Below are 72,089 nucleotides of genomic sequence, written 5' to 3'. Positions count from 1 at the left end.
TAGTACATTTTTTATATTTTTATGTATTTATTAATTTTTAAAAATATTTTTCACAAATTTTTTACTTTTTAGATACATCTAAGTAAGGTGCATCTAAAAGCGTAAAAAAATGTTTAAAATTTTAAAAATATTCACTAAAAACAAAAAAACACGAAAACAAAAAAGCTCAATTTTTAAAAAATTTAGTTCAAAAAACTCAAACCAAATACACTGATATGTTTTTTTTAATATAAAACAAAAATTCTCCACCCAATTTAACTCGTTTGAGAATAGACTATTATAATAATTTTTTTTATTTTTTTTGTTAAAATATAAGATAAAAAATTATAGTATATTTGAAATAACTTTTATCTTTTTCATAAAAAGACATACAAAAAATAAAAATAATAAAATATTTGACTTTTTTGTATAATTTTTTTTTTAAACTTTTTAATAACTTTTTAATTTTGCCTCGTCTCTAGTTGAATGTTCAACTCAATCAAGCAGTTGAAATTTCTTATCAATTAAAATTAATGAAAGGAGATCTATTGCCAAACAAAATTAATAAAATATCTTGATTCATTATTTTAACTCTTGATCCAATTAAATCATTTGATTAATTTTGATTGACAAAAAAAAAAAATCTACTTTTATTAATCCTAATCGATAAAAAAAATCTCAACTAGTTGGCCACTTAAACTATCAATTGAACGCCAGCTATATCTCTCTTTCTAAAAGATAAAAGGAGACTTGTCTTTAAACACGGTTTGGGGGATTCACATTAGACTTTGGAGGCATTTTTAACTTTTTCTGACTTTTCTTCAAAATTCAAAGTCCGCCGGGTGGCTATTATTGGGTTTGGTATTTGGACAGCATCCTTTATTGTCCTTTTTTTTTTTTATTTTATTTTTATGTGAAACAGTCCTGCCGGGCCGCCGGTCTCTCCAATTTGTCCTTTGTTGTAGACTACTTCTCGCCCATCCTTTTCTCTATCTTAATTCATATTTACGTTCCTTAAGAATATAATTAGGCCAAGTTTGGAAAGCGTAAAAAAAATTAAAAAAATATTATTATTTATCAAAAGTAAAATATTATGGCTGCACAACTCTCAATATTAATTTTTTTCTACACACTAATTTATACAATTTTTTAATATATATTTTTTCATAAAAAGTCAAAAAATTAACCCAAACATTCATATTTTTTTCATCAACTTTTTAATCTAAAAAGATAAAAAATACACTTATTTAGAACTCCCCAAACAATCCCTTAATTTTAGACTCTTGAGATAATTATACTATCTTCCATTAAAGTTTTAGTTGATACAACAATCAGATTATTTTTTATCAATAATTCATTAATTGTATGAATAAAAAAAAATAATATTATGATCTCTTTCTCATTAAAATGTATATATATATATATATATAATTTTGTTTATTTCAATATCTACCTCTACTAATATTAGTTTCAGTCGTTTTAATTATACTAAAAGGGAGGTTAGCATAATTTATTCAATTATAATTGTTTATACGCTCCTTTATTATATAAAAGGTATCTTTATTATTTGGGAAATGATAGAGAGCTCTAAATATAGAGCTCTAATGATGTGTCAAAGCAAAAAAAAAAACAACAATGATTCATCCCACTAAAAATATCACCACTAATAGCACTAATGCATTAAAAAAATAAAAAAAAAATAAAAAAAATTACAACTCCAAGACCAAAACATCACATCATTCATGACGGGACCCACTGCCACCTAATTAGTGGGAGCACTAATTAGTGCTCCCAAGCATTTTTCAAAAAAAAAAACAAAACAAGGCACAAACATCACATCAGGGTGGGACTCACCTTCCCATTAGAGCTATTAGAGCTCCTATATTAGAGCTCTAAAGCATTTTTGTTATTATTTTTGTAAAACGGGACTAATGACATATTTGATTGGACGGACATAACTTGAAATTCGAATAATAATCTAACAAAATATACAATTTGTTATTTGGTTAAGAAAATTGAGATTAAGATTAATAGTCCGTCCAAACATAATATATTTGTACGGGGGAGAAATATTCGACGTCTTCCATATGTGTAGGCGCGCCCTGAGAGCCTCATGCTATAGTTCAGACTCAAATTGTCACGGTTCTTAATCTGATCTCACAATGTGCAATGTGAGAGTGATAAATCACCAAAGAGTCAAAATCCGGCAAATCATTTTGGAAAACTGATTTTTTAGAAAGAAGTGTCAAACATGGACTGTTTTGCCAAATACAGAGTCACCACCTAAATATTTTATTTTTGAAAAATTTAGGAAACCCTGACTCGTGCCTAAGGCCACGTGTCCGTCATCACCAAAGTTGCTTCGACTCGAGAACTTGGGTACGATTGGGGAAGGTCATCTATGAGCACCCACGCTCGTCCGATCAAAGATCGACCTGTACTAAACATGATATCTTGTTTTTGAAAACACATGTGTTCTTATTCCGATTAATTAGCTAGAATTACTATGTGATGCGCACAGCAAAACAAGTATAGACTAGATCGCCTAATTTGGAACAAAGCATTGCATATCCGTTTGTTTGGAAAATGGTTTGAAGTTTGCTACTCGTAAGTAGGCTAAAATGCGGATTTGATGAATTGTTCCAATTCAAGTAATCCAACCTTTACCCACAGGCATTCAGGCAGTTATATCAATTAAGCAAATAGTCTCATGGAAAGCATGCTATCATAGCAACACTCACACACATGCAGTATGCTAAAGCGTAAACACTCACAGTGTACTCCAAGCCAAAACAGGAACTAGTTAGTAATCAATGCATGATCCTAGTTCATGTTGAGATGGCTAATGCAACGCATGCAAAATGCAACTAGAAATAGGCTCGGTTATTCTAAGATGGTATATGAAATGCAACAATTGATAATCATGTATTCAAATTGGAATCAAAATATGATGCGGTTAGTATGATGCGCTGGCCTGGTGCATGCAATACAGATGAATGGATGCAAACATGCAAGTATAAGGTATGCTAATTGAAAATGCCCTAAAACTAACCATCGAAAGCGGTTAAGTAAAAAGGAGAAAGAAATGGGGGTTGGAAGACATGCACACACACATACATCCTTATTACAAAATTCGCCCTCTCGGCGGAGGGTCCGAATAAATAATACAAACCAACTAATTAACTAACTAACAAGCTAATTAATTATTACACGACCAAATTAAATAACTAGCTACAACTAATTATTACAAAACTTAATTAATTAACAAATTAACTAATTAAATTACAAAACCAAATGCTAATTAACAAATAAAGCATTTAAAATATGTAGACTAGACCGCCTTAGCTCTGCCTTGAAGATGTTGAAGATGCATGCTCAGTTCCCGTCCCGAAGGCTCTCCAAATGCTCTCTAGAGGCTCTGTCCGCAGGGTGTCCTTGAGAACTAACTGCTGGATCTTACCAAAACCATGCTGAGGAGTGCACCAGTGGCCTGCCGGCCATGGGGAGCTTCTGTCGACCATCCTGCCGACCAATAGTGGGCACTGCCGGCCAAGAATGAGGGACTGCCGGCCATCTGCAAGGCACTGCCGGCCACTGATGTGTTGGGATACTAAGCTGTAACAGAACACAAAATAGAGAAAATGAGGAGTCTCCCAAGGGTATGTATGCACTATGCGGCCCCATATCACCTCGAAGCATCAAGAGAGAGGCATAGTCGGATCCAAGACCATCAAGCACGTATCCCGATGCATGATGGCCAAAGACCCAACTTGTGCAAATCAATGAGAAATGAATGCACAAATAAACAAATAAATGCCTAAAACTCTATCATGGATAATCAAGAGCGTCAGCGACCGAGAATTGAGACACGTCTCATCACTTGAAGTATGAAATGTCCCTCGTTTCTCGTGTTCGGATTAACATTTAATCCAAACAACAATGCCATGCAAGGATGGCATACACAATGCGGTGCATGCGAACATGTAATGCAATATGAACAATCTAACAAGGCTAATAATATGCACAATACTAATGCATGCAACAACTAAGCATACACAATGCAAAGCAACCTAGACATGCAAACATACGATAAACCAAGCATGCGACAACATACAAGGTGACAAGTATGCTACGACATGCAAAGATGGACTTAAACCAAGAGGGGCAGACCTCAACTATGCCCAAATCAGTGGCCATTAGTGTTGAAATGATGGTATGAAAAGCATGAAAAGGTAAGACAAACATGCATGCTAATTGGCTCACCAATTAAGGTATAAAAGTGAAACTCTCAAGAACACCTAAGGAGTGACAAGCATGAATGTGTGGCAATGAGGCAATCTTTGAAATCATGCAAGGGGTGATGCCAAAACACCCAAACAAGTCAAACATAGCATGTAAGAAAACTCAAAGTACGAAGCCAACAAAGGGACTTAAACTAAGGCCATGCAAGGCAAGCCCCGAAGGACTAAGGGTACCTAAAACAGTCCCTAGGCAAGTCAAGGTGAGACTAAAAACATGCTTGAACCTAGCCAATACAAGCTCAAACAAAGGTCAAAAACATGGAGCATGCAAGGCTACAAAAGGGGTATTACATTACACATATTAAAACCAAACATGGCATGACTTGGACAACATAAAACAGAGTTACATCATGGTACAACAAGACCAAAAATGCACTGATATGATGACCCAAAGGCCTAGGCTTAATGGCATGCACAATGATCCATTCATGAGGTATAAAACACAAACTCTTCAAGGCATTTGAAGCATGTCAAATCCAGGTGTATGGCCAAATTTCATGGAATGAAATAACATTCGAAATGATGGCAAAGCATGCAAACATCACATGTATGGCATGGTAGAGGCCTCAAAACCCAAGGCTAGCCAAAGCATTTACACTATAACTATACAAAACATGAGTGATATGACCATGACAGCCCAAAAAAGTCCTAGAACAGCCCAAAATAAGAATAAAACCATGTTGGAGCAAAGCCAAAATATGCTAGAATGATGAGTCAAAACATCATGCACATAAAGCTAGTAAGCAAGATTTGTTCTACAAGTATATGGAGCATGCAAAATTTGACCAAACCAAACTAAAACAGAAGTATGACATGGCAAAACATTACCAAAAACCTACTGAAATGGAAAGAAAACAAGCTAAAATGACATGTCAAGGCATGAAGCATATAAAGGTAGTTTAAGTGATTTACACTACAAGTGTATTAGGCATGCATGGAGTGACAAAACCAACCTAAAAAAGATCTAAGGCATGGTAAAACATCACTAAAAACCTACTGAAATGGAGCCAACACATGCAAGAAGGACATGCTACTTTGATGAGCCACAAATGAGATTACACTACATATACATGAAACATGCAAGGAGTGACCAAACCAGCCATGGAAAGACTTAAGGAAGGTCCTAAAAGTCACAAAAAAGAGCCTGAATCAAGCCTCAAAAGTAAAGGGATAAATGCTCCTTTGATAGGCTAAAAATACAAGCAAACAAAAACAAGAAGAGGGGGGGTCACCCCCTCTGATTTGAGGTCTCAAAACCACATGCCTACCACTGAAAATTCACTGGATTTTAGTGGCTAGAAGGCCAAACCAAGACTACCTCGAAGGCCTTAAAGCATGGTACAAAACAAGGCCAAATAAGGCATACAAGAGGGTTGTACACCCCTAACACCAAAAAGACCTCAAACAATCATCAAAATCACTTAAAAACAAGACTTTTTTCAGTTGAAATCAAGGCCTAAAACAATATGCAAGGATGGCCAAAATGAGATACAAAAAAATGCTAAAAAGGGAGAAATGCTCACCCTTGAAGATCAACTTCGAAACCAGCAACCTCAGGGGCCAAAAACCAAGTTTCAGAGCTCAAGTAACACTCCTAAGAACCTCAGTCCAAAGGTAGTGGTGTCTCTCTATGTGTTGTAGTGTAAAAGTGCAAGAAGAATGGACTTTAAGGCACAAAACCAACAACAATATAGAGAGAAAGTAAGAAATATATATATATATATATAGAGAGAGAGAGAGAGATACAACTCTTCTAAAATGGTTGAACCTCTGCTAAGGAGAGAGGGCCTCTCCTTATATAGAGGGAAAACAATGCCAAGCTTCTTCAAGAAGCTTGGCAAGAGCTTCATCCCTCCATACACGTGTATGAAGGGGAGATGAAAGGATTCCAGCTGGCTCAAAAGATCTGGAGTGAAACCAGCTGAGACAGGGGTTCTGCTAGCCATCAGTGGTGGCTGGCAGTGGCTCACTGATGGCCGGCGGGCTTCACCAGTGGCCGGCAACAACAAAGGCATGGCCGGCAGTGCCAGACCATGGTCGGCAGTGCACCAAGAAAAGAATTCTGAAAGAACCAAGCCATGGTCCAAGAATGGGGCAGAAAGGATACAGGGTTCGGAAAGCTCAAACCTGTGACGTTCCGCCGCGAAAGTTGAATACCCAACAAGCAATTGAGCTAGTGGCTGGATGTACCTGCAAGCACAATCGAGTTTTGAGGACGGTCAAAAATGGGGTGTCTACAGTATGCTTTGCTACGAAGATCGCATTGCTCCGAAAGAACTCTGACTCATTACAAACAGAACGAAAATAAGCTACCCGACCAGTGATTTGCCTAAAAATATCTCCAACAGTCAAGTTAGTTTTTTTGGAGAGAAAGAAGGGAAGCTAGAGAGAAAGGAAGAAAGTTTCCAAAGTTTGCTTACCTTTTTTCCAGAATCTGTGCGCACATCTTATCTAGGCTGGCCATGTAGTCCCAGATTGTAAGTGCACTATCTCTGTTGTCCTCTCCATATATCATTAGACCACGTGGGGCACCTCAGCTGAGCAACCACTTGCGATGTCCCCAGAATGCTAACTCAAGGCAATCTTGTGCCGAGCTAAATCAGGTCGATTCCCAAGCCAGCTCTCTAAGGTCGGTCGAGGCCGTAAGGGCGTGATATTTTTGGACTGGTCAATCATGTCGGTCGCTATCTCGGTCGTAAATCACGGTTCGTCTTCATTCTACTCGGTCCTCCCTTGCGGCCTAAATTATGCCTAGCTCGACCCGTTCCTACGGTCCAAGCTTGGCTTACTTCAGCACGACACTGAAGACTGTAAGGTTTAGCTTAGCCTAACACCATGTCCTGTATTGGTTTAGCTCGACCAATCACCATATCCTGTTAGCTCAGTCCAACACTGTGTCCGTGTTGGTTAGCTTGGCCTAACACTATGTCCGCGTTGGTTTTGCTCAACCATTGCTCGGCACAAATTCCCCTCTCATTATTGAATCTCAAGAGAGAATGAGAAACAAAATAAAGAACTAATGAGAGATTTAAACTAATTAAATAAATTACAAAATTAATAAAATTTTATTAGCCCACCCCATAATCCTAAGATAATCTAAATATGGGATAAGATATACAATCTAAATCTAACAAAGGAATATTAATCCCATTTAATTCAGTCCATGAAAATAAACATTACAAAAAAATATTCATAATCTCACCAGATTTATATTTTTTCAATCAAGTATATTTTTTTTTAGAACTTATAAGATCATCAATTCATAAGGTATATGGAGTCAAACAAATAAAGCATAAAAGTGTGGTTACAAATACACTTTAGATCACTCACATTATGAGTAAGCAATATAAAATTTTGTAGAAGATGTGTCCATTATAATATTCCTTCTATTATGTCTTCGTTTCGCATATTTTCTTTTTAAGTTTTTTGGTTAAAATAGTTATAAAAAAATAAAATGTTACATCCAAACCATAATCATTTTAATTTTTCTCTCACAAAAGTTAAAAAAATCAAAAAATCTATTTCAAACGAGACTTTTTAACTCCAGGCTAAAAAAGTCGAAAAACTAACCCATATTCCAAAGCAACCCTATATAATTCTTCTAATGGAGATACTCTTATACAAATATTTTTATAAAATAGATATTTTACTACTTTAAAATGTATTTAGGATTCGTTTGGATTGTGCATTGCCTGTACAACTTTCTGACTATTTAGCCTTAGATTAAAAAATCTCGTTTGAAATAAATTTTTTAATTTTTTTAACTTTTATAAAAGAAAAAATAAAATAATCATAATTTAAATATAAGATTTTATTTTATTAATTTTTAAATTTATTTTATTTTTCGTAACTATTTTAACTGTAACTTCTTCCCAAAGGAGTGCTTAGAAATTTGCCAACTTATAACAAAAACCAAATATGTGATAGGATAAAAAAAGATGCTTCAACTTCAAATATATCACATATTTATGATGTGTTTGGTTGGTAGATTTGGGGGATTTGGAAAGAGAAATGGAAAAGATAGGTGAAATGTGAATAAAACATGTCTATATTTCACATAGGTTCACACACCTTTTCCCTTTCCCTTTTCAAATCCCTCCCCAAATATCCCAACCAAATACAGTATTAGGGATGTTGAAAGGACGACGTCGTTTTCGCGCGTGTCCGCTTCATTCTTTGGTTTTTGTGTTTTTCCCCTGATTAAGTGTCCGCTCCGTTCACCCGCCCCGCAATTGATGCGGCTAAAAGACACATAAAAAGAATAAATTACACTAATGGCATTTAAAGTTTGAAAAAATATAATAAATTATAAATATATGTACGAGCACAGAAATAATCTTCTCGTATAATCCTGTTGATCAAGTTTGTACTCCTCCAAACGTCGTCGCTTTACTCCCTGAGAACACAAACGTAAGCTAGCCGGCGGGTGTGTGCCGGATACCTCTCCGATGCCTAAGTCAGTAAAGTAGACAAATAAACAAAAGCTCTGTGTATTCGAGAATCAAAGTTGTGATACCTGTACATAGGTTTTGTTGTGAGCCTTTATAGTTTTTGCCTGGCACAATCCTAGTAGGACTCTTATTCCCCAATGTAGAATCCTTCTAGGAATCACACTCCTGAAAGATAATGCTTATTCTTCAACACCCTCCTCACTACTTAAACCAAGTGAGATGGTTTTGTCATGGTTGAATAACAGTATGACTAATCTAACACTCGCCCTTTAACATACTCAATCTGATGCTGTCATATGCAACATCTAGCTCGGTCCCTGTCCACTTAAACCTCGGTTTGGTAGTTTAGACCGAGCTAACCGTAGCAGTCTTTAACCGAGCTAACAACGATGAGGTCCAATTAGTGAAGCAAAAACACCTCGGCCCATAGCTTGGCCCAAACTTCTCCTGGCCCAAGCTCGTTAGTGTTTAGACCGAGCTACAGCAGCTCCTGTCTCGGTCCAACGTGCGGCTCAACTTCCAAAGAAGCCTCTTCCTTAGCTCGGCCCAATTTATTTATAAATTACCCTCTCGATATATTAATATTCTATTTACAAAATTGTGTGAAACTAAAAAGATAAATAATTTAAAATGTATATTTTTGTGTAAAAATATGACAACGTTATTTTTTATTCATATGACTAATAATTCAAACGTTATATGAATTAAAAGTTTAAAGAGTTTTAATATAATTATATCAAACTTATAAGATTTATGGTATTTTTTCTAAATTTTAGAGAAAGTTAGTTAATTTACCCAAATAAAAAGAAGAATCTTATGGCATAATCTTGTTAGGGCAAATTATGACGATAGTCTCTATATTTTGGTCATTGTGTAGTTGTAGTCATTGTAATTTTAATTGGTTTGATTTTACCTTAAATTTATGATTTTATCTTAATTTGATCCAATTAATTACAACTCTTACTATTGTTATACAAAAAAATACACGTAAGTGGCATATGTCATGTTTTAAGGGCAAAATTATAAACTTACTCAATTCAATAAGTTAACTTTAATAAATTTAGTGATAATTTTCTATCAAAAACACTAACAACATTATTAATTTGACCAAATTGACAAAAAATGTAAAATTAAATGTCAAAATTAAACTAATTAAAAGTATATGAATCAAAATGATACAATGAACAAACTATGGGGACCACAAATATAATTTCATCTTGTCAAAAAAAAAAAAAAAAAAAAACTTAGTTAAGAGGGGCAAGTTAGTGAGTATATTTGGTGTAGTTTTAGTAAGTAAAAAGTTGGACCCAAAAAAAAAAAAGTTTGAGTTTCTGTTGTGCCTTATGTTGTGTGGCCCATTGCGGGTGTCTTCTAAGTCTTTTTCAATAATTTAAACCATTAATATTGTAAGGTACGTTGAGTAGATCATCCATGCAAAAATAAATAAATTAAACATCTATAACTCTATAAGAAGAATACATTTGTTTTTTTAAAAAAATCAACGGTTAACATGAATTTAATAATTTTTTAAAAATAATTAGAATCTAATCATAAGATTACCAATATCTGATTAACTTGATTTTTGCGTGAATGTTATTCTTGACAAATCTTACAATATAAACAATTCATATTATCAAAATAGTTCCCCAAAAAAACTCATAAAGATCCTCACAGCAAGGCTTCTATTTCTTATGGCATAGCAGCAACCCTTATTCCTAAAAAAAAATATAAGTTAAAAGTACAACTCTTCTTACCTTTTTATAATTAAAATTTTTAAAACTATTTTTATTTAATAAATTATAAGTAAAATTGCATTAAACAATCTAATCATAAATTTTCAATTTTTTTAAAAAAAATTATAAGTAATTACGTAAATTGCACCAAACAAAACAGTGATAATTTGTAACATGTTATTTAGAGTTTTAAGTACATTTTATGTTTTTCACATCTTCTTTATTACAACAGAAGTTAAACTTGTCCTCTAGTCTTAGAAGTACTCCAACACTTGCAAGTTAAAATGCATAAAAAGTGTGATTTTTATTTTGACTAATCAATTTAGTTAACATGTACTCTAATAGTACCATCTACTTTGTTAATTACATCAGACTATTATTATTAATTAATCATTTCCAACAAAAGATGAGAAAGGAAGCAATTGGAGAAGAATGAGGAAATCATTATTTTTTAATATTTAGCCATCGCGTTTTGACTAATTAAATTTATGTAAGAGATAAATAATCAGATGACTAGCCTAAAATGTAAAAAATATAAAAGGTTAATTAAAATATAAGATATATTTAGTTAATCTATTGAAATTGTTCTTAATAATTTTTTTTTTTTAAATTTTTTTACTAATGAGGTCACATAATTGTTAACATGTGATATTATCATTTAACAATAAATCATTACATGAAATGTTTGAATTATACTATTTAAATATAACTATCATATAATATAATTCAATAAATTTATATTGAATAATGTTTGAGAGTTCGAATTTGGCCCCCTTAATCCCCCTAATCCCCAAAACGACGTCGTTTTGGGGATTTTTTTTTTTTCTTTCTCCATTTTTGACTCTGAAACAGGGAGAGGGAGAGGGAGAGGGAGAGGGAGAGAAGCAGAGGGCAGGGGAAGAGAGAGAGAGAGAGAAGACGATCGTCGATCGCCGATGCCCAGTCGCCGATCGTCGCCCAGCCGCCGGTCGTCGTCGTAGCCTAGCCCCGCCGTCCCAACCCCACCGTCGCAGTCCCCTCTTTCCTCCTCTTCCTCCCTCCTTCCTCCTCCTCTTCTCCTTCTCTGCTTCTAAAAGGCCCCCTCCAGTCCCTTCCTTCCTCCTCCTCTTCCTCCCCCTCCCTCCTTCCTCCTCCTCTCCTCTGCTTCTGAAAAAAAAAAAAAATTTAGGGGGATTCGGGGTAGCTCATTTCGAGCTACCCAGCACGACTCATTTATATTTTAATTGTATGCATCTATTGAATCCCACTACTAATTTTATTTTTATTTTTATTTAATAAAACTCTAATCCACCGATATACATGCGGCTCTCCACCCAGGGCGTTGACAAAAAAGTTTATTAAACTAATAAAAAAAGAATATTATATATTAGGGCAAATTACATATACCTCCTTCGAAATTTAACTAAATTACAGATACTTCTTGAGATTTATATTTTCATAATAAATTGTCTCATGAGGTTTATATTTTCATAATAATTTGTCCTCTAATTTGTTATGCAAATAGTACCTTCAGGGAGTTATCTGTATTTTCTCAAACCTCAAGAATATCTGTAATTTTGCTAAACCTCTAAAGGTATATATAATTTGCCCCATATATTATTATTATTATTATTGATAAAACAGCATATATTTGGTTGTATTGCATATGATCTTTCTATTCTCTCAATGCATGTTAGTGACAACTCAACAAAAAAAAATTAATAAAAATAAAAAGACAACTCACAACATCCTTCACTGTTCATGTACCACCGACATGCTTGCCAAGCATAAGCCCACCGACATGCCCTGCATTTTGAATTTTTTAAATTCATTATTACCGATTATCTTATTTTATTTCATTTATAGCAAATAAAATTAACAATATATCCCTTTTAATTTTGGGTGACACTTGAAATTCTTCAGATCCCAAGAAGTTGGCACGATGATGAGAGATCCGTCTTGCAATTTAATTATTAATAGACTAATTATTATTTTTGTGAGAAAAAAAGAAGAAGTTTGAATTCCAAATTCAAGAGAGTATACAACTCATAGAATTTGGAGGAAGAATCACCTTTTGTTTTACCCATTGACCTCCTAAATACTCGATGAATTGACGTGATCAACTCAGTTAATCCAATTGCATTCATTAAAATTTTATGATTACAATGTCCAAAAAATTGTAGGAAATAAAGAACAATATAAAACTTTAGAATCATTTTAAGCTTTGAAGTGGGCATCATGGTATACTCAGTCTGCTCGGCTTGATTCTATTTTTTTTAAATCTGTGAAAGTTGTTTTAACCCATAAGATTGTGCTAGACTAACATTTTCAGCCTGATATATTAATGGGATGAAATTGAGATATATACTTTTAATCCAATCAGATCTGACCCACTATTAAATTATTAATTAATTATAATATATTAAAAATATATTTTTTTGTTGGAATTTAGACTTTATTTTTGTTGATTTATTTGAAACTCACATTTGTAGTGATGTTTAATTGAATTTATTTAAGAAATATAATGTGTGATTAAATTTAATTATAGAATATTTTAATTTTTCTAACACATAGCCAATGAATAGGCTTGACATTTATAATTATTTTTTGAGTCAAGTTTGGACAAATGTAAAGACCTGATGTTAGGACGAAATCGAGTTTGGATAAATACAAAATCGCTTATTAAATAGTATCAACCCGTCCCAAACCTGATCCGGTCCAATTGGGGTGTTTGGTGGAGCTTTTTTAAGCCAACTTATGGCTTCTGGCTTTTAAAAAGTTATTTTGGACTGTTTAGTTAAACTTATTTCAAACAGCTTCTGATTCTAACAATTTATTTTAAGCCAAAAAAACTGATTCTGAGAAGCTGCTCACCCCTTATACTCACGGTGGTAATTCACGGTTATACTCTTAAATTTTTTTATTTTTTATTTTTTTAAAAATAGAAAAAAACCCAAATGGACTATTAAATATTATTATTATTTTTTTATGAAAAATGTAGACAAATAGTGAATAATAAAAAATAAAAATCAATTGAAAAAATTACTTCACAGCTTATTTAACAAACACTATTCAGCAACTTAAATCTATAATCCAACAGGTATACCAAACAGATTAACAGCTTCTGATTAAAGTCATAATCTATAATCTGTTAAGTTATAATCTATAATCCGTTGTAACAGCTACACCAAACAGCACCAATGAATTCCCACCCTGGGTTCAGCCTCAGCTAATTTATTTATTTTTTATATATAAAAAAAGAAAAAGAAAAAGAAAAACCGTTTACTATTGTGAAAAACAGAACATCAATACAGGGAACGGGCCGCGAGAAGATGCATCATAGGTTCAACCTCATGAATATACTCTATTAATGATCTTAAAAGTCCATGGGTTACTATTCACTTAAAATAAAGAATAAATTACACTTACCTTCCTTAAAGTTTGTCTTAATTACAGATACCTCTCTTGTGATATTAAAAATTATACAAACCTCCCTTATTTTTTAAAATAATAGTCAGATTCTCCTTTCACGTTAGAAAAGCCTTAACGACATTAAGCCTCCGTTTGGGAAGTGGGTTGATTTTTTGGTTTTTTGACTTTTTTGACTATTTTAGCCTGGGCTTAAAAGCTTGGTTTGGGAAGGGCTTTTTGACTTTTTTGAATTTTTTTGTGAGAGAATAATGTAATGATTATGGATTGGATGTGATGTTTTGTTTGTTATGGCTAAAATAGCCTATTTTATTTTTTGTGACTAAAATAGCCAAAAAAACCTACAAACCCACTTGCCAAACACAGGCTAACTTGACAATAGAATTGACCATAATACCTTTCAACCACATTATGAAAAGACACAGCTGACACAACTGACTCTCATTCATTCTTTCCTATGATAAATTACACTTACCTCTCTTAAGATTTTGCATAATTACAGGTACCTCCCTATTACAATATTCTGAATAGTTTTTTTTCCCAAAAAATAAAAAATAAAAGCTTACAAAAAAAAAAAATACTTAAGTGATCTAAACTCAAAGAAAAAATCTTATATGAATTTTTTTCTTTTTAATTTTTTTAAATTTTTATTTCACTACATTAGCGTATAACATAAATAAATAAATAAATAAATATATATAAATAATGGTTGCATTTATTTTTATAATCATTTTATTTAATATTTTTTATTTTGTTAATATGTTGTCTAAAAAATATCTTTAAAAAATAAATAAAATCAGTAGTTCAAAAATAAATTTTGTTTATGGTACAATTTTTATTTTTATAATCATTTTATTTAACACTTAGTCGTAGATAATTTTATTTAGTTAGCTGTAAAGTGTTGTTTAAAAAAATACCTCCAAAATAATTTTTGTTTATGACACAATTTTATTTTTATAATCATTTAATAATTATGAATATTTTTTATTCAGTTAATTGAGGTATTGGTAAAAAATAATTTGTAAACATTTAAAATCAATTATTCTTAAAGTTATTAATTATTGAAATAAAATATAAAAAATTCCTTTTATAGTGATTTGAAAATATGTATATTTAAAAACATGAGGTTTAGAGAATTTATTTGACAATGGGATTGGATTATGCATTGGTGATTATCAATAACCCTACTGATAAATTGTTGATGAGAAAGAGTGTAGAAAGAGTTTCTACAAAAGAGAGACGGCGTAGAAAAACATATAAAAAAAAGAAAAAGAAAATGAAAATGAAAAATAGAATATATATGTAATCACTTAGATTTAAAAGTTAACTCATATATATGGGATTATATGTTCTAGTTATGACATTTGTGATATTTGATTATGATTTATTGTGGTGTTAATTATGCTTTAGTTATGACTCATTATGATGCTAGTTATGACTCATTGTAATGTTGGTTATCATCTATTGTAATTATTATTTTGGTTATGATCCAAAAGGTCTTTAATTATACTTTATGTAGTATTTAATTATGACTTTTATTTTTAATTATGACTAAAAAATATTTAGTTATGAATACCACAAATGTCATAAGTTGCTTATAGTACATTATTTCAAGAATATGTATTATAACATAATTCCTATATATACTAGATATTTATATGTGTGTATATAGATATGTATGTGTTTATATATATAAGCAACACCTACCTTTGGGCTATATATATATATATATATGTAGGGGAGGTAAGTGTAATTTATTTTAATATGTTAAGTAGCTAAAGGGTAGTATTAGAATTTGCAGAATAATTATAGATGACATCAGCAAAATTTATTTGATTTTGGACGGATAGGTAACGTAAGGGGGTTTTTGTATATTAGTTTCAAAAGTGAGAAAAGTCTGTATCATTTTTGAAATCACAGGAGAAGTATTTGTAATTAAGTCAAACTTCAGAGGAAGTAAGTGTAATTTGTCCTAAAATAAATAATAATAATAATAAAAATACACAAAATTTGGTCTAAAGAACATACAAAAATGTTAGAGATTCCAAAAGTATAACTAAAATTTTTATCAAATGTCTTAAGACGTGGGACTCAATCTATATAAAATATTTGATAAAAATTTTAGGAAAACTTTTACATACTTTAGCATTACGCAGGAACAAAAGCAAAGACAAGTGAAAATTAGGTGGCCGCCTTGTTTCATAAATGCAAAAGATTTTGAATGCTTTTGGGTATTGTTTAACATTAGAATTACTGTGAAAAATATTTCAAAAATATATAAAATATTAAGAAGGTTTTAAATTCAATAAAAAAAATTAAAATAAGTAAAAGTGCTTCACGTTTTTTATTATTTAATTTTACCACTTTCATCATTTTTTAATTTAGCCCCTTTTCATCTTGCAAAGAGTACGCTTGGGAACAAACTTATAAACTAATGAAAAATGCATTTGAGCTTTAATTTTTGAAGTAGAATGAAGGAAATTATTAATGAAGGGATTAATAGTGAGAAAAATTTAGTGAGGGATTAAGTAAAATAGTTTTTGTTTTGATGATAGTTGTTAGTGTAGGGATTGTTAAATTATTTATATATAAAATAAATATAAAAAAATTAAAAAAAATACAAAAAACATTAAACATTAATGTTTTTAAAAAAAATGCCTAACATGTAAAAAATTTTAAAAAAATAAAAATAAAATAAAAATTTCAGAAAAAAATAAAATAAATAAAATAATGATTTTTACTTAACAAAAAATACAAAAATAAATAAAAAAAATTCTAGTCCGCCGGACTATTTTTCTAATACCAAGTCCTGGAGGCCCATCCGAATCCCATCTGCAAGGTCTATCGTAAGCCCTTCGGCTTAGCAGTCCCTTTCTCAACTCTGTAAACAAACAGCACATTAAATGGGACCCATAGTTGTCCTAATCTCAATCCCCCTTCTCATACCCCAAAACAAACGAGACATAAATGTAGTTCTAATGAGTTGGCAATGGACTCCACCCACAGTGATGTGATATTTTAGTCTTGATTTGTTTTTATTTTATTTTTTTTGTTCATTGCCATGTCATTAGTACTCCATTAAAGTACCAAAATTAGTGGTCTAAATCATTATTACAAACTAATTTATTAACTTATTTAAATCGCATAATCTTTACTTTTGATATATTTTTTTTTTACAATAAATGAAAATCAACTTATAAGTATTTTTTTAAAACAATTGAAAAAGTATAACGATCCCCTATCTAGAGCCCTTGAAAGTGACTAGCTACAAGTTTCCAATTAATATTGTTCGCTTGGTCTATTGAGTGGTCCATAATCTCAATTGTATTGTATGGTGGTTGTTAAATTGGCAAAAAGGTAGGCCGGCCCACCGACAAATTGGCCATGAAAAATTATACCGTTTTGGTACAATTTATTTTAAATTAAAAATTAAAAATATTCTTTCTTAACTTTCAAATGATCAAAATCACCAAACCATCCCTAAATCTTCCGATTGCTAAGAATCACATACATAGATTCAAAGTTTGTCTGGTGGCATTGTAGTGAAAAATGCCACAAAAATATTGTTTAGTGGTATATTTCAAAATATGTCATGTATATTTCAAGTGGCATCATATAATAAGATGCCACATCAACAATATAAAAGTGATGTCTTTTTTTGGAGAGAAGAATTAAGTACAACTGTGATAATATGTCATTGTATATTTGTGGTATCATCGACTAGTAATATACCAGTTACCTATTATGTATAGATCTCAGTCTTATTATGATAACATAATTACTATTAAAATGGCATAAACAAATAATTACATTTAAAATGTAAGATTAATTAATCATATGTTCAGATTGTGAAACAAAGAAAAAGGACATCAGTGATTTTTTTTCCGTACATTGAAGGACATCAGTGATGGAATTGATTTTGGATTTGTTTGAGAATAATTTTTGTAGCAACAATGATTCATCCCATTAAAAATATCACCACTAATAGCACTAATGCATTAAAAAAGTAAAAAAAAAAAAAAAAATACAACTCCAAGACCAAAACATCACATCATTAATGACGGAACCCACTGCCACCTAATTAGTGGGAGCACTAATTAGTGCTCCCAAGCATTTTTCTTTTTGTAGTCTAACTTTTTTGGCTAAGTTAGTTTAGTTTAAAAAGAACATTTTGAAATTTTTAAAATTTTTATTTTTTATGAAAAAAAAAATTATTATAATATAAATATGACATTTTATTTTATTAATTTATTTTATTTTTTATATATTTTTTAATCTCAATTCAAACCTAACTTATAGGCCAAAGTGTAGCTTTGAATGGCGAAAATGACCCCCCTTCAATTTCGTCACAATCAATGTACGGGAAATTTTACATATTGGTGCTTGGTTTACTTTATTTTCTGTCCTGTCCCTTACCCTCAGTCTTTACTTCAAAAACTTTTCTCTCTCTCTCTCTCTCTCTCTCTCTCTCTCTCTCTCTCACAATAAAAACACTTGAAAATTAAAAATTAAATAAAAACACTTGAAAATTAAAAATTAAAAAAAGTTCCATATTTAAAAATCAAGAGGCGCCTAGAATGTATATAAAAAAAAAAATTTAAAAGGGAAGATTTTGAAAATTTTTACCTGAAATTAAAATATATATATATATATATCAAGTTATTAGGAATTTGAAATTTTTTTCTAAGACTATGTTTGGATCATCAATTTAAGTAAAGATTTAAAATATATAAAAAAATATGAGTAAAATATACTTATATTTTATTTATAATTTACCTAAATTTTTCTTTAAATTTATAATTCAAATACAGTATAAACAAATAACCCAAGGAAAAATAATTGAATGAAAATGGGCTTGATAAAAGTTGGACTAGTGGGATGGGCTAATATGACATTTGGCCACCCAAAGACCATGTTTGTTTATGAATGCTGTTATTAACACTCCATGAATTATTTTGGACTCTTAATTTTTAGTTTTTTTTAATTATAATAATAATCTCAAATAAAATTACTACAAAGGCTATTATTAATTTTGGGACACCCCACTCACAATTAAACATATACACCCACTACATGATAAATTAAGATTTATGAGAGCACTCACCTCCATCGTCACCCATCCATCTTTCCCAAATTCGAACATGGAAATTTGCTAACAATTTCAATGGTTAAAATTCTTGACACTTTCAGAAGTTTTTATTTTTTCAAATTCAGAAATACATGCCTGAACATTACTTATTTATTCAGGAATACATTCCCGAACATAACTTATTTGTTCGGGAATGCAGGTCCGAATATGAAAATTTGTTAACACTTTGAATGGTTAAAATTCTTTTTCCAAATTCGGGAATACAGACCCGAACATTACATATTTATTCAGGAATATATTTTCAAACATAGCTTATTTGTTCGGAAATGCAGGTCTGAACATGAAAATTTGTTAACACTTTGAAAGGTTAAAAATCTTGACAATCCCAGAAGTCAAAATTTCAGTTTTAAAGAAGCAATGATATATATATATATATATAGCTTATTAAGAAACACTTCATGTATGAGAAAGAGCTTATTAAGAAACAACAAAATTAAATTTACAAATAAACAAGAAAAGGGAGCAGCTTATTAAGTCACCAAGACTTCTCATCCATAGCACCGCCATTGTCTCTCATACATGAAGTGTTTCATTTGATGGTTGGAGAACAAGTTTCGAATGCACAACAGGTGAGGATATCTTACCTATCTCTTTTGTCAACAGCACTGTTAACGCCTTTCAAATGTGTGGGTTTTCATGGGATTTGAGTTGATGGAGGATTGACGTCTGTGGAAAATTATGGAGGAAGTGGAGAGGGGATGAGCGAAAATGAAAAGAAATTAGAATGAGAGGAGGCATAGAGATATGAAACTTTGTAAATGAGAGATAATTTTGGGGATGCGGGAGTGTTCAATGGATGGAATGTGTGAGGATAATTTTGGTATTAGTAGGGGGTAAAAAGAAATTTTAAGGGTTTCAAAATTTATAAGTGGGGGTCCAAAGAAATAGGGGGTCTAAAATGATTTATGAGGTTGAAATTGCACAGAAATAATAATTAACCTGTCTAGTTTCAATTCCAATTCACAGAATGTGCATAGCACCTCCAGAAATTCATCCACAAGCTATATTCAAAAACATGTCCAGATTTGTCACCCATTGGGAAAACTAGCGTTTCTCTCAATCTACCCTATGGTTTTCACTCAAATAAAATCTGTTGGAAAGAGGACTCAGATTTCTAAATTTTGACAAAAGAACCAACCTGAGATGATTTTTCTAGAATTTTATAAAATTACTAAAAGTGGACTGTTTTTCAGAGATTCAGGACCAGATTTTTTAACAAATTATCCAAGCCCTAAAAACACACAATTAGGGGCTAATAAAATTGTCACAAGCTCTATACACACCAATTACCTTACAATAAATTTAGATTTGAGAAATAAACAGGTTTGATATTTCTTTTAAATATTAGAAATTGTAGCAGTGCATATTTTGAATAAAATTGTAAGACAATGTCACCAATTCACACCCACACATGCATACACACCAAAAACTCAATTTACCATTAATACATAACCCAAGGGAGCATCTAGACAATAGGATGAGATGGGTAAAGAAAAAAAAAATTGAGAAGACAAGGGAGAGGTGTATTTTTACCTTCAAGAAGTCTTTTTTTTTTTTTTTTCTTCTTCTTCTCACTTCTCTACTCCCCTTGACTTCCCTTGAGCAAACTCTCCCTCTCTCACCCTCTCCTTGAGCTGATGAAAAACGTGGGTGTGGATTGGGACCAACTCTCAATTTATATAATATAGGTAGCTTAATGGCTAAGGGACTAAATATCTAGATATTTATTTATTTATTTATTTATTTTATTTACTTCTTTGTTGTCATCAACCCACTCTTCCACCAATATTATATATATATATATATATAAATTATGTATATATTCAAGTACACAATAATATTCCATTCAAATAAATAATTAATGAAAGAACAATAATAAAAAAAATTAGAAATAAGAATAAAATGTGTGAATTAATTTAGAAATTATGAGGTAAATAAATAAAACCAAGTTTTAGGATAGTTCCAATCATAAAGTGGTGTTCTATGATTTAATTATGGTAACACACGGAGAAATTATTCTTTACTTGGGCCCTTACACAGATTTTTACGGAACTAGGGTTAAAATGCTATTAACCTAAGGCTCAAGGTTTCAAGTGTAATTAAAAAAATTTAGGGTCTCTACAACCTATCCCCCTTAAATAAATTTTGTCCTCGAAATTAGATCGTACCTTACGTCCCAAATAGTTGTAGATAATTTGCCCGCATCGCATCTTCACATTCCCAGGTGAACTCTTCAATACCATGGTGACGCCAGAGTATCTTAAGAAGGGGAATTGTCTTCCCTCGCAAGTTCTTTTCTTGTCTGTCTATAATTGCTACAGGTCCCTCTTCAAAGGTAGCGTCCTCATTGAGTTGGATTTCTTCCCAGTTGATGATGTGAGAAGGGTGCATTATGTACTTCCGCAGCATAGATACATGGAAAACATCATGTACTCCAGCCAACTGTGGGGGTAAAGCCAACTTGTACGCAACCTCTCCGATTTTCTGAAGTATCTCGAAGGGTCCAATATATCGAGGTGATAATTTTCCTTTCTTTCCAAAACGAATAATCCCTCGGCGGGGCTGAATTTTCAAGAAAACATAATCACCGGTAGCGAAGGTTAGCGGTCTTCTCCTTTTATCTGCATAACTCTTCTGACGATCTTGAGCTGCCACTAATCTTTGTCGAATAAGTTTCACCTTTTCTGTAGTTTCTTGCACGATTTCTGGGCCCAATAGACTCACTTCTCCAACTTCAGTCCAACAAACTGGTGATCTGCAAGGCCGACCATACAGTGCTTCGAATAGAGCCATGCCAATACTAGCCTGGAAACTATTGTTGTATGTGAACTCCACCAGCGGTAGGTGTCGCTCCCAGCTCCCTTTAAAATCCATCACACAAGCTCTTAACATGTCCTCCAAAGTTTGAATGGTACGTTCCGACTGTCCGTCAGTTTGAGGATGAAATGCGGTACTGAAACATAATTCGGTCCCTAACGCTTCCTGTAAGCTTCCCCAGAATCGGGAGGTGAAACGCGGGTCCCGGTCGGACACAATTGATACAGGAATTTTGTGTAATCGGATAATTTCCTTAATGTAGAGATGACTCAGCGATGTCAAAGTGTCGGAGATTTTATATGGCAAAAAGTGCGCAGTTTTCGTCAAACGATCAACTATAACCCATATAGCATCATATCCTCTCGGTGACCTGGGTAGTCCAGTGACAAAATCCAGTGACGAAGTTCATTGTTACATGCTCCCATTTCCATTCTGATATCGGCAAGGGCTGAAGCATCCCTCCAGGTCGCTGGTGTTCTGCCTTTACTTGCTGACACATAAGGCATCTGGCTATGAATTGAGCCACATCTTTCTTTATTCCCCTCCACCAATATTGACGTTTTAAGTTTTGGTACATTTTCGTCCCTCCTGGGTGCACTGCGAACACTGAATGGTGGAACGCCTTTAAAACTTTTTCTCTAAGTGACTCATCTTGTGGTACTAACACTCTACCCTGATGTCTCAAACTTCCATCTGAATGAATCGTCCAATCAGGTATAGGATCGCCGGATGCTATTCGCGTTTTTATGAACGCCACCTCTTGATCATACTTCTGTGACTCTATTACCTCGTTCAGTAATTTGGGTGTAGCGATTTGAGCGCCAAGGTATACCTTCTCGTCCTGAGCTTTCATCTATACTCCAAACTCATTAAGTGTTCCGACCATGTTCCATTCCTTGAGTGCCAAGCTAGCAATAATTCCTCGGTTCTTGCGACTCAGGGCATCCGCCACCACGTTAGCTTTGCCAGGATGATAGGATAGAGTAAAATGGTAATCTTCGAGGTATTCTAGTCACCGTCTTTTGTCTCATGTTCAAGTCCTTCTGCGTGAACAAATATTTCAAGCTCTTATGGTCCGTAAAAATCTCAAATTGTTCACCATACAAATAATGACGCCACTGCTTTAATGCAAAAACCATTGCTGCCAAGTCTAGATCGTGTGTCGGATAATTCTTTTCATGCGGTTTTAGTTGCCTGGAGCCGTAAGCTACCACTTTCCCTTTTTGCATTAGCACACAGCCTAGCCCATCCTTGGACGCGTCGCAATATACCGTATATCCTATGTCTCGCTCCGGAATGATGAGTATTGGGGCACTAGTCAATCTCCTCTTGAGTTCTTGAAAGGATTGTTCACAAGCTTCGTTCCAATCGTATTTTACCCCTTTTTGCGTTAGACGAGTCATCGGCTTACTAGTTTAGAAAAGTCTTGAATAAACCGTCGGTAATAGCCGGCCAACCCTAAGAAACTACGAACTTCAAATACTGAGGTTGGTTGTTTCCAATCTAATACTGCTTCCACCTTGGCCAGGTCTACAGCGATTCCATGCTCCGATACGACGTGTCCCAAAAATGTGACTTCCTTCAACCAGAACTCGCATTTACTTGCTTTTGCGTACAGCTTGTTGTTTCTTAAAACTTGGAGAACTACTCTCAAGTGTTGCTCATGTTCCTCTTCCGACGGTGAATAGAATAGAATATCGTCAATAAACACCACCACGAACTGGTCCAAGTACGGAGTAAAAATCTTATTCATTAAGCTCATAAACACGGCTGGTGCATTGGTTAATCCAAAGGGCATTACCACAAATTCGTAATGGCCATATCGGGTTCGGAAAGCAGTTTTTGGTATGTCATCATCAGTGACCCACAATTGATGATAGCCAGATCTAAGATCAATCTTTGAATAACACTTTGAACCTCGAAGTTGATCAAAAAGGTCATTAATCCATGGAAGTGGATATCGATTCTTGATCGTCACCCGATTGAGTTGCCGATAATCTATGCACAATCTTAGTGTTCCGTCCTTTTTCTTTGCAAATAAAACTGGTGCGCCCCATGGTGAGGTACTTGGTCGGATAAATCCCTTGTCCAGTAATTCCTACAGTTGCGTCTTCAACTCCCGAAGTTCAGCAGGAGCCATACGGTGGGGTGTCAGGGATATTGGTGCAGTACCCGCTTGTAACTCGATACTAAAATCTACTTCACGATGTGGCGGTAATCCTGGCAACTCCTCAGGAAAAACATCAGCGTATTCACAAACTACACACGGAAGATTTAATTCTGATTGAGCTTCTTCATTAATGATCAAACTTGCTAACCATCCAGCAAATTGTCGATGCCACTGCATTTTACGATTTGTTGTGCTCAGGGAATCCTCTCTATCCCCCTTAAATTGAAAACACGTTCCACTAGGTGTGCAAACCGTCACCCTCTTGCAGTAGCAATCAATCACTGCTTGGTGGGCGGATAACCAATCCATTCCCAAGATTATGTCAAAATCGGACATGTTTATGACCCGAAGGTCACAACTCAAGTGTAACCCTGACACTTCTAATTTACACCCTCGACAGATTAATCCTACCCTAGTACTTCCTCCCAAGGGTGATGCAACACGTAAAGTAGTTTCTAAAGGTTCACATCTAAAACCTAATGATTTAACACATGAGGTTGATATAAAAGAATGTGATGCGCCAGAATCGAATAGAACGTGAACCCAGGAATTATAGAGTACAAGGTTACCTCTAATTACTGATGGATCTTCATTACCTTCCTCTTGGAGGGCAAAAACTCTGCCTGTGCCTTTTTGATTACCGGTTGGTCTAACCTTTCGGTTTCCTCTTGACTTGTTCGTCCATGGCCTTTGCCCGCCAATAACTTGAGCATTCGCGCTTGAATCCCCTGCTTGATTTCCCATCCCAGAAAGTTGGGGACATTCTGACTTCTTGTGCCCTATTTGGTGACAGTGAAAACATTGGATTTGTGTAATAGGCTTGGTTTGTAAACTTCCTTTCTGGCTTTGTTGTTGCAGCTGTTGCGACGGTCTGATGTATGGTGTCCGTACCACATTCCTTCGGTCATTTCTTCTTGGCCCTACAAAGGACTGACCCCCTTTCTTCGTTTTCATCATCTAAATCCTTTTTGAGCCTACCCACTCTCTTTCTGCATCCAATGCTGTATCCACCACATCAGCAAAAGTAGGGAGGCGCAAGGGTAACACTTTACCTCTAATAATAGGGTCTAAACCTTACTCGAATTTTCGTGCTTTCTCTCCCTCATCTGCGACGTATTGGGCTGCGTATCGCGTTAGCTCTTCAAACTTGGCTACATACTGAGTCACTGACATCTCACCCTGTTTCAAAGTTTGAAATTGCCAAATCCGCTCTTGTCTAACTGTGTTTGGGAAATATTTTCTTAGAAACAATTCTTTGAACTGAGCCCAAGTCATGCTTGTCGTGTCCCGAGAATTTTTCATCAAGGACTACCAATGATCCGCTTCTCCTTCTAGCTGATAACTTGCCAGGGCGATCTTGTCTGTATGCACAGTAATACCCATGGTTTCCAACATCTTTTCTATTTAACGAATCCAACTCTCAGCGACTCTCGGGTCAGGCTCACCTGTGAACACCGGCAGTCTTTGCTTTCTGAACTCAGATAACAAATATATCCGTTCATTTGGTTGTGTTCTTCTAAGCCTTCATAACTCTTCAAGAATCTGGTTTCCGACTGGTCTTGGCAACTCCTCCGCAGGTATAGGTCTACCGCAATTAGCGCCTTGATTGCGAGCTGGACGTCCTCGTCGGCATCTGACTTGATCGTTTGCTTCCACATTGTCCGCCATCTACCAAGTTTGTGGGTAATATAAGCTTAGGGTTGTTGTGAAGGTGAAGAGGCGTTCAATAAATAGTCTAATTTAATGTGGTTCGAGGTGTATGAAATTTATGTATTTTTCTAAATGGATGATGCAATTAAACCAAGCAAAATAAAATAAAATACATACAACACACTAGATTAACCAACTAGATATTTTATATATACGCATATAACTTCTTCTTACAAAAGGATACACTATATAGGTTAGCGTGTAGCGTGTATACACTAAAACAAAACACGCTTGAACCACACAAAACACTATTTACAAAGGTACACAAAAGGGTTCGTCCCACAACTACTACAATCCTAAGTCAAATGATTCCTCTGGGTCTTCTTCGGGATCTTCCTCGGGATCCTCTGGTGGTAAAGGAGCATATGTCGGGGAGGCCGGAAATTGCTGAGCCGCTGTAGGGGTGTACTCTGACGACACCTCTATAGGGAATGCAGGGGAAGCTCCAGGAAGTACTGAGACAAACGGAACCTCTAACTCAGGATGATGAAAGCCACAGCTCTCGGGTCCAACGCGACGCATCACTGGACGCGGATCCTCAGTCAATACCTCTTGCCTAAGCTCAGCAAAACTCTGATCATTCCGCTCTATCTGAAGAGCAAACCTAAGCTCCCTGTATTTGCACTGGAGGCGTCGATGTACCAACGCTCATCTTGCTTGCGTAGTGTAGTATGAAAAATCCTCTTCTGTTTTCCGAATAGCTTTCTTTATCACGCACTCCGCCCCTAATTGACACCGTCGGTTAAGCCTTTGTGGGCTAACAGCTACTGCCCATCTGTTCTAGAACCGAAAAACTCCCCAGTTATCAACGCTTTCTGATGTAGAATCCATCCTATGGTAGGTAAACAAAAAAATTTTTTTTTTTAGTCCACCCTTAATATGATATAGTATAATGGTAACAGAAAATAGTAATGTGAAAGGCAAGGATATCTAAAATCACGAGTTAACACGCGTGGGTTAAGGGTTGAACCTAGGGCTCTGATATCAATTTGTCACGCCCCAAAATTTGAGACCGCAAGAGTAATATATAAAGTACAACTCAAACAAAATAGATAACCACAATACGTTAATATACACATACAAGCGGAGTTATAACATGGATAACTGATTTGAGTTCCACTAGAGGTTTACAAATATTGTCAAACCAAAAGGTAAAAGAAGAGAGAACACAAAAACAAACTACTAGTCTAAATTTTCAAGTGAACCACGGCTCTAAAACTTCATCTTGATTGTCTTCGGGATACCCTTCCCCGTCGTAAGCTGCTTTTTCACCTGGCATGACACGCCATGAGCTTGGAATGCCCAGTAAAAACACACACACCCACATATCTTCTATCAATCAATCACACACAAAACAAATCAAGTAACATAACATACTTACATTAAGGTTTTATAAATCAGTAGTTAGACTAGGCATTTAGGACCCCCCAAAGAGATCCTTCTACCCAACCACAAGGATTGAACACCAGACTATTCAGAACTCCCTCTTTTGCTGCTTTGCAGACCTTACCACCTATGCCCACCTTCCGATTATTTACCTGTCAGTGGCATTGATGGACCTCAAAAGGGATGGCCAACAAGCGGGCTCGCTTACACCCAAATCGTGCCTCGAGCTCGCTTACACACCCTGCACATACCATACCAAAAGGCTCGCTTACACCCTGCACATACCATACCAAAGGGCTCGCTTACACCCTGAAACCGCCGCATAGAGTCTGAATACATCTAGGTCAACCCAGGGGTTCGCTTAAACTGCTTACGCAAGACTTAACTCATTTGGTATTAACCCCATCATAATTCATGTCATGCATATGTATAAAATTGTTTTAAAACACTAAGATAAACGTCACCCATTGCCAACCCCTTATCATTTCCCGTTTATTAGATCTTTTGCTAGGTGAGTTAGTCACATTCGGTAATTTGGTCAATTAAACGAGTATGGGAAAAACATACTAGAGGAAATATAGTCCATGATCATCATACATAAGTACATAAGTATAGTTAAGCAAGAAATAGCATTAAAAAGGCCTGAAACACTTAGAGACAAGTCACATAGTAGAACACAATTTCCAGCACCGGTTGGTTCTGCAGGGCTAACAAGAACGCTTTGGTAAAAATACTTCTAGGTCAAATTAGGGGCTGAAATTACACAGAAATAATAATTAACCTGTCTAGTTTCAATTCCAATTCACAGAATGTGCATAGCACCTCCAGAAATTCATCCACAAGCTATATTCAAAAACCTGTCTAGATTTGTCACCCATTGGGAAAACTAGCGTTTCTCTCAATCTACCCTATGGTTTTCACTCAAATTAAATCTGTTGGAAAGAGGACTCAGATTTCTAAATTTTGACAAAAGAACCAACCCGAGATGATTTTTCTAGAATTTTATAAAATTACTAAAAGTGGATTGTTTTTTAGATATTCAGGACCAGATTTTTTAACAAATTATCCAAGCCCTAAAAACACACAATTAGGGGCTAATAAAATTGTCACAAGCTCTATACACACCAATTACCTTACAATAAATTCAGATTTGAGAAATAAACAGGTTTGATATTTCTTTTAAATATTAGAAATTACAGCAGTGCATATTTTGAATAAAATTGTAAGACAATGTCACCAATTCACACCCACACATGCATACACACCAAAAACTCAATTTACCATTAATACATAACCCAAGGGAGCATCTAGACAATAGGATGAGATGGGTAAAGAAAAAAAAAATTGAGAAGACAAGGGAGAGGTGTATTTTTACCTTCAAGAAGTCTTCTTTTTTTTTTTTCTTCTTCTTCTCACTTCTCTACTCCCCTTGACTTCCCTTGAGCAAACTCTCCCTCTCTCACCCTCTCCTTGAGCTGATGAAAAACGTGGGTGTGGATTGGGACCAACTCTCAATTTATATAATATAGGTAGCTTAATGGCTAAGGGACTAAATATCTAGATATTTATTTATTTATTTATTTATTTTATTTACTTCTTTGTTGTCATCAACCCACTCTTCCACCAATATTATATATATATATATATATAAATTATGTATATATTCAAGTACACAATAATATTCCATTCAAATAAATAATTAATGAAAGAATAATAATAAAAAAAATTAGAAATAAGAATAAAATGTGTGAATTAATTTAGAAATTATGAGGTAAATAAATAAAACCAAGTTTTAGGATAGTTCCAATCATAAAGTGGTGTTCTATGATTTAATTATGGTAACACACGGAGAAATTATTCTTTACTTGGGCCCTTACACAGATTTTTACAGAACTAGGGTTAAAATGCTATTAACCTAAGGCTCAGGGTTTCAAGTGTAATTAAAAAAATTTAGGGTCTCTACATATTTTGTGGGAGTCTGAATCATTACTAGGAGACATGTGTGTGGTTCTCTCCGGTTGATTTTGGGTGAGTTGATTTGACTCAAGTCGAGTAAGTTGTTAACCTAATCAATTTAGGGATCGTTTGATAATGATTTTTTAAAGTTGATTTTTTAATTTTTTTAGTTTGAGACTTTTTTATTTGTTTGATTTTTTTATTTGAATTTTTTGACTTTTTGACTTTGGAATGACAAATATTTTTTATCCTTTTGTGATTTTTGACTTTTTAACTTTTTTGATTTTTTTTGTATCATTTTGTGATTTTTTAACTTAGAAGGAAAACAAACCGGGGCTTAAAATTATATTTATTTACATAATTAGTGAATCTCAAATAAATTCTTAACGAGTTGAATTTTAATAGTTGAATTTTTTATAGTTCAAATAAGTTTATCAAATTGATTAGTAAATTGTTTAAATTTAATTTAAAATTTTAAAAAATTTAAATTTTTCTAACTTAACTTGTTTACCTAAAAAATTAATCTCAAATATATTTTTAATAAGTCCAACACAAATCAAACTCAATTAACATGATCAGTTCAACAATCCTACAGAAGAATGGTTCTATGATGGTCTGAAATAATATTTCAAAGTCCTATTGTAATTCAAAATAAATCTAAAAGGGACAAGTGTTACTACTTAAACCAATACTGGAATATTAAATAATTTTCCTTAAGAGGGAGGTGTCGTCCATACCATGAGGTGTTTTGGAAATATAGTTAAAATTTTTAATTTTTTTTTTTTTTTTTGAGAGAGGAAGTGATGTAAAAGTTAGGAAGTGGTTTTTAACCCACTTCCCAAAATAGGCCTATATACATTTTTTGATTTTTTTATTTAAAAAATACTTGAAATATCTAATTTATCAATTTTTAAAATTAATTCTCATGATGTGTTTAATAAGTGTTAAATTTTAATTTATTAAATATTTTATCATGTAAAGTATAACTTTAATGCCACCTCATTAGAGGGGTAAATTAGTGGGAGGTAACATTCTTATTTTTTTAATGTAAATTATTTATTTAAAAAGTTAAATTAATTTAATAATCATAAATGACATTTACTATAAATCTTGTAAATTTTATGGCCCCGTTTGTTTTCAAATGTAGAATGGAGATGATTTATAGTGAGAGAATTGATAGTGAGGGGATTAAGTAAAATTATGTTTGTTTTGATGATGGTTGTTAGTGTAGGAATTGTTAAATTATTTTTATATAAAATAATAAAACAAATAAAAAAATATAAAAAATTAAATATTAATGTTCAAAAAAAAATGCCCATCACGTAAAAAATAAAAAAATTTCTAGTCTTTCCACTATTTTTCTAATACCATCTCCATCTCCATCTCCACCTCCACATCCACCTCCACCTCCACCTCCTCCTCCTCCTCCATCTCAATCCCCCTTTCAACCTCCATCTTAATCCCCTCTTTCATCCTAATCTCTTCCCCAACTCTACAAACAAACACAATACTAAATGAGCTCCACCTCTATCCTAATCCCATCACACCCTCTACACCCCAAAACAAACGAGGCCTATATGCCTATTGTATGAACTATTTAGTTTCTTGCATATTTGGCATGAAATAACACATTTACTCAAAGTTTACTAAGAGAATATTATATCCTCTACTTGGATGCAATTGAAAGAATTCCCAAACTAAGCATTACCATATACAAATGAAAGAGAATAATCCTACATAAAGCATCACATAATTAAAATCAGTGAGATTATACTTCTTTTCTGTTGATGAGAATCATATTTCAAATTAGAAACCCATCCTTTTCTTATTAGTCTGCATTGTCACATTCGGAATTAGAAAATCCATATGTTTTATCCACCGTCATCATGAATCATAAACTTAAGTATTGTCACTTGTTGTTACCAAATGTTGGTATGATATCTGTTCTAGGGTTTCAAAAACATGTGTAATGTTCAATGTGAAATAGAGGCTTTATGAGTGAGGAGATGGGGGGAGTCCAGCTAAGTGTTTGCCTAGTTGTCACATTTGGTTTATATGGTGTCAAATTCTGATTTTGGAAAATCTTCGTATGATTGTTGTATTAGATGCATAATAAGATGGCTTACAAATTTTGATTATATGTGTTATTTTGGTATTGTTAATGATTGCGTAATCCTTTTTTTAGTGATGGGTTGCACATATTCATGTTAACGTCGGAACCCCTTTTCTATGGTTGTTGTATGGTATGATTCACAAAATGGTGAATGTGAAATGTTGATGTGTAATTGATTTTCACATTGTAGGGCACGTGAAAAATGTGTACATAAGTGTACGAGCACGAAATAATTCTTTTCGTATGATCCTGTTGATCAAGTTTGCACTCCTCCAAATAATGTTGCTTTGCCACCTGAAAACACAAACGTGAGCTAACCGGCGGGTATGTGCCGAAAATCCCTCCGATGCCTAAGTCAACAACTAGACAATAGACAATAAGCTCTGTGTATTCTAGAGTAAGAATTTGGATACCTGTCCATAGGTCTCGTCATAAGCTTTTATAGACTTTACTTTGGCACAATCCTAGTAGGATTCCAACTCTCCCTATGAGAGTCCTCCTAAGAATCACACACCCTATTCACTACCAACCAAGTGAGATGGTTTTGCACAATCCTAGTAGGACTCTACTCTCCTTAGCAGAGTCCTCCTATGAGTCATACTTCTACTCACTACCAACCAAGTGAGATGGTTTGCACAATCCCAGTAGGACTCTAACTCTCCTTAGTAGAGTCCTACTAGGAGTCTCATCACTGCAAGCCAAGTGAGATGGCTGAACCCTTTACCTCGGTTATACATTTCTGATCGAACTGCCTTATCTCGGTCCCCTGCCATTCGGACCGTGTGATCGAAAGCCAATCTATCGAATGTCACTCTGCCGAGCTATACACAGCTCGGTCCTCGCCATTGATGTTACCTCATTTACCTCGGCTGTCATCTTTACCTCGGCTGATATTGCGGTCAACCAAGTTATTTCGGCTCGGTGATACTTTAAGCACCACTGTCAGTCTTGACTTTGAGATGACGCCCTGCAGAGGTATCCTTTAGCTCAGTTCTCCCCCCACTGATACCTTGATTTTGTCTATTTAGACCGAGCTAACTGCAGCAGTCTTCGACCGAACTAACAAGGACGAGGTCCAATTTGCGAAGCCCAAACACCTCGGCCCATAGTTCGGCCCAAATCCGTAATATGAGATGTCTTCTTGGCGTAAGACCGAGCTACACCAGCCCTTATCTCGGCTCATTGCGCGGCCCAACTTTCAAAGAAGACTTTTCTAGCTCGGCCCAATTTGCTTACAAATTACCCTCTCAATAAGGATAGGTACTTACATTTATTCATGATACAAAAAACGTTATTAAAGAATTTAAAATTGATGTGAATATTTATGAAAATAATGTGAACATTTGTATTAATGTTGGGAACCCTATCAATCACAATGTATAATGGATACCCTTCAACCTTCATATTTGATGCTTCAAAATTTGAAAATGTTGAATTCCGCGAGTTATGAGACAAACAACAACAGAAATTTTTTTAAAGTAAGTTGGGTGCTTGACATTTCCAAATAAAAAGTGAGTTGGGTGCTTGACATTTCCAAATAAAAAAACACACAACGAAATAAACTGAAACCCAAATCCTTAATGTGTCGGATTATGAATAAGGAATAAGGATATAATAGTCAAAAAAATAAAAATAATTATTCTAAAAATATCTTATAGAATAACTTCCCAAGTCAATAAGATTTTTGTGGATATAAGAAATTGTATAGGACTTTTGGATATACATGTCTCTTAAACAGGAGTGTGAGACCCAAAATCCTCTCACATGGATTGTTGATGATATCTAATGAAGAGGTGAGTTAAACTTCTGTAGATTTGCAAAGATGAATATAGTCAGTGCTGCCCAACCGGGGTTCCCGGCCAAGGATACTCCGATGATAAAGTTAGTCACTTGAATTAAGGAGATAAAGTTAGTCACTTGAATTAAGGAAAGAGATGCATAAATGAAGGGTGTTGTATATGCTCTGTTGCAGAGAGGTGAGATATACCTCTATTTCTTGAGATCTCTCTTTTTATAGATGGGGGGTGTGATATTTGTCCCATGGACTTCTTTGTTTGGGCTGGGCCCATTGTCAGGACTTGTTTGGGTTACCCCCTATAAGCTGATATTTTTTGAGCTCCCACAAGGATTTTAGATAAATTTCCCTAATCATTCACATAATTTTAACAAATATATTTTAAAAAACTATTTTTTAAATAATATTTTTGCTTAATTTTTAAAAATAAATATAATTAATTAATTAGCCTGAATATGATTATTATATAATCAAAGAAAAATCATAAAATATTTGAATTGAATGATTTAAATTAGGGTTAATTATATTAAGACCCATTTCACTATTAGCGAATATTAACTTATTTTGTCCTCTAGGAATCCATAAATTTTAATACTCTCATATAAAAATATATCACTTTCATTCATTTCAAGCCTCCTTCAAAAGAGTAGGGATAACAATGGATCAAATTTTTCGAGTTTTACTTGTGAATTCTTATTTTTAAACTCAATTATTTTAGTAATACAATTTTATACTTTATTATAAACTTGATAGTTTTTATTTACCTTCCACTATATTTGACCTTACCCAATCAATACTCTCTTAAACAATATATATTAAAATCGAGTTTCAACAAATACAATCATGTCAGAAATTTTGTCATTCAAAAAATAAATAAATAAATAAAAAGAAAAATAAAGAGTTATATTTGTATAAGTTCATAAATAAGAGTGACAAAGTGATAATAATAATAACAGTAGTGATAGAGGCCTCGAATTTGGCTCGAATGCCGTTGTTTTTTTTTTTTTTTTTTTTCAGCTGCTATGTGTAATAATATATTTTTTTTAAAAGTCTAATATAAAATATTATACATTTCGCACTATCTCATCATATAAAATTATATGAAATTAACAAAATTTAACAAACAGCTTAACTGATCAGTCAATTTTATCACTTAATCAGTCCAACTTAATTGACTGATCAGTCAGATTGTTGATTAAAATTCGTTAATTCTGTATAATTTTGTACGATGAGTTGGTACAAGATGTCTAGTTTTTTGGCACACCCCTACACATAACTACCTTTAAAAAAAATTAAGCAAAAAAAAACGAACATAGCCTAACAAATAAAATAAAATAAAATTAAAAAGAAAATTGATCAGTCAATTTTATTACCCAATCAGTCTAACCCAACTCACTTATAAGATGTTTAATTTTTTAGCGCACCCCTATATATAATCACCCCTATAAAGAACAAAGAGGAAAAAAAATTTAAAAAAAAAAACCAAACTAACACAGCTTTGAAAAAATAAAATAAAATAAAATGAATTTCGAGGCAAATTCGAGACCTCAACCATTTTCCTAATAATAATAAAGCAATATATATGGGTTCACTGGCATCTCCCAAATAAACCACCGCTTTTTTTGAATTTTTTTTTGCCATTAGTGACTTTTTTTTTTCCTTCTAAATTATGTTCAATTTTTTTGTTTTTTTGGATCGGTTAAAAAAAAAATCCAAAAAATAAAGTTGAGAAAGTCAAAATAATCCAACAAAAGGCTATTTTTTTAATACTTTTTTTTCTGATTTTTTTATAAAAAAAATTAATATTCCAATTATTCCTATTGAGTAGAATCTAAAAATTTATTTTTTTTAAAAAAAATTTATGAAAAACAAAAATAAACCAATAAAAAAGCTATATATATATATATAAACATAAGCTTATTTGGCCTGTGCTAAAATACCATGGTATTTTAGGTCTCGTTTGTTAATTATATATTTTAGTCAAAAAATCGTTATAAATTACCATATAATTCTATTTGTCTTTTTATAAAAAGTAAAAAAATTATTAAAATAATCAATTTTCAAACAAGACCTTTAACACATTAAGCCTCCGTTTGGGAAGTGGGTTGGCTTTTTGGCTTTTTGGCTTTTTGACTATTTTAGCCTGGTTTGGGAAGGGCTTTTTGGCTTTTTGACTTTTTTGACTTTTTTTGTGAGAGAGAATTGTAATGATTATGGGTTGGATTTGATGTTTTGTTTTTTGTGGCTAAAATAGCCTATTTTATTTTTTATGGCTATTTTAGCCAAAAAAGCCTGGGCTTTTCCTTCCCAAACAGAGGCTAAGATTACAATCATTTTATTTGTGTTACATTCCATTTATTTGAACCACGTCACTTCAACCTTAATTTATATTTTATATATATTTTTTATTTTATAAAAAAATCAAATAATATACTAATCTAATACATTTTAGACAAGTGTAACTCTTCAAAAGAAAATGTTTGGTGGTCACAAATTTTATAGCTCAAATGATTCGAAACTGCTAAAATAACGTCGTTTTGCACCTAAAACGACGTCGTTTTCCACCTAAAACGACGTCGTTTTCAGTGTTTTGAGCCATTTAAACTACAGAATTTGTGGCGCATAGCATTTCAAATTATTAAGGAAGAATGGGTGATCACTGACCTAACCGGACAGAACCGGACGTGTGTTGAACCGGACAGGAGCCTTCTTATCCCTTTATTAGAGAATGAGAGGAGACTTTGAAGCAGAGTTGAGAGAGACTGTAAATTATTAGGGTTAGGCAAATTGGCCATTGAAGAGGCGGCGAAGAAGAAGATCTGATACAGAAAATTGGGAAGTGATGAGAAACGGGGGATGAATATTTGCCGAAAATCTTTGGGGATTGGTGGCTTGGAAAGCTTCGTTCTTTTCTCTTTTGAATGAATTTAATAGCTTTCCAAGTCCACCCATTCCTATTGTTTTCGGCCTTCTCTCTCCTTTCTCTTCTTTCGCTTCTTCACCGTCATCATATCCAACCCCTCAATTTTCCCAACTGGTATTTTTCTTTTTCTCTTTCTTTTTCTCTTTATCTTTACCATCAATCAAACATGATTATTTAATCTCTGCTTTTGAAGAATCTTGCAGATCTACTCTGATGATGGTTGATCAGCAAAAGGGCTTTGTTTTGATGCTAATTTCTCAAATCACAGATTGTCAGCTTTGATGTTGAATAGTTGTCACTTGTTTGCTCAAAAATAGGAAGGTTGCTTAATTTACTTCCACAAAAATAGGATTTTTTTTTGTTGGGAACAAAAAATAGGAAGGTTTTTTACCCAAAAATTATTTACCTGAACTCTATGTCAGAGGTGATATTCTTTTAATTTTAATGGGAAAAAAATGATATACAAGTTCACTATTGGTTGATAATCCGAGGAGAAGGTGAGAGAGAGAGTTGTCATATGTATTCTAACGCAGATTTGGAAAAAAAAGAGGAAAAAAAAAAAAAAAAAAAGGGAAATGTGATTAAAATATATTAATAATTTACCTATTTTTAATTTTTTTTTTCTTTTTTTGCCTTTTTAAATCTGTTCGTAAATTTTTAAACCAAATACGACATAAGGGTTTAGGATTTGAGGATTTGAGGGGCAATTTGAGAAGAGAAAGGGAAATTCTTAAACCAAACACACAGCCTAAGAGTTTAGGATTTGAGGAGTGATTTAGAATGAAAAAAAGAAAGTGTAATATGAATAAAATATATATCTGCAATTTACTTAGACAAACCTTTTCCCTTTTCCTTTTTCCTTAAAAAAAATTTTCTTCAATTTTATGAACCAAACACAGCCTACTTGATTGCCACTGATTGCCACACATTGGGTCCAAAACATGGATCTAATATTTGGATTAGAATAGCAAAATCCTTTTAATTATGTTTGGATTATGGATCTCCAATGGGAAAGGAAGATAATTCATTATATGATCAACATGAATGATCTTTAAAAAAGAAAAAAGTTTGGTTCTTTGTAGCTAAACATATAGCTTGTGACTGCTTATTATCAAAACATTGACAAGGAAATGGGAGCACATAACCTCTGAATTTGGGTTCAACAGTGATTGTTTTGTGCAGTACTAAGAGAGCGTTTTTTAGAAGCAAATCCATTGTAGTTATAGTTTGGTATAACTCTCCTTCACATAGAACTTTCTGTTAAAATCTAGTTCGTTAGACTATTACATAATTTTCTCAAGGATCTTTTCATCTTGGTACATAAGTAAAACTTCTTGTTATGTATATGTACGCCATCTGCAGTGACATGGAGTATGACATGCACTCACTCAAAGGGGCTCCATGACATCCTTTAAGATGAATAATCTTGTTTTTTTTTTAAATTTTTTTATGGTGGTTTGATTTCTTTTTCTAAATAAGTTGGTTTTGTTAGTAGCTTATTAACATATAGCTTGTGGCTTATTAAGAAACTGGGAACATATGTCCTCTGAATTTAGGTTCAACAATGATTGTTTTGGCAGTACTTGGAGATTGTTTTTTTAGAGTAACTTTAATGTGGCTTTAGTCTGATAATTCTCTCTCATAGAGCTTTCTGTTAAAATCAAGTTTTTAGACTATTACATTAATTTGCTTATGGATCAATACATCTTAATACATGTAACACAGTAAAACTTCTTGTTATATATGCATCTTCTGCAGTGACATGGAGTATGACATGCACTTTCTGGCTTCAAAAGAACCCCTAAAGTTGTGCCATGTAAGCAATTCTATTCAACCGGTAGAATGTGTATATAACATGAATAGTTTTGTTGACACTGCCAATAAACATAGGCATCAAAATAGGCATATTCAGTTGGATACAAACATGAACATGCACAGCAGTTAAAATGTCGTAATCTCTCTCCTTTAAAATCATTTTTGACCAGATCCAGTAGCGAAACATACATCTTGTAACTTCTTAAGTATCGAAACTTTGACAAGGAAATGGGAATATGACCTCTGAATTTGGGTTCAACAGTGATTGGTTTGGCTGTACAAGGAGTTTTTTTTTGAAGAGTGACTTCAATGGGGTTGTAGTTTGTGGTGGCTCATTCTGCTGAAAATCTAGTTCTTATATTTTACTTTTTTTTCTTTTTTTTTTTTCCTTTTTTTTTCTTCTTGTTGCATACATAAAGTAAAACTTAATTGTTATGTATATGCCATCTGCAGTAACACGGAATGTGAAATGCACGTATGGCTTCAGAGAGGCGTGTTTTTAGCTTTTACTATTTGATTATCAGCTTCAGGTTCTAGAGATCCCACTGCTGTATTGGCTCCATTACGTTTTCCTTGTTTCTTCTTTTAATTAATTTTTGTTTCCTAACCCAAAGTCTGCATTGCTGCGAGTTTTTTTTTTTTTTCAAAGGAAGGTATGCAACGAGCCTATTGACTAAGCCAAAGTTTGCTGCTCGCTCACGCATTCCAGCCTTGAGCAATAATTTTTACCCATTGCGGTCTGCTGTAATTGATCCTTGTGGCTGATGCTTGTTGCAGGCTTGTTCAATCGCCAGAGGTCAACGGCGATGTGGGTGTTTTTGGTACCTCTCAGCTGGATGTTTGTTGATAGTTAGGATTGGAGCCTTCTTTCCCTTTTTTAGCTGTCTTAGTTTTTAGTTTGATATTGTTGTAAATATGAAGGTTGCTTTTTCATTCTCCTCATGATGAAGGATGCTTTGCTATTCTGTATTGTGTTCCTTTTTTAAGCCTGTAAGAGTCTTGTTATCTCCTGTTTCTATCTTTATATTTGAATGAGGTTATTTTTCTTGCCCCAAAAAGTGAGAAAAAAGAGTACTTTGAAGTGGGAAAAAAAAAAGAAAAAAGAGTACTTCGGAGTGGTGATAATTAAACGCTCTTTAAATACTAATAAAAAATTATTATTATTATTACCAAGTCTAGAGATTAGACCCCGACTTGCTTTGGATATAGTTTATTTTTTGATTATTTATTTATTTATTACAAAAAGATGTGTGAAAAAATAAAAAAAATGATATGGTCTATATAAGTTAATAAACTGTTATTGTGTACCAAAAACAAGCTGTCACGTTAACTTTTTTAGTTCTTTTTTGGTTAATTAAGCAAAAAAATTTAAAAAAGTGTTTGTCTCTAATTAAAAAAAACTAATCATGGAAAAAAAAAAATTAAAAACCCACCTAACTTTCTCAACAAGAAAGGGATTTTTTTTTCACAGAACCCAAAAAAAAAAAAAAAAAAAAAAAATGGCAACTATATTCTATTCTAAAAATGTAAAAAAGTTAGTACTAAAAAAAGTCATTAATAATAATGAATATACATACAGGATGATGCTATCAAAGAAATTACTTTGCTCATAGAATTTCACTTGTATTTTTTGATTACAGAATCAATAACAAAAAATAATCATGATGTCATTAAGGAGATTGTTTCACTCAAATTCACGTGGTTGATTTTAATATAATTCAAAAAACATATACAAAATCTTGAAATTCACATGGTTGGTTTTAATATAATTCAAAGAACATACACAAAATCTTGTATGCAAGGGGGAAAAAAATGAAAAGAAAAGAAAAGAAAAATGTGACTAGTCATATTCAATATGAATTTGATTTGTATGATATAATTCAAAGAACATATACAAAATCTTGTATACAAGGGGGAAAAAAAAGAAAAGAAAATAAAAGAAAAGAAAAATGTGACTAGTCATATTCAATATGAATTTGATTTGTATGCTATGCACAACTAAGAGAATGACTGCTGAGCTGTTGTGTTCAAACGTCTCAATTCTACCCGCTGTTTTATCTTCTCACCATAGTGTGTTGCTTCAACCTCACTGCTGAAGCATAAATGAAAATTGAGAGAGAGATGAAAATATCACAAAGCTTAACAACCATTAGGTGTGCCATCTCCATTCACTCATTCTCACTTGGACCTCCACTTAACCTTTTTATTGCACACAAAATTCATCTAATTGTCACTGCCTCATTCACATCCTCATCAAGAAACTTAGCAATCCCTGTGAATTTCTTAGGCTATGGCATTCGATTCATCGGCTGACCCTGTTCGGGAAATTTCCCTCAAACAAAAGTTTGATTGCCACTCATTTGCAGGACTCAAGTTCATCTTAGGCACCCTTACCATACTCATCATCATTTCTCATGGAGGTACATTTCATTGCTTACGGGTCTTTCAAACTTTTGATTCTTCTACCTTTTTGGTGTAATGGGTACTTATTTTCTAGCTATTAATTTGTAATTTCAGAGGCATACGATCCGTTGGATCCGTTCGGAAACATAACAATCAAATGGGATGTAGTGTCCTGGACAGCAGATGGTTATGTGGTATGTATCATCTTAATAGTGACCATTGATATATATATATATATATATCCACACACATTGGGCTGCAAATAAATTGAACTGCTCATGAACTTGGCTTGACGCGGGTCAATAAGAACTTGACTCATTGGCTCGTTATGTATATAAATGAATCCGAAACAGACTTTCAGATAGAACAAGCTCGATTCATTTATTATTAATTTAAATACCAGGATAAATATATTAGATAATGTAAAATGTATTATATATGCATATTTAATATAAAATAATATTTATTGAGCTTCAAGTTGAGCTTGAGCAGGATTACTATTTACGAACCGAGCTGATCTGAGCTCTAATTAGATTAATTTCGAGCTCGATAAACCAATGAGTCAAGCTCAAGCCCTGTAAAGCTGGGCTTGACTCGTTTGTAGCCCTACATACACACACATAATACTATGGTCATTTGACAAGTCATCCAGGCTGCAGTGACAATGAACAACTTCCAAATGTATCGGCACATCATGAGCCCCGGGTGGACCTTGACATGGTCATGGGCAAAGAAGGATGTGATTTGGTCTATGGTTGGAGCACAAGCCACTGAGCAAGGAGATTGTTCCAAGTTCAAAGGAAACGTACCTCACTGCTGCAAGAAAACCCCTACCATTGTCGACTTGCTTCCCGGAGTTCCTTACAACCAACAGTTCTCAAACTGTTGCAAAGGCGGTGTTGTGGCAGCATGGGGCCAAGATCCAGCGGCTGCAGTCTCTGCCTTCCAGGTCAGCGTTGGACAGGCTGGGACTTCCAATAAAACAGTGAAACTTCCCAAGAACTTCACTCTCCTGGGTCCGGGACCAGGGTACACGTGCGGCCCTGCAAAGATTGTGCCATCCACAGTCTTTCTCACTCCAGATCGCAGGCGAAAAACTCAAGCATTGAGTAAGATTTTGTTCTCCTGATCATTGTTCAATATACTACATCTTAAGAGAGTGAAATCCTGATCATTGATCACTTGAATGCAGTGACATGGAATGTGACGTGTACTTATTCGCAATTTCTGGCTTCCAAAAACCCGAGCTGTTGTGTATCTTTCTCTTCTTTCTACAACAAGACAATCACACCTTGTCCGACATGTTCTTGCGGTTGCCAAAGCAAAAAAAACTGCATCATGTAATCCTTCTTTTCAACTTTCATGCATATAAATCTGTATAGTAGTGGCTAATATATGCTCTTTGGCTCTGGACGAACAGGAGCAACTCGAAGAGACTGAACATGGCAGGAATCAATACTCCGAGAAAGGATAGTACACCGCTGCTACAGTGCACTCATCATATGTGTCCGATAAGGGTGCACTGGCACGTGAAGCTTAACTACAAGGATTATTGGAGAGTGAAGATAGCGATCACTAATTTCAATTACAAACTGAACTACACGCAGTGGACTCTTGTGGCGCAGCATCCCAATCTCAACAACGTGACTCAAGTTTTCAGCTTTGACTACAAGCCTCTTGTCCCCTACCAATCCATAAGTGAGTGCCCGAGACTTCGAACATGTTATTATTACTTGCATTTCCACTAAACAACCTCCAAACACGAAGCTTAGTACTTGGATACTATGTTGACCACATGCAGATGACACTGGCATGTTCTACGGCATGAAATTCTACAATGACCTGCTAATGGAAGCTGGACCGTTTGGAAATGTCCAATCTGAGGTACTTCTTCAAAAGAACCAGGAAACATTTACGTTCAAGCAAGGATGGGCATTCCCTCGGAAGGTTTACTTTAATGGGGATGAATGCAAGCTTCCACCTCCCGACGCCTATCCAGTTTTACCAAACTCTGCCAAAGGAAATCATATTGCATTTTTGACACTGGCAGCTTCGGTGCTGTTGACGTTGCTGTTCATCTGTTGATCATGAACACGGGTTTTTTAGGTTATGCCAGGAAGAGAAATTGAGCAAAGCGGTTTTGAAGGAATGATCATCTTTCTCAAGGGATAGGAGCGATGGCCAGATGCAGGAAAAAAGAAGAAGAAAGAAGATGTTCTATATGAAGACAAATAAAGGTCAAGTTTGTGAACAATTAAAGAGAATATAAATTCCATACTAATTTGTATTGTACCATTACCTATAAGGTTTGTCCGTAGTACAAAAATATATATCCCAGTATATTCATCGCACTCTAGTAGTTTATTTTAGCTTCCATACGATCTTATCTTAAACAGAGCTCAGACAGATTTGCAAGCTTGAGAAGCTGAACAAACACGGGATAAAAAAAGTTAACTAGCTTGGCAACGAAAATGTTTTTTCCTGACAACAAAAATTTAAAATATACATTTTAGTCAGCCTTGATAAATTTGCACATTGCATCTATACCATAATTGAAATATTGAACTACTGACATATAACTGAATCTCATGATCTATCTTATCCTTTCTATCTTTTATTATTTAACAATTAAGATCACAAATTTCACAATGCTTACAAAAATCATAGCAAGTAAAAAAAATATATATATATATATATAAAGATATTTTCCTTAAAAAATCACTAGGAGAAGTTAAATAATTACCTGCGCACGATCGGGACTGATGCCTTCTCTTCGCTCAAGCTTCCGTTTATCTTATTCATTTCCTATCATTCAAAAACAAAAGCAAAAGCAAATGCATAGACAACAAAATTTACCCTTCAATTTGGATTTTATTTGTAATTCAAGTGTTGCCAACAGTAAAACCGAAACAAGAAGAAGCATAAAAAGTAAAGGATCAAAGTTGTATAATGGAACCCTACTCAATTCACACGGCCGTGATCAGATCAACCAACTTCCCCATCAAAACAAGTCATAAGTTTGAATCCCAGGATTACATTACAACATCCTCCTTCATCTACACTCATAGATGATCAAATTCTCTCAAATTCAATTCCACACAAAATCTTAAGAAACCCGTAATACATGATACAGGCATTCTTCTTATTGAGTGCTTCCCCGAATCCTGCAGATTTCTTCATTTGATTATCAATCATCTCGACTCCTTCCTTCCTTCCTTCCTTCCCCAGTACTCTTAATTAGATAGAACAAGAAACGTTTTCTCATCTCATCTGGGTAGGTGACATCCCCACTCACTCACCCATTCTATCAAACAGGTTCAAGGCATCTTCGGTCTTGTGAATTTTACACAAACAACTAACATAACATCGAATTAAATTAATGTTTCCACATTGCGAGGAACACCCACAACATCCATGTCCACTAACACCCTTTTTAGTCAGGAAAGAACTCATCTCAATTGGCAAACTCTTCACCATTTTCTCAGCATAGCTCGCAAACCCATGATCACATTAACAATCGACTTCAATCACTCACTGTTTCCAACAAACCCCCGTAATCTCGAACGAGCCGATCGACTGACCCATGATTTTAGGGTTTTAGTCCTAGCAATTGAGAGAGAGAGAGAGAGAGAGAGAGAGAGAGATATGAGAATGAAGAAGAACGCGATGATGGGATTGTTGAATTGACGACGAAGATGAAGCAAAATACTACGCCTCTGTTTGGCAAGTTGATTTTGAGGCTTTTTTTTTTTTTTTTTTTTTTTTTTTTGACTATTTTAGCTATAAAAAATAAAATAGGCTATTTTAGTCATAACAAACAAAATATTACATTCAACATCTCCAACGGTAGTAGGCATTTTACCTCTCTAAATATTACTATAAAGTATATATTTTATTTTGCCTATCAACTGTTTTATGTTTTTACTCCAACCATGCTCTTTATTTTAACTATTTATTCAAATACTATTAATTTTATAGAATGTCACGTCAACAACAAAGATGGAGGGAAATGATCCTAATGATTGAATATATTTTGCCTAGCGTTGAAGGCTAGCTACATGTAGCTAGTGAATATGAGTTGAGCCAACATGCCTAATCATATGCCTAGTGCATTGGAATTGAAAAAAATGAATCACACTAGGCATTTTAACTAACAAGTATTATATGCCTAGTGCATTGGAGATGCTATTACATTCTTCTCTCACAAAAAAAGTCAAAAAAGCCAAAAAGTCAAAAAGCCCTTCCCAAACCAAGCTTTTTAGCTCAGGGTAAAATAGCCAAAAAAGCCAAAAAGCCAACCTACTTCCCAAACCAAGCCTTTGTATAATTTAAATAAAAAAATAAAAAAATCATTCAATATGCTCACAACATATGAAAATATATTATATATATTTCTTATATTCAATGAATTTTTAAAAATATTTTATATAATTTATATATTTTTTTACGTATACCTAAATGAAGTAAAATTTAAAAAATGAAGATTAAAAATTCAAAAAATTGTTTTTAAAAATTACAAATCAAATAGAGTGAGTTTTTGTATTTTTATATTTACAATTTTCTTAAAATTTCATGAGTGAAATGATTTCTTATATTTTTCTTTTTGGAGATCTTTATGTTTGATTGCATGATATTACAAGTATACTCTATGATGAAATTTTAATTTGGAGTTTGGATTCCTCCAATCCAGATCTAAATTAGAAGGCATAATTTGATTAGTAATGTATGAGCACAGAAATAATCTTCTCGTATAATCCTGTTGATCAAGTTTGCACTCCTCCAAACATCGTTGCTTTGCCACCTGAAAACACAAACGCGAGCTAGTCGGCGGGTTTGTGCCGAAAACCCCTCCGATGCCTAAGTCAGCAACTACACAATAGACAATAAACTCTGTGTATTCTAGAGTAAGAATTGGGATACCTGTACATACGTCTGGTCATGAGCTTTTATAGACTTTACTTCGCACAATCCTAGTAGGATTCCAACTCTCCTTATAAGAGTCCTTCTAGGAATCATACACCCTACTCACTACTAACCAAGTGAGATGGTTTGCACAATCCTAGTAGGACTTTACTCTCCTTAGTAGAGTCCTCATAGGAGTGACACTCCTACTCACTACCAACCAAGTGAGATGGTTTTGCATAACCCTAGTAGGACTCTATTCTCCTTAGCAGAGTCCTCCTAGGAGTCTCAAGCCTAAGGATAATGATTATCCTAAAACACCCTCATCACTGCAAGCCAAGTAAGATGGCTGAACCCTTACCTCGGCTGACATTGCGGTCGGCCGTGCCTACACAGCTCGGTGATACTTTAAGCACCACTGTCAGTCTTGACTCTAAGATGACGCCCTGCAGAGCTATCCTTTAGCTCGGTTCTCCCTCCACTGATACCTCGGTCCAAGATAGCTAGGTCAGGTCACTGGTAGCCCATCTCTGACCGACCCGATGTTTAGATGATCAAGGACCGTGCTACATAAATAATTATCTCGGCCCATAGTTCGGTCCAAACCCGAAATATGAGATGTCTTATTGGCCTAAGACCGAGCTACACCAGCCCTTATCGCGGCCCATTACGCGGCCCAACTCCCAAAGAAGACTATTCCTAGCTCGGTCCAATTTGTTTACAAATTACCCTCTCAATTGCCCCTTAATTCCATTTGCGAAGCATGATTGGGATTATTTTTCCTCCAGCCGAGCTAAGAACGGCCCACTCTGCCGAGATAAAAAGTTGTTCGGTTTCATAGCTCGTTCGGCCCCAATAAGCCTTGTCAGTTGCTCAACATGTTCTTCTACTAATTTGGCACGACGTCATTCCCAAGATACGTGGCATACCCCTATTATTCTCGTTCTCTTGTTACAATCGTCATGTACTTTCAAAATTTTGAACAGCTCTGCCTTTTTGCCTTTAATATTTATATCCTTCGAGTTCGCAATCATATGAGAATGCGTTCTTTTAGTGTAACCGGGCTATATGCCACACCTTTTGTAATCATTTTCCAATTAATGAAAAATTTCGATCTCTTTGCTCGGTTGTTGTGTTTTTTTTTCAATGTTTTACATTATTCCGACCGCCAACCTAGCCAGACTAATTAGCTTGGCCTTACCTGATCCTGCCAACCTTCTTTGGTCGAGATACGCATCTCAGTTGAAGAATCCAAAAAACTTGTTGGTCAAACATGCCAACCTACTTTGGCCGAGGTAATTGTCCTCCCGGCCAAAGAGTGCAAAATTTTTGTTGGTCATACCTGCCTACTTTCTGTAGTCTAGATCCTTATCTCGGCTTAGGAGAGCTAAATGTTGGTTATTCCTGCCAACCTTCTTCAGCCTAGATCCTTATCTCGGCTGAAGAGAGCTAAATGTTGGTCATACCTGCCAACTTCCTACAGCCTAGATCCTTATCTCGGTTTAGGAGAGCTAAATGTTGGTTATTCCTGCCAACCTTCTTCAGTTTAGATCCTTATCTCGGCTAAAGAGAGCTAAATGTTGGTCATACCTGCCAACTTCCTGCAGCCTAGATCCTTATCTCGGCTTAGGAATGAAAAAAGTGTTGGTCAAACCTTCCAACCTTTTTTGTTGCCCCCCAATTGGGCAAAGGCTTATTTAGAAAAAGTTGGTCAAACCTGCCAACCCACTTTGCCCCCAGTTGGGCAAAGAATTTTGCGCGGTCAGTCCTACTTGTCAACTGTGTTAACTCTGGCTAAAGGCTTTTTGTCTGGTATCACTGTTGTGCCAGACTCCACCTTGGTGCGCGCCCCATCTTCCTTTACCCGGATGTGTTGGTGCACTCTCTTCATTAGGACTTCCATAGTAAGGGGTGACGCCATTATCATTGAATCCCTCAACTTATTGCTAGCCGGCAAACCTCGTTTGTACTGTGCGATAGTTAGGTTTGTAGGGCAATCTCCAATCTAATTAAAAGTCTCCCAATACCGATTATTGTAAGACCTCAATGCTTCTTTCTCGTTCATGTCTATGGAGAGAAGCTGGTCAATCTCCACTGGTGTCTTGGTGTTTGTTTTGAATCTGGTCACAAATGCCTCCGTTAGTTGCGCTCACGAAGCTATGTTACCTTCTGGCAACCTTTCAAACTACGTTAAACCCAGGTCACCAAGGCTAGAAGGAAACATGATACACATTAGAGCCTCGTTTCGCTGATACACGGCCATAACCTGGTAAAAGTGGCTCAAGTGTATGTAGGGGTCCGACTTCCCCTCATAAGTAGTGAATTTGGTCTGGTGGAAGCCTGAGGATAATGATGCGTTCTCTATTGCCGGAATGAACAGTGAGCTCTGCAACCTTGCTAATGCTTTGTCTGCTGGTTCATAGGCAAGACGTGGCTCTGGAATTTCAACCTCGACACTCCCATGTGTTCTAGGAGCCAATCGTTGTAGTGCAGAGACTCTGCGGGGGTCGCGAGCCTGAGTGTGTTCTCTCTTTTGAGCCTTTTCAGTCCTCATTCTCTCAGGCCTGGAGTAGCGTGTCTTGGAAGTCTTTGATTATGTATCGCCCGACCTGAGGTTTCTACTTTTAGTTTGTGATGGTGTGACTTGTCTGTCACGATCTTCTGAGTGGCAAGAGTATGTGTTGCCTTTGCGCCGCTCTTTTACTGCCACCCCTTTGCCTTTTATCTGGCTCTTCATAGACTGTATGTCAACCACCATTCTTCTTATTACTTCGTCTTGCTCCCTTACGCGATCTTCGAGAACCTGAGGATCCATCTTCCGCCTCTGTCTATCAGGGCTTTAAGAGCGATGTGGACTTGAGCCCCGTCTTTCTCTCGATTCTCTCCGCGGATTCCTTCGTTGGGGATCTAATTCCGCCATGGGTGGGATAGAAGGTAAACCTTCGCGCCTCCTACCCTCTTCCGAGGTTTGCCCATCTATAGCAGATTGCGAAAAATCTTCGTTGTGCGCCATTGATTTCAACTAGAGAGGAAAACTCGATCAAAAAGTTTTGTTCTATGTGTAATTCCCATAGACGGCGCCAATTGTATGAGCACAGAAATAATCTTCTCGTATAATTCTATTGATCAAGTTTGCACTCCTCCAAACATCGTTGCTTTGCCACCTGAAAACACAAACACGAGCTAGCCGGCGGGTTTGTGCCTAAAACCCCTCTGATGCCTAAGTCAGCAACTAGACAATAGACAATAAACTCTGTGTATTCTAGAGTAAGAATTGTGATACCTGTACATAGGTCTGGTCATGAGCTTTTATAGACTTTACTTTGCACAATCCTAGTAGGATTCCAACTCTCCTTATAAAAGTCATTCTAGGAATCACACACCCTACTCACTACCAACCAAGTGAGATGGTTTGCACAATCCTAGTAGGACTTTACTCTTCTCAGCAAAGTCCTCTTAGGAGTTACACTCCTACTCATTACCAACCAAGTGAGATGGTTTTGCATAATCCTAGCAGGACTCTACTCTCCTTAGCAGAGTCCTCCTAGGAGTCTCAAGCCCATGGATAATGATTATCCATAAAACACCCTCATCACTGCAAGCCAAGTGAGATGGCTGAACCCTTACCTCGACTGACATTGCGGTCAACCATGCTCACACAGCTCGGTGATACTTTAAGCACCACTGTCAGTCTTGACTCTGAGATGATGCCCTGCAGAGCTATCCTTTAGCTCGGTTCTCCCTCCACTGATACCTCAGTCCAGGATAGCTAAGTCAGGTCACTGGTAGCCCATCTCTGACCGACCCGATGTTTAGATGATCAAGGACCGTGCTACATAAATAATTACCTCAGCCTATAGTTTGGCCCAAACCCGAAATATGAGATGTCTTCTTGGCCTAAGACAGAGCTACGCCAGCCCTTATCTCGGCCCAACTCCCAAAGAAGACTCTTCCTAGCTTGGCCCAATTTGTTTACAAATTACCCTCTTAAGTAAGATTCATTATATTTTGTGTTTTGCTAATTTGGACTATTTATTTTATAAAATATTTTTATAATTATTTATTAAAAAAATTAAATTAACTCAATAATTATAGCCTATTTAATTTAATGTTTTAATACAAAAAAATAAAAGATAAATTACATTTGATCATCATTATATTTGACTACTTTTTCACTTTGACTCTTAAAATTTATTTATTTTTCACTTTAATCTTTCATGGTTTAAGTTTTTCTCATTGTACATCTAAAGCTAACTATTGTTCAAAATTAGACAAAAAATGGCACAATAATTGTCACATAATATAAAAAATATATAATTATATTAGAGTTTAAGTTTATGTTAGAGGTGCGAGTGGCTTGGTTTGGCATCTTCAAAAAAAGTCAAAAAGTCAAAAAGTCATATAATCTTATTCAAGTCACATCATCTTATTTAAGTCACATCACTTCTCTACCACATCACTTCAAACTCAAGCCATATTTTATAAAAAGTCAAAAAATGTACTTATTTAGATCATCCCACACCACCCTATAAATAAAATATTTTTATGTCACGTGATTATAATATAAATTAATTTTAAGAATAAAAGTGAGAAAAACTTAAAATATAAAGGTTAAAGTAAAAAAAATAAATTTTAAGAGTCAAAATAAAAAAATGGTCAAACATAAAGGGAGGAAGTGTAATTTACCCCAAAATAAATGGTCTATGGTGCCACGTGAGAGAGTTAGGATTGTTTTAATTTGTGTTTTGAGATATTATTTCAAAAATAATTTTTTAGATAGACTTTAGAAAAAATGAAAATTTGTTTGTTTGTATGTTTTAAAAATAGTTTTGGAGTTTTAGATGATTTGATATATATATATATATATATATATTTCAGTTAAATAGATATGTCATTTAAATGGTATCCCAAGTATTATTGGTTGAAACAGTGAATCCCATTACTTGTTTGTCTCATTTGAGGAGATAATTGGACACTTGCCTAAAAATTTTATCTTATTTGGAGAGATAATTAGATACTTGTCTAAAAATAAATAATTTAAAACAATATTTCTGAGGCAATGAATAATTTCTTGAAAAGGAGAGAAAAAACAGTGACTGTTGTGTCTCAATTTGAGGTGCATTATGGGCTTATTTTTATGATCTGTACCGTTTATTAATCAGATATCAATAATTATATAATCGAATTGAATATTTTTTATGTTATTTTTTAAAAGAAAAACTTATTGTTTATTTTGTTTGGTTTCCAAAACAAACAATATATATATGGTTTTTTTAAATGAAAAATTAATTAATTTGGTGAAAATAAATTATAAAAAACTATTTATCTCCTAAAAAGGGGAAAAAAAAAATATAACAACAATGAACATTTTTTATGTTTTCAATTTTTTATCAAATTAGTTTTTATATATATATTTTGAGTAATGTTTAGGTATCATGAAAAATTTCATGAAAATTCTCTACTCTTGAATTAAACACACAATAAAACACCACACACTAATCAAATGATGAAATTTTTTTATGAAACATTTCATTATCTTTCTTTCATGATACTTAACATTACTTATATACTTTTTAAAAAATTTTAAAATGAAACCATACCATGTTAAGATAATAATTATATTAATTTGTAACTTAGTGAATTATACATTTTTGGTGTTAGGATTACTGAATCATATTTTTAAGTACATTGTATCATAATTTAAAACACATCACCATGTGATTTTTGTTATGATAATAATTATATGAAATTGTAATTTATCACAGTTTTTTTTTTTTTTTGTTAGTTTGAATCTTTAGAGTTACGATAGAATATAATTAACATTAAATACATTATATTTTAATTTAAATAAAGAGTTTTGTTAAACTGATTAATATGATTTTTGGCAGGTATGAAGTACTCAACAAATCTTACAAAATAAACGGTTCAGATTATAAAAATAAGCCTATAATATACCTCAAATTAAAATACAACAGTCATTACTGTACTTTCATCCAAGAAAAAATGACCATTGACGTCTAATAAAGAGATAAATATTTTAAAATTGAATAAAGCTTACGACTCCCAATAAGGGTACTGGGGTCACTCCTGATTGGCAAAAAAAAATCAATTTTTTTTTTTTTTGATTTTAGCCAGTGGTAGAGCATCACGTGACATTGGGGATTACTCGGGTGCCCCCAGCCGAGGGTCCGAATCATGGCTGTTTAAAATTTTTTCCCCTAAAAATATATCTTGATTAATAAACCAGACATGCCCTTAATTGCCCTCTTCTTAGAGTGCATTCGTTTTTGTTTGGAGTTGGGTATTTTCGTCTTTCCGTGTTAAAAACCAAGAAATATAAAAGAAGTGGATATGGAAGAGATTTGGATGATGTGGTACTCATAAAAGATAGAGAGAAAGCTCACTGCTTCACTCACTAAAATCTTCTCCACTCTCATTCCCACCACCGCCGGAGACCCCAATTCTGGCCCTAAAACTCCGCCTCCGGCGACCCACAAAAGGTACTACTCATTTCTCTCACTCTACACAGCATTGTCTTGCAATTTGATTCTTTCTATTTCTTTGTTTTTGGCTCATTGTGCATGAATTTCACTGGGTATTTTTGATGGGTGCTTTTGTGATTTATGTATATTATTAGCCTATGTTTGTCAATTGAATGGATGGGCTGTGAAATTCAAGTTAGTTTGTTTTGGCTTATTGTGCATAAATTTTACTGCGTATTTTTCATGGGTTCTTTTGTGCTTTTATGTATATCAGCATATGATTGTCAATTGAATGGGTGGGCTGAAAAGTTGAAATTAATTCTGGTTTAGTGATTGAAATTGGACTATTTACCTGTGAAATTTCATTCAAATTGCAATCTTCTCACCCTTTCAAACTTTTTGTGGGACTTGTATTCTTTTGAATCTATTGCTGGATCAATACATTTGCCTTGCTTGTCATGATTTGCCAAATTTCAAATTGAACAAACAAGACAACCGATAGGTGGGGTCAATTTTTTTTTCTCTCTTTTTTTTGGGTAGAAAATCAAAATAAACTCATATTGTTAGGTATTGTGATTCTAATGAGATGGCTTTCATCTGCAATGAACTTGGAGTATGTAATTTAATGGTGAATTTTCCAAAAGGCAAGTTTTACGAAATGTTGGGGCTTGGATAATTATGCATTCTTGGAAATCACAAGTCAAAGCTTAATGATGATTTGAAAAAATGATTACAGAGAGGTTTGAACAATGTATTTGAATGCTAAAGTGCAAGCTCATTAAGTTTATGATCTAACTAGGCAAACAATTAGGGGACCGTGTAAGTGTGGTACACATGAGGTATACCTCAATATAAGGAACAAAGATATTCAGGGGATTTAAGACTTTGGAAGAATGAATTAGAAGAGTTGATGGAAGGTTTGCTAAACACGGAAATAGCCTCTCTAGTGTGGGATACGGTAGCATGCATCAGACCTGTACGGGGGTGAAACATTCTCCGTTCTCCGTACTCCTTGAACTCAAGCTTCACATAATGTCGCTTGACCTGAAAACAGAAAGATGGTGAGCTGTCTGGCGGTATGCTGCCGGATAAACCCTCCGACGATCAAGTTAGCACACTTGGAGAAGAAGAAGAAAAATTGGAATAGAGCACTTTAGAGACAGAGAGAGTTATCAATTCCTTCAGGTTGCTTACCTACGTTCCCCCATTCCTCCTTTTCTAGGCTGGCCATGCAGCCTCAGAGTTGTGGGCGCACTACCTCTGCTGTCCTTCCCTGGACAGGCGTTTGTGCTCCCCTCTACCTTCCTTACACGTGTAGAGACCAAAACCTCCAAACAGTGTTTGTCGAACCGCCAAACGGTATTGACGCATACCAGAAGTGGATTTTCCCTTCATCATATCATTGGTCCAAGTGGCTCACACAATCGGGCTATCAAGACCGACCTACCACTTGGGGAGAAACACCACAATAACTGGGACGGCCGAACTATACTAAATCGGTCCATCTGAATTGACCGGTCGTGAGATGCGCAGTTTGGTATCTCGGTCTCGCCCCGCTACCTTACAAAACATCTCGGCCTAAATTCAATCTGGACTGTCCGCAGCTCGGCCCAATGCATCACTGCGGATCTAACCGAATATCAGGCCGAATTGTAGCTCGGTCGAGCACCTGCATGCCTCCACATTCTGGTTGATGATCTGCTCGGCCCAACGTGGTGGGTTGGGGAGCCGCGTTGGTTCAGCTCGGTCTGACACAGGGCCTGACCCTCGCAAGGCCCAACACCATACCCGCGCTATCATAGCTCGGCCCTACTATTCGGCGCAAGTCCCCTTCTCAATTGCCCCTTAATCCCATCCAAGCTGAGCGTGATTGGGATTATTATTGTAACCGAGCTACCTAATTTGGTCAGTCGTTGAGGATTGCGCCGGTGGTCTTGTCATCGATCGTTCCACGTGGCTTCACTTCATTGGTTCCGTGCAACCCCACAGTTGTCTTCATTACATTAGGTAAAACTGGAATCGAGGAGGCAGATGGGGCCATCGTGCCCCTCGTTTCCCTTAGCTTCAATGCATGAACTTCACATTTAGGATAAATAGCATAAACCCTGGAGAAGACCGAGCAAAATCCTACTTTTAGATCCAAAATAAGACATAGCCGAGCAAAACCTGGTTTGTGGTCCTCCCTTGAGTCTGAGACTGAGCTGTAAGTTGTAGGGAGCTAGAACCGAGATAGGAAGATCGAAGCAATGTAGATAGTCGAACCGAGATAGGGAGATCGAACCGGTCAAATGCCCCAGGATCCTTTATCGAACTAAACACTTCCTCGTAAGAGTCGTGCAAATTATGCCGCGCTAATACTCGGACTTATTTTTTAATAATGCAGAACAAACTAGGACCGACCAGGCTCACTCAGCTTTACTTTCAGTGAGGCTCAAAGTCCAAGCAAACAATCACCAAATTTTGACCGAGATACAAACAAAATTACACAACTAAATAAAACCGAGATAGATGGGGAAGTACCGATTCATGGTTAATTCGCCTGGGGCAATGACCGAGTTCCGTAGAGAGTATAGTATTCCAGACGACGTCCACTTGGAGCTGGCCAAGAAAGGAGACACTCCCTGGGGCGAACTGGACAAATGCCCTTTCACGGTGGTATCCATTGTGGAAGGTGGCGTGCACTTCCCGGTTTAATCCCTGGTCTGCGAATTTTTGAGGCACACTAGGCTGTGCCCGACCCAAGTCTCCAACAACACATACAAAATAATAAACGGCGTGGTTGCGCTGAATAGGATACTCGGTTTGAATCTCGGCCTTGCCGAGATATTTCATCAAAATACTCTTAGCAAAAATAAAGGAGGGTTTTGCTGGTATCTCAAGGTCAGGAAAGGCCGAGCAAAACTCATCGAAGGTAACCCGGACAAAGAGACCAATGACGGCGATTTCCTGCGGGTGTTCGGTAATTATGAGGACACCGAAGCGCTTGTACCGGGTTGGTACATAAGAAAAGATTTTGGGAGTGCTGGTGAGCATCTCGATATTTTTTTGTAACTGTTATTTTTACTGCCGATCTAACACTTGCCTTCTTGTTGCAGACTATAGACTCTTGGCGGAAGATTACTCCCGCGCGAACCAAGAGGCAATAAGGGTTGCATTGTGGCATCTGGTCGAGGAGCGAGAGTCCCACAAGCTGCTCGGCTTTGAACCGAGCTACCGTTACACAGCACCGCGCAGGAGTAGGGTGACCGACTTTCTTCGAGCACCTTCTGCAGAACCAGATCCAAACCTTCCTCCGATCAAACTAGTTCTTTTGACCGCTGAGCAAGAGATGGCCAAAATTTGGGCTATCAAGTCAATGATCACTGGCGAGCCGAGCGACTCTCAGCTGCCAGAGGCAGCTGGGGGAACATCTTCCACGCCGGCCGTGCAAGACAAAGGGGCAGTGCTGGCTCTCACTAATGAACAAGCTGCTGGTCAGTCTATGAAGAGGTCGAGAAGAGGGCAATCTGAACAACATTTGGTGGACGAGGATTCCATCGAGAATCCATTTGGTGGTCAGTCTATCAATCCGTTGTTGGCTACTTGCCCCTGGTATTCATAGGAGCTTAATATCCTTGTAATGCCTTTGTACAAAAACGCATAGTATAAGAAAAATGTGGGGCTATCTTCCATTACATGTCACTGATTTACACCAAATGCCGAAAGGCCAAGTTACAAAAGGCAAAGGAATAGAAAAGATTACATTTCAAAAGTAAAATATCTTGAGATTGGCTGCATTCCACGGTCTGGGGACAGCTTTACTATCTAAGTCTTCCAAGTGGTATGCCTCTTTGCCTGCAAGGCCAGTTATCTTGTACGGTCCCTCCCAATTTGCTCTTAATTTACCTTCGCCAGGGATCACTGTGTTGCCCATTACCTTCCTTAAGACCCAGTCCCTGATCTTGAATAGCCTAGGATGCACAGTCTTGTTGTATTTTCTGGAGAGCTCTTGCTATTAGGTCGCTATGTGGATTAGAGCCCGTTCCCTTCTTTCTTCAGCTAGGTCAAGTTCCAAGGCCACGGCTTTATTGTTTCAAGTCTGGCTGAAAACTTTTAGATCGGCTGGTTGGCATGCCAGTTTCCAATGGTATGACAGCCTCCATGCTGTAGGCCAAGGCAAAAGGAGTTTCCCCGGTTGAGCGCCTTGGTGTAGTGCGGTATGCCCAGAGCACATTAGGGAGTTCTTCAGCCTACTTCCCTTTGGCCTTTTCCAGTTGTTTCTTCAGCCCGTCCAAGATGGTCTTGTTTGAAGTTTCTGCTTGACCATTTGACTGAGGGTAGGCCGGTGTGAAGTTGTAAAAACTAAATCTTTAACTCGTCGCAAAATCCGCGGAAGAGTTTCCCATTGAACTAAGTGCCATTATTTGAAATGAGGGCCTTTGGGATACCGAAGCGAGTGATGACATTCTGCCAAACGAACCTTTTTACATCTTTTTCCTTGATGGTTGCAAATGGCTCGGCCTCAACCCACTTAGTGAAGTAGTTGGTAGCAGCGATGAAAAACTTGTGGTTGCCTGCAGCTGTTGGAAGCGGTCCCACAATATCCAGCCCCTAAAGCGCAAATGGCCAAGGACTTGTAAGGTGGAGCAACTCTCTGGCCGGCTGGTGGATTTGGTGAGCAAATTTTTGACATTTTTCACACCTGCGAACGTATTTCTGCCTGTCCGCTTGCATGCATGGCCACTAATAACCCTGGGAAATTGCTCGGTAAGCCAAAGACCTGCCTCCAATATGACTCTCGCAGATGCCTTCATGAATCTGGAAGAGGAAAGCTTCTACCTTGTTGGGGTGGACGCATTTCAGGTATGGCCCAATGAAAAACTTCTTGTACAAGGCGCCAGATGGAGAGAGCCAAAACCGCTCTGATTTGGCCCTAATCTTGTTGGTCTCTTTCTTTTCAGTGGGTAGAATTCCATCCTTTAGGAAGGCGACGATGGGATCCATCCAGGACGGTCCCAAGTTGGCGCAGAGTACTTCGGGCACCTCTGGTTCCTTAATGCTTGGTCGGGGTAAGAATTCTATCATCAAAGGATTGGGAAAAGTTGTTTGCATGGATGCTGAGCTGACTAGTTCGTCGGCTGCGTTGTTTTCTTTGCGGTTAATTTGTTTCATTCTTATTGCGGCAAACTTTTTGATTTTTGCGCGTACCAGCGCTTGATATTTGGCCATCCTTTCATCCCTGGCCTCATATGCTTTCATTCTCAATGCACTCTTCAATCCGGCGAGGAGGGCTTCATATTCTGCGTCATTGTTGGATGCTGGGAAACCGAGCGTGATCGTGTGCTCGATGGTCAGCCCATCCGGGGAAGTCAGCACAATCCCTAGCCTGGTACCATGTCTGTTGGAGGCCCCATCGATGAAGAGTTTCCACATCTCGCCAATGAACAACCTCCAGCAGTTGGAGGGATTTTGAGAGTTCTTCAACTCCAAGGTACTGGTCGTCTCATTCTGGTCTCTTTCTATGTCTCTGTCGAGCTGGTACTTTGGCAAGCTGGTCGGCTTTTCCATTTCTTGCTCGGCTTTCTCTTGCCCTTCTGCCACTTGTTGTCCGCCATTTGTTTATGTTGTCTGAGCCGTGGGCTGCACTGAATCCGCGCTAGCCAAATCGACAGGGTAAATAGGATGTGTTCCAGGGGCAAATTTTGCCACGAAGTTGGCAAGAGCTTGAGCTTTGATAGTAGTGCGCGGTTGGAACTTGATATCGTATTGTCCCAATTCCACGGCCCACTTCAAAATTCTACCGGTAAAATCTGCCGTTTCAAAGAGCACCTTAAGTTGAAATTCGGTTAGCACAACTATTGTGTAGGCATGAAAATAGTGCGCCAGCTTTCTGGAAGCCATCATAAGGGCCAGAGCCAATTTTTCTAGCGGTAGATATCTTGATTCAGCCGGGAGCAGGGTCTTGCTTACGTAGAAGATGGGGAGGTGCTGGATACCCTCAGTGCGGACGAGGACGGCCCTCACCGCGTGCTGAGAAACTGCCAAGTAGAGATACAGTTCTTCGCCCGGTTTCGGAGTGACCAAGATTAGGGTTGAGGAAAGGTACATTTTTAGATCCGCCAATGCACGATCGCATTCGTCATTCCAAAAGAACTTGGCCTTTAAAGTTTTGAAGAAGGGCCTGCAACGATCTGAAGATTGGCTGATAAATCGGTTCAGCGCGGCTGCCATCTCGGCGAGATGTTGCACGTCCTTCGTGGAGTTTGGACGCTCCAATTCTTGTATCGCTTTGATCTGGGAAGGGTCGACTTCGATTCCTCGGTTCGTGACCAAAAAACCTAGAAATTTTTCGGTGCCAACTCCGAAGGCGCGCTTGGAGGCATTCAAACGCAGCTTGTGATGCTTAAGTATGGTGAACATCTCTGCTAGGTCGGCGAGATGTTGAGACTTTTCCTTGCTCTTTACTACCATATCATCGATAAAAGCCTCCACAATGCGGCCAAGAAGGGAAGCGAATATTTTGGTTACCATCTTTTGAAAAGTTGCCCTGGCATTTTTCAGTCCGAATGGCATGACCTTGTAGCAGTACAGGCCTCTTGGAGTGGTGAATGAAGTGATCTCTCGGTCTGGTTTGTACATGGCTATTTGGTGGTAGCCATGATATGCATCTAGGAAGCTAAACCTCTGATGGCCAGCGGTTAGATCCACCAGCCGGTCAATTCTCGGGAGAGGGAAGCTATTCTTGGGGGGGAAAACACGGTTGACTGTCTTATAATTGACGCACACCCACCATTTACTATTTTTCTTCAGCACTACCACCGTGTTAGAGATCCATCTAGGGTACTGCACTTCTTCTATTGCCCCCGCTTCTAGCAAGTTCTTAACCTCTTCCGCCACTATCTCGGCATGGTGCAAGGCCGAGCGCCTCGTCCTTTGGATGACCGGTCGTGCATTAGGAAAAACATTCAACTAATGGCAAATGAAGCTAAGGTCGATGCCAGACATATCGTAAGGCGTCCATGCAAAGGCCTCCATGTTGGAAACCAAAAAGTCGACATAATCGAGTCGCTCGGTGCTGGACAAAGATGATCCCAAAAGAAAGAACTTATTTCGATCATTCTCGTCGACGCGCACTTCCACCAAATCTTTTCGTGAGAGCTATTATTCGGTCATCGTTCTGTAAGTCTGGCATAGGTGGTGTCGGAGGAGGAGGTGGAAGATGTGGTTGCTGCCACTGTTGTTGTTGCCTCAATGTTTCTGTCATTTCCTGGATTAATCTTTCCATCCTATCTATTCTGGTAGTAGAGGACTCTTCTATCTCATCACCTCTTGTTCTTACCATCTGATTAGACTTGCATTATTCTTTATACAAAAGTTTCACAAGTATGCATATACTAAGGAGCATACATATTCACATAATTCGCAATGCAAGTAAATCACAAACATATAGCATATAATCATTCATCTTGAAGCATTTACGTACATTCTTGATGCTTTCAGATTCATACTTTTCACACGAATGCATCCTAGATCTTTTCTAGATGCTAATTGTTCATTTGGACAAGTGTGTGAGTTATTAGCTTGGCTTTGATACCATTCTGTCATGACCTGAACCCGTCCTTATAGGTTAAGGTCATAATCGGCCAGTAATCACGAGATCACCTACGGCCTCAAACCAAATAAACGTATATCATTAGAGTTAAGGGGCCAAAACGGAAGCAATTTAAAACTTTATCCATAGAGCTGTGCTTACATGCACATTATAACATTTAACATGTGTTCGTTAATAACCCACACCAAAAGGAAAGTCAACATATGAACTTTACACGATAGGATCATTCAAGTTGTAATCAGCCAAACCAAAAGGCTTATGTACAAAGGTGATCCAAAACGTTAGCAAAAGTACAACAACGAACAAAAAAGGCGAAGACAAGTCTCGTATGTGAGAAGTTTGGGTTGACTCCACAAAACTTGACTCTTCTCACATAACTTCACCGAGGCTGGGTTTGTACATCTCTTGGCTCACCTACAGACACATGAATGAGAGTGAGCGAAAGCCCAGTGAATAATATCAAGTAGAGAAGATACATGAACGAACTTTGAAACAGTTACATCAGACGGCCTTGGGCCCAATTCATGTTTCTATCTAATGTATCAAACGACAAAAGTTTTAGATGTATCAAACGGCCTCGGGCCCAATTCACTCATATCCGACGGCCTTTGGCCCATTCATTCATGTCTAACGACCTTTGGCCTAATCGTTCATGTCCAACGGCCTTTGGCCCAATCGTTTATATCCGACGGCCTTCGGCCCAATCATTCATGTTCAACGGCCTTTGGCTCAATCGTCTGTATCTGATGGCCTTTGGCCCAATTCATTCATGTCCAACGGCCTTTGGCCCAATCGTTTATATCCGACGGCCTTTGGTTCAATCATTCATGTCAAACGGCCGTTGGCCCAATCATATAGCAAAATAAATATTTGCCCACAATTCAAATTAACAAGCTTATAAGACTTATAAAGGAATAAACAATAGGACAAATAACGTACTTCAAAATATCTTTACTAAGATATTACTCACAGTGATCTGCCGGTGGATTTGCTCTCGTGCTTGACCCTACATATTTCATGAACATAATAGGTCACAAACGATTCAATCTGCTCTTAATTCATACATCCTTCTTAGGCTTCTTTCTTGTCCTTTTAACTCATTTACAATACTTAATGTATGCCTAAGAGTACTTAGAAATGAAAGAGAACGGAAAATGAAACACAAAACATCTTTACAAATTTTCTGAAACAAGGCTCCCCGCTCGAGCATGGATTCTGCCGCTCGAGCGGACCCCTTTGGTCTGCAAAGGACTGGTTGCCTCACTTTTACGCTTGAGCATGAATCTCCCCGCTCGAGCGGACATCAATGTCTGCAAAACTTCTGGGAACTAGCATTTCACGCTCGAGCGGCCATTACCCTGCTCGAGCGAACATGCTGAATTCTGGATTTTCTAGCAAGCTGTTTGAGCTTCAAACTTGCATTCAAACTAATGTAACTTGCATATTATGACTCATACTTCACATACACATCCTCTAACATGATACAAATGCGAAATTACAACATTATGAAGCTCAAATCCTATGAATCAATTGCATGCATACTCAAATTATACCAAATCCATCTCTAACACATCAAATTCATGCACATCATAACTCATACCTCCATGAATTGTACTTGCATGTGGGATATAACTTTCATTCTCAACTTAAATGATGTAGAGATGCTCAAAAGCATGAACTTTAATCAAAATTCAACATGGATCATATATTTCATGCTCAAAGATACAAATTCATGGCAATTTCTTACATGCATGCATTCATTGACTTCAAATTCATCAAGATCAACTCAATTTATGTTCTAGGTCACCATCTTACTTTGAATCCACAAAATTACAAACTCAACTCATGAATTTACTCACCTAGGAGTTCCAACTCTCCAACTTATAGCTAATTCTTGAGTTAATCTTCAAGATTCCCAAGCTTCTTGATCAATCCTCTATCTTGAGCTCCATCTCTCTCTAAATTCGGCACTCTCACTCTCTCTTTAAGGTGTAATCTCAGCCAAATGAGTTCAAAGAGAGGAATTGAGTGTATATAAGCCTATTTATAGGCTTGGCTAATCAAATTAATTAAGGCTAAGTAATTAAGCCTAATTTAATCGTTCTGAATCTAATTATTTCGATTCAAATCAATTTTCAATTAAATTTCATTGTAGGCGCTAAAAATTATGCTAATCACAATGGCGTAGTTAATTTCGTTTTCTGTAGCCAATAAGGCTTTCAATTTTCAGTTCTTATCAGTAAGTTGAACAGATTTTCTTACCGTGAACAGATAGAAATTCAAAATCACATATAATCATATAAGTGGCACCCAAAATCATATTAAACACATAATCACAATCATAATTAAGACTAATTAGCATAATACGGAACAGGGTTATCACAGTTATCCTCCTGTCCCACCGAGTGAACCTTTCCTGCCACTCTTCTGTTCGCCGACACCGGATTCGCCTTCTCGGTTGCGGTGGTGGCATCATCCTCTACTCAGATGTATTCGTTGATCCGCTGCATCAAGGATTTCATGGTTGTGGGCTGGTGCATCGTAAGCGAATCTCGCAGCTTATGTTCGACTGGGAGACCTCGCTTATATTGGGTGATAGCCAAATTGGTGGGGCAATCGAGAATCTCATTGTAGGTTTCCTAGTACTTGGCATTGTATGTCTTCAAAGAGCCTCTAGATTCCATCTTGACGCTCAGGAGATGGTCGACCTCCTTCAGTGTTCGAGTGTTGGTTTTGAATCTGGTAATGAAGGCCTTTGCTAGTTGTTGCCATCCCTCGATGCTCCCCTTCGGAAGCCTTTCGAACCATTTCAGGCCCAGTTCTCCCAAACTTGCTGGGAATATGAGGCACATCAAGGAGTCATTGCGCCGGTGGCTAGCCATTCCTTGCTTGTAATGGCTCACGTGCATGTACGGATCCGTCTTGCCGTCGTATAACATGAACTTAGGTTGGTGGAATCCGACAGGGAGCGGCATGCTCTCGATTTCTGGGGACAGTGGGGTTGCGGTAAGTCTCGCTAGCTCTCTGTCCACCGGCGCTAGTGCAATCACTCTCGGCGCTGGCATTGCCACTTCCTCACTACAACGGATTTGGGGACTCAGCCTTTGCAATGTTGGTAATCTCTGGGTCTCTCTACAGCGGGCCCGCTCCTTCAACACATCCCTTAGGTCCCCCGAACGGGCAGAGTAAGAGTATCTCTTCGTCGTCGATGGACGTGAGGGACGGTAGCTATTGTCGCGAGTGTAAGATCTCCCCTTCTGTGGGTCGGAGTCCCCAACCCCATAGCTTTTGGTGATAGAGAGAGAGGGCGTCCTATCTTGGCAGCGACTGCTAGAGCGAGGGGGCGGGGTGTGCTCACTGTGGTTGCCCTCTCCAGCAACACCCTTCCCCTTGATCTGGCGCTTCAGCGCCTCCATTTCAGCCGCTATCTTGCGAATGAGGGCGTCCTGGTCTCTGAGTTTGTGCTCCAAGCGCTGAGCATGCGACTCTTCCTGTCGTTGGCGACCCTTTGGACTCTTCGAGTGATCAGTGCTTCTTGCGCGTTTGTCTCGCGCACCTCCGAAAGAGGTCTCCAGGCTCACCATAATCGGAATAGCAGGAGGGCCATCTTTAACGGACAACGGAGTTTCGTTATTGTCAGCCATGGAAATGATTGGAAAAGCTTGAAGTGCAAGGTTTATCTGTCAAAGTTTTCCCACAGACGGCGCCAATTGTACGAGAATGAAATATCCTCCGTTCTCCGTACTCCTTGAACTCAAGCTTCACGTAACGTCGCTTGACCTGGAAACAGAAAGATGGTGAGCTGCCCGACGGTGTGCTGCCGGATAAACCCTCTGATGGTCTAGTCAGCACACTTGGAGAAGAAGAAGAAGAAGAATGGGAATAGAGCACTTTAGAGAGAGAGAGTTATCAATTCCTTCAGGTTGCTTACCTCTAACGTTCCCCCATTTCTCCTTTTCTAGGCTGGCCATGCAGCCTCAGAAATTGTGAGCCCACTACCTTTGCTGTCCTTCCCTGGACAGGCGGCTGTGCTCCCTTCTACCTTCCTTACACGTGTAGAGACCAAAACCTCCAAACAGTGTTTGTCGAACCGCCAAACGGTATTGACGCATACCAGGAGTGGATTTTCCCTTCATCATATCATTGGTCCATGTGGCTCACACAACCGGGCTATCAAGACCGACCTACCACTTGGGGAGAAACACCACAATAACTGGGACGGTCGAACTATGCTAAATTGGTCCATCTGAACTGACTGGTCGTGAGACGCGCAGTTTGGTAGCTCGGTCTCGCCCCGCTACCTTACAAAACATCTCGGCCCAAATTCAATCTGGACTGTCCGCAGCTCGGCCCAACGCATCACTGCGGATCTAACCGAATATCAGGCCGAATCGTAGCTCGTTCGAGCACCTGCATGCCTTTACATTCTGGTCGATGATCTGCTCGGCCCAACGTGGTGGGTTGGGGAGCCGCGTTGGTTCAGCTCGGTCTGACACAGGGCCTGGCCCTCGCAAGGCCCAACACCATACCTGCGCTATCATAGCTCGGCCCTACTGTTCGGCGCAAGTGCCCCTCTCAAGACCCTTCCTGGACCTTGTAGTGCTGGGTTGCAGAGTCTTGTCACCTAGTTGGATAGGTAAGCTATTAGGATAGGCTTAGAAGTTATATGTTAAAATAGACCTCCAAGTGCCAATACAAACAAATGGACTTGTGGCTGTCATTGTTATTTTCATTAAAACATTCTATGGAGTCATCCAACTTTCCTTTCGGAGCACATAGTATTGGTCTGTTGGTAGTTTTGGCCTGAACCCAACATTTTACCGACATTCTAAGTGTATTGGTCCTTTCCATGACCTTAGGCATCAGTGAATCGTTCTAGTTTCTTCATTCTTGGCAGCTTACATAAAATACCACGTTTGATTCTAATTATTCTATAAACTCTAATAACTAAAAGTGCTTGTAATAATTTTTGTGACAAAAGATAAGGATCCAATGATACTAAAGGAAGGTCTTGAAACCAAGCAACTCAGTGTTTTATCTGCCCAATTAAAAAACTGGTTTGACCCAAAACATTGAAACCAGACATTGTTCTAGTTCAATTTCTTGTCCAGTTTTATTAACTTTGGGCGGGATCTTTTACACTGCCTGACAAATGTTTGTTAATTGCTAATTGCTATCATCTAAGTTGCTATTGTCTTCTTTTACACTGGCCGAGCACCTGCCTTTGGGATCTATGGAATCAGATGCATCACTTACTCCTTTTTTTGGCCAACCAGTGCTACAAAATGCTTGTCTAATCGATCATATCCTCCTGATGCAAGATTAGGTTGAACATTTTTGGAACTAATTAGAATCTTGTATGCTTTTTGCAGCAGACAGCTTCTGAAGATGGTGCCTTTGCAAAATTCACCTTCAATCCATCAGACGTGGTTGTCAAATGCGTCTACTCAGGTTCTAACTCCTCAACCTGGCTCCATCATGGCGATATACTTTGTTGAACTTTGTAAAATTCATTCTTGTTTTTATATTTATTTTTTTTATGTAGGTGGATTTCATGCCTCAGCTAGGAATGTACCGGCACGGTCCATTTCAAAGAAGCATTTCATTTCTTGTCAAGGCGGAGCAAATATCTGCTGCTCCAACTTCATCTCATCAAGGTGGAACTACAAAATTATTTGCATTCTGGATGTTATCCAAATCTGCATAATTTGATGTATTATTCATATGACTTACAAATGTGGAGTCATTACGGTTTATTTGTCTAGATAACCAGCTTACACTGTGATTGCAGCATGATTGGACAGATTGTCTAATTGAGTTTTTACTTGATTTGATAAACATATTAGTTAGGTATTGTCTGAAGCAAAACGAGAAGGAGAAGTAATACTTACAATTTGTCGAACTTTATTCCATTATCGAAATTTATATGAATTTTAAGATAAGAGAAGAGAGTAGAAGATTGCACCATCTGAGTTATTAAATCTTTTTTGTCATATTTGTAAATGTAGGTGATCTAAAATGATGAATTAGTTCTACGATATTAGAATTTAAAATATGCAACAATGTCTCTACTGATTAAAAATCAATAGATAGATAGCCTGGATCCACCACAATTGATGCATTTCTTCTCCCATATATGAGTTGCTGTAGTTGCTTTCCAGTTTATTGTGGTTGAGGTTCTAAAATTGATGGATCACCTTGTGGGCATGAACAATGACTGCACTATCAGTACCCCTGCAATAAAATGAATTGATAAATATGTAGACTATGTTTTCATCAAGGTTTTAAAAACCGGACTGGACCGGCCGGTTCGACCGGTTGAACCGGCGACCGGTCGGGGTTCCGGTCCGGACATACCCTCTGAACCGGCCAAAGTTGAAAACCGGTGTATTTAGCCAGAACCGGAAAAACCGGCGGTTGAACCGGCGAACTGGAGCCGGTTCGCCGGGCTGTCTTGCTCGATTTTTTTTTTTTAGTTTTTTTTTTTTATTTTCTTTCTTTCTTTCTTTCTTATAAAATATAAGAATATAAGAAAATTTTAATTTGAAACTCTTTTTCAAGGGTCTCCTCTTGTGAGGAATCCCATTAAGAGCTTGATGAAATTATTGTGAAAGTCTTCACCTATTTATAAGAAAAAAATTCTTTCAAAAAGACTCAAGAAATCCATGTGGGATTCAATCAAATGTATTGGAGGGAATATTGAAATTTTAATATCCCTCCAAAATTTTTGCTCTCATTTCAATCAAATTATTTGAATTAAAATCACTTGGAGAGAATATTAAATATTTGATTTCATCTTCTAAAATTGAAATTAATAATATTTTAAAATATATTATTATATTTTTCAGTAAAAAAAATATTAGGACAAATATTTAAGATAATTTAATATTTTTAATTTATAATTTTATTACTTATATTTTTATTTAAATATAATTTTAATATATTTATTACGTCACGGTTCGATTCCGGTTCAATCCGACGGTTGAACCGGTGATCCATCCACCCGATCCCTTTTCCGGTTCGCTCACCGGTCCGGTTTTTAAAACATTGATTTTCATAATAACATTGTAACATCATTGCACAATTTTTTGATACATATCACTAATGTATTTTACCTCTCATCAAGTGTTTTTTTTTTTTTTTTTTTTGGGTTAGATAATACACTTTCTGGGTGTGGTTGTGGGTGTTCACATTCTCTATGCATGCATATAGTTTACCCAACTTGAGTATGAGTCAACAACAAAAAAGATTTCCTTGTTGTATTCACTATGCCTGTATCCTCTGTTTAATGATGTAAATTACTATCATCAGATTGTCTTTTCACAGATAGATCCGGGAGGCGTCAACTCATTGCCATGGGGACAACACTTGCTCCTTGGGTTTTGCTGTCCAACCCGAAATACACATCATGTAAGTGCTGTTGTTTCCAATCTGCATAAAATGTTAATTTTATTAATTTTTTGTCATTTTTTTTCTAAAGTATACAGTTCTTTGTTTTCTTTTTGTCATTTTTTCTGTTAAGTACTATTAAAAGCATGCCTGCCAATCGTACAGTGCTTTAATTTCTGTAAAACGATGGCTGATATCCTAAGAGTACACCCTTGATATGGCTCAGTTGCTGCAGAAAGTAAAAAAGGATTCCTGGGAGTCACGGACAAGAAGGATGGATACTCATTTGTCTATCCCTTCGGTTGGCAGGTTTGGATATCTATTTTTTATCTTTTATCAGTATGAAATAGTTTATATGTGTTATTCCTTGTTTCATGCACTTCTTGTTTCAGTGGATGTTCAATATTAGATTGCTTTCTTGATTGTATTATAGTTTTAAGTTTTTGTTTTAATATATATATTTTTTCTGTATGTTTTGAGGCAGGAAGTAGTAATTGAAGGACAAGACAAGGTATTTAAAGATGTGATTGAACCATTAGAAAGTGTCAGTGTCGTTATGATTCCAACGAACAAACAGGACATTCGAGACCTTGGGCCTCCGCAAGAGGTTTGTGCATAACCAGTGTCTTCAGTGTAAAATAGTTAGGCTCAGTATGTTCTAATATTTTTTCTTGATATTTTTCTTTTCTTTCTTAGTGTGTATGTTCTTTCCTTTTCCTCGCATTGTTCAATATAGTACTAACAATAATACCTTCTTTTCATTCTTTGTTGGCATCAGGTTGCGGAAACTTTAATAAAAAAAGTTCTAGCTCCCCCTTCCCAGAAAACTAAGCTAGTTGAGGCAACAGAGGTTAGCCATCTGTATTTTTGTGGGTTTTGCTAAAGAATCGGAAACATGTTTCCATCCTACCTACTAGTTGCGATGGATTGTTGCATGTATTATCATTTTGTGGCGTGCAAAATTTGGAAAAAGAAATCAGTGTGCTCTTAATCTTTTTCCCTTATAAACAAGGTATTGTTCCTGCAATCCTCCTTGCTTTCAGAGGATCTCGTGGGTTTTCGTCCCCTAGGGTGCTTTAGTTTATTGTTCCACTTTAATGCACACATGCATGAACTGAGACACAGAGAGAGGGAGTTCTGCAGAAAAGATGCCGAGAGGTGCAACCATTGTTGACATACCCCAATGTAGTGAGGGGACAACAAAGTAACAATGGGCAATCAAGCTATTTAACAAAGTCGTTGACTTGTACTATTTAACATCCAAACCAACATTCTTCACGCTTTCATTGTTGCCTGTAAGACATAGGACAAGAAACTGGAAACAAACGACGAGACAGATGTCTGCAATACATCAAGAGCATGAAATTGATATTGGCAGCAGACACAGGAATAAATATTCAAAATAGACGACACAAAATCGTAGTTGAAATAATAGTAAGATTAGATTCCAAAGTTTCTGCCTTTCCTCTGTCCCCTCCTTAGAACATCTGTGAGGCAATTGAATGATCTCTCATGTCATCAAGCTTTAAGCCTAAAATTCAACCAAAGTACTAAATACATGCCAATGCTAAAGAACTAAAATAAGCTTTAAAATTAGTTACCCGAACACTGATTGGCAATATGATGAGCTTTTAACACCCTCTCTCTCTCTCTACACTTCTTTTGACAATGCCCCTTTGTTCCATTATTATGTATTTATGTTTTGATGAGTAAGACACAAACACTCATGTTGACTTGAACCCTGTGCCTCCCCCTTTAACCACTCAAGCTAACAACTTGTAGTATGAATGCCTCCAAATTTCTGCTATGTAATGACCACAGGAATGTTCATATGCAAAGTATGGACATTACAGATAGGTATGATATTGCTTTGCTCTACTTTTTTTTATTTTTTATTTTATTTTATTTTATTTTTTTACATACATTATAAAAGTTTGTGACAGGAAAAAGCATGGAATATAATTGTTGGATCCGACTGTTATGACCCAATCTTCATCTTTTTCATTTTTAATCTGTATGTGGTATTGATTTCCATTTCTGACTCACTTCAGTAGAACTAATGAAATCTTGACTAATATTAGTACCCTTGGGTCATGTATAGCATGATGTTGATGGGAACGCTTACTACACAATTGAGTTCATAGCTAAAGCTCCAAACTATACGCGCCATGCTCTCAGTGCAATCTGTATTGGCAATGGTATGGAACTTATCTATGATAAGCTGAATATATTGTGTGCATTGTATATAATACATTGGCCCCGTGTGAAGCAACTTATAGCTTTTTTATTTTGAAAATTTTTAAGTGTTTGATGCAGCTTCTTTGTATAGCTTATATGAGTAAAAAATAGTTTAAATAAGCTGAAAAAAGTTGATTATTAGAAAGCTGGGCAACGAATTATTAGAAAGCTATGCGTTGTAGTTTTCTTGTCTTGTAAATGTTATGGAGTGTGTTGTAACTTTTAAATCCATACAGATGTCTTTATGTTGCTCACAAAGTGCCATTCTCATGCAGGGAGGTTTTACACGGTTACTACGGGGGCCAATGAGAGGAGGTGGGAGAAGATGAAAGACAAATTGCATACCGTCATCGATTCCTTCCAGATTTTTAAAGTCTGAGTTTGTACACACATTCTTCCTTCGCTTCCTAGTTGTACAAGGTACAGTTCTAGCCACTTGTAGTTGTTTCAAATAATTTCTAATGCTGGATCCAATTTTCCTAGATAAAAAGCATTTTTTCCTTGGAAATTCATTTTATATGCTATGTTTTATTTACATAGTACATAAATATGTAAATGCCAATCATTTATGGTTTACATTTTATGTAGGTTAATCGTTCTTTAATTTTATATTGGTTAATCATTCTCTAACGAAGTGATTAATGATTTATCGATTGTTGTCAAATCGTCAATCGAATGAATCATTTTGGTAAAATAATGAATCATAAATCGTAAGGTTGGTGACAATCTGAAATTAGTCAAGCAATTAAGACATTCATATTGCCTATTTGTTAGGCTAGGATGGAATTGAAGGAAAATGCAGCAATTCATGCTGAAATTAGTCCAGCAATTAAGACATTCATATTGCCTATTTGTTAGGCTAGGATGGAATTGAAGGAAAATGCAGCAATTTATGCTGGGCTATGTTTGGATATTGAATTTTTCAAAGAAAAAGAAAATGAAAGGGAAATAGCATTATTTATACTATGTTTTTTTTTGGGACAAACAAGAGTGAGAGGAACTGACATGTGTTTCTACCATGGAATATATGCATATTGGAATGATTAAAAAGTTTAGGAGAAATATTTTGATAATAGAGGTCCATCTTATTAGAATGATTTCAATGGAATGACTTTTTTTTATTCGTACTAAGTAAAATAAATGCAAAATTGAAATGAGACATTTCGGTTCAGACACATAGTTAAGTGGTTATGTGTAGGGGTGATTGTGGATCCGTTTAACCCAACCGAGCTGACCCAATCCAATTGATTTTGGGCGGATGCGTGTCTTTCGGCAGACAGATAGGGATGAAATATTACAAAATTTGTGGATATGGTTCGGATGACGGATCAATCATCCCGCACTCACATGAATCCGATTCGCCGTAGATGAATGTAAAAAAAAAAAAAAAAGAAGAAAGAAATTGTTAACAAGTAATAACATAGAGTAGAAATAATAATAAAAATATATTTTTGTAAAGATGAAAAATAATACCTTAAAAATATGTATGCATGGTGCCATGACCTATTATAAACAAATAATACATATTTTTTCTGATTCCTAGTTATTAGAAATTGTAAAAGTTATAAATTATAATTCAAAAAATGCCAAAAATTTGTGAAGTCCAAATCACCAAACCGACCGCATCCATCCACTAACCCACACGGTCCGCTCAATCTGCATCCACCAAACTGGTGGACGGGGCGGATGCAGATTGATTTTTTCCAATCTGCCTAATTTTGGATGGATGGTGACTGAGATGTTATTCAACCCAACTTGATTTGTGATCACCCATAATCATGTGATAGTATTACTGTCTTACTGAATTACGTGTAATTAAAAATTCACAGATTTTATAATAATATTTAGGGTAAATTATAAAAAAAAAAAAATCTAAGATTTTACGTGTTTTTCAAATTAAACTCTAAAGTTTAAATTTCATCAATTTAACCTTGAACCATGTCATAATTTACGCTCTCCGTTCATCTCATTTACTTTGTTTAATAGATTTTTTTTTTTTTTTTGGAAATATATGTGACAATATATTATTTGCTCTTTCAACTAGTTGTAAAATCCACTTTTGAGTTTGACCATACTAGATGAGGTGCTGCCATTGATGTCGTTGGGTTGCCATGGAAGTATATGTATATGTATATATTAAGAGAGAGAAAATGGGTGCTGCAATGCACAACAATGGTGAAGTGAAGACGGAGGGGAAGGAAGAAGAAAAAAAGAAAGAAAATACAATTTTTTTTTTGCTGGTAACAGGTAGCTATTGTGGAAGTAGTAGGGAACAAGGAAAATAAGGAAAAAAAAAGAAAGAAAAAGAAAAAGAAAAGAAAATAAATAAGGTAGGAGTATGTATGTGTATATATGTCTAATATACATGTATTTATATATAAAATAATAGGTGAATTGACAAATTTATTCCCTCTCAATTACTGTTTTTATTCCTCCTCCGTTACTGTTTTATTACCTCAATTCCTCTGCATATATATATATATATATATATAAACCCTGCTTCAGAAAATGATTTTGTATCAAAAATTGAGTTTTTCGTTAATTCAGCAGACGAAAATAGACAGAGGGTGTAAATTGTGACACTGAAATGAAATTCAAAGTTTAAATTGATGAAATTGAAATCTTGGGATTTGATTTGAAAAAGCATGCGAAATCTTTGATTTTTTTGTGTAATTTGTCCTAATATTTAATAGATTGAAACATTATTTAGGCCTCTTTTGAAAAGTGAGTTAAAAGTCACTTTTTAATTTTTAATTTATTTTGGATTACATTATTTCTCACATTTTTTACACGTTTCTTCAAAAAAAAAAAAATAAAATCAAAAGAAGTCTAAAAAATCAACTTTTAATCACATTTTCAAAACATCCCGTAAGAAAATGGAGTTACTTATCACTGGTCTTTGCGTCAAATTTTCAATCAATATTATGGGGCTAAGACAGATATAGGTCTCGTTTGGAAAGCGATCGGTATAGTCAAAAAATAAAAAAATTACTAAAAAAATCAAATAGCTAACAATTTATATTAAAAAGTCAAAGATTTCATTTTCTCTTTACTTTTTGTACATATTTTCGTAAAAAGTTAAAATGTCATCTCAAACATACTAGTTTTTTTTACATCACATCTTAACTAAAAAAAAAAAAAAAATTATTAAAAAAATCTGTTCCCAAACGAGGCCATAATAGACACGTTCACCGATGGTTAATGGGCTAACAAATTGAATTTGACACCCACTCGTTCTTGGATAATATCTTAACAACTTTGGATGGATTTTACGATCCACTTTTGTGCTTGTTTGGTTATGAGCTATCATTTAGCATTTAGCTTGGTTGTAACAATCGTTGAAGGTGTCATTGCTTGTGATTCATGACGGGGAGAGAT

At 36.0% G+C, this 72,089-nt stretch overlaps 3 protein-coding genes and 3 long non-coding RNA genes across 15 annotated transcripts; 3 read left to right on the top strand and 3 right to left on the bottom strand.

The window, feature by feature from the left end:
• Window positions 1-11,731: 11,731 nt before the first annotated feature.
• LOC114262964 (uncharacterized) lies at window positions 11,732-23,122 on the bottom strand. The gene is made up of 3 exons (XR_014327740.1): window positions 20,555-23,122; window positions 19,606-19,687; window positions 11,732-12,249 (listed from the first exon to the last, which is right to left on the bottom strand). It is a non-coding gene; the product is annotated as an uncharacterized LOC114262964 (long non-coding RNA).
• Window positions 23,123-35,715: 12,593 nt separating this feature from the next.
• Window positions 35,716-36,367, top strand: LOC114262923 (uncharacterized). Of its 2 annotated transcripts, none has more exons than XR_014327739.1 (2): window positions 35,716-36,005; window positions 36,095-36,367. It is a non-coding gene; the product is annotated as an uncharacterized LOC114262923 (long non-coding RNA). The 2 variants fall into 2 exon arrangements; XR_014327738.1 differs by having other exon boundaries at window positions 35,717-36,005; window positions 36,085-36,367.
• Window positions 36,368-39,440: 3,073 nt separating this feature from the next.
• On the top strand, window positions 39,441-42,457 carry LOC114262921 (COBRA-like protein 4). Its single transcript, XM_028203384.2, has 6 exons — window positions 39,441-40,126; window positions 40,224-40,303; window positions 40,762-41,218; window positions 41,302-41,449; window positions 41,530-41,807; window positions 41,911-42,457. The coding sequence occupies exons 1-6, from the start codon at window positions 39,997-39,999 to the stop codon at window positions 42,192-42,194; spliced, it is 1,377 nt and encodes a 458-aa protein (XP_028059185.2). The 5' UTR covers window positions 39,441-39,996; the 3' UTR covers window positions 42,195-42,457.
• On the bottom strand, window positions 40,555-43,825 carry LOC114262922 (uncharacterized). 2 transcript variants are annotated; one of them, XR_003629492.2, is made up of 3 exons: window positions 42,853-43,806; window positions 42,409-42,534; window positions 40,555-42,187 (listed from the first exon to the last, which is right to left on the bottom strand). It is a non-coding gene; the product is annotated as an uncharacterized LOC114262922 (long non-coding RNA). The 2 variants fall into 2 exon arrangements; XR_014327737.1 differs by lacking the exon at window positions 42,409-42,534 and having other exon boundaries at window positions 42,853-43,825.
• A 7,472-nt stretch (window positions 43,826-51,297) lies between these two features.
• Window positions 51,298-71,128, top strand: PPL1 (PsbP-like protein 1). Of its 8 annotated transcripts, none has more exons than XM_082866691.1 (10): window positions 51,301-51,511; window positions 64,457-64,535; window positions 64,630-64,741; window positions 66,411-66,494; window positions 66,700-66,782; window positions 66,958-67,080; window positions 67,252-67,323; window positions 68,575-68,671; window positions 68,987-69,131; window positions 70,756-71,128. In XM_082866691.1, exons 2-9 carry the CDS (start codon window positions 64,473-64,475, stop codon window positions 69,088-69,090), a joined length of 738 nt encoding a protein of 245 aa, XP_082722817.1. In that variant the 5' UTR covers window positions 51,301-51,511; window positions 64,457-64,472; the 3' UTR covers window positions 69,091-69,131; window positions 70,756-71,128. The 8 variants fall into 8 exon arrangements, with proteins under 8 accessions (XP_028059184.2, XP_082722817.1, XP_082722816.1 ...); XM_082866690.1 differs by having other exon boundaries at window positions 51,363-51,511; window positions 66,396-66,494; window positions 70,790-71,128; XM_082866689.1 differs by having other exon boundaries at window positions 51,363-51,511; window positions 66,396-66,494.
• LOC145824164 (uncharacterized) lies at window positions 56,216-57,040 on the bottom strand. Its single transcript, XM_082923774.1, has one exon. The coding sequence runs from the start codon at window positions 57,038-57,040 to the stop codon at window positions 56,216-56,218; it is 825 nt and encodes a 274-aa protein (XP_082779900.1).
• Window positions 71,129-72,089: the final 961 nt, after the last annotated feature.

The sequence above is a fragment of the Camellia sinensis genome, chromosome 4 (genome assembly GCF_055761805.1).
Source record: "Camellia sinensis isolate YWXY chromosome 4, ASM5576180v1, whole genome shotgun sequence".
In the NCBI taxonomy this organism is placed as follows: Eukaryota; Viridiplantae; Streptophyta; class Magnoliopsida; order Ericales; family Theaceae; genus Camellia; species Camellia sinensis.
Note: the sequence above shows the minus strand (reverse complement) of the source record. Positions and strands in the feature narration are given on the sequence as shown.

Excerpts from the sequence above, each read along its gene's own strand:
- LOC145824164 (XM_082923774.1), bottom strand. The coding sequence starts at position 57,040 with ATGGAAAAGCCGACCAGCTTGCCAAAGTACCAGCTCGACAGAGACATA.
- PPL1 (XM_082866690.1), top strand. The coding sequence starts at position 64,473 with ATGGTGCCTTTGCAAAATTCACCTTCAATCCATCAGACGTGGTTGTCA. Across the intron at positions 66,495-66,699 it reads CAACCCGAAATACACATCAT|TTGCTGCAGAAAGTAAAAAA; the intron begins GTAAGTGCTGTT and ends GATATGGCTCAG. Across the intron at positions 66,783-66,957 it reads TCTATCCCTTCGGTTGGCAG|GAAGTAGTAATTGAAGGACA; the intron begins GTTTGGATATCT and ends GTTTTGAGGCAG.
- LOC114262921 (XM_028203384.2), top strand. The coding sequence starts at position 39,997 with ATGGCATTCGATTCATCGGCTGACCCTGTTCGGGAAATTTCCCTCAAA. Across the intron at positions 41,219-41,301 it reads GCGAAAAACTCAAGCATTGA|TGACATGGAATGTGACGTGT; the intron begins GTAAGATTTTGT and ends ACTTGAATGCAG. Across the intron at positions 41,808-41,910 it reads TGTCCCCTACCAATCCATAA|ATGACACTGGCATGTTCTAC; the intron begins GTGAGTGCCCGA and ends GACCACATGCAG.